The sequence below is a fragment of the Oncorhynchus masou genome, chromosome 10 (genome assembly GCF_036934945.1).
Source record: "Oncorhynchus masou masou isolate Uvic2021 chromosome 10, UVic_Omas_1.1, whole genome shotgun sequence".
Taxonomy (NCBI): Eukaryota; Metazoa; Chordata; class Actinopteri; order Salmoniformes; family Salmonidae; genus Oncorhynchus; species Oncorhynchus masou.
In genome coordinates, this window is record NC_088221.1 from 27249215 (window position 1) to 27321303 (window position 72089).

The 72089-nt window shown below is 43.4% G+C and overlaps 2 protein-coding genes and 1 pseudogene across 2 annotated transcripts; 1 reads left to right on the forward strand and 2 right to left on the reverse strand.

Annotated features, from left to right (window-relative positions):
• Window positions 1-21765: 21765 nt before the first annotated feature.
• LOC135546834 (immunoglobulin superfamily member 2-like) lies at window positions 21766-38470 on the reverse strand (annotated as a pseudogene).
• A 1787-nt stretch (window positions 38471-40257) lies between these two features.
• Window positions 40258-46579, forward strand: klhl6 (kelch-like family member 6). The gene is made up of 8 exons (XM_064976470.1): window positions 40258-40721; window positions 40827-40992; window positions 41895-42146; window positions 42269-42466; window positions 42579-42816; window positions 44476-44678; window positions 44832-45045; window positions 45171-46579. Exons 1-8 carry the CDS (start codon window positions 40453-40455, stop codon window positions 45467-45469), a joined length of 1839 nt encoding a protein of 612 aa, XP_064832542.1. The 5' UTR covers window positions 40258-40452; the 3' UTR covers window positions 45470-46579.
• Window positions 46580-49837: 3258 nt separating this feature from the next.
• On the reverse strand, window positions 49838-53557 carry LOC135546961 (T-cell surface antigen CD2-like). Its single transcript, XM_064975523.1, has 5 exons — window positions 53468-53557; window positions 50878-51156; window positions 50538-50783; window positions 50291-50443; window positions 49838-50125 (listed from the first exon to the last, which is right to left on the reverse strand). Exons 1-5 carry the CDS (start codon window positions 53517-53519, stop codon window positions 49884-49886), a joined length of 972 nt encoding a protein of 323 aa, XP_064831595.1. The 5' UTR covers window positions 53520-53557; the 3' UTR covers window positions 49838-49883.
• Window positions 53558-72089: the final 18532 nt, after the last annotated feature.

Consider the following 72089-nt stretch of genomic DNA (forward strand, 5'->3'; position numbering starts at 1 on the left):
AAATATTGTACTGTGTGTCATTACACAGTACTTGCTTTGATACCGTTTTAAGATGAGACTAGGTGTACTGTAAAATTAAATATATCCTGTAAATTACTGTCAAATTCACAACAATCCCTTTACAATGCGGGTGTGGAGGGCATTTGGGGGTGGAGTATTGACTCAGAATGAAGGATGAGTGTTTAGCCTCAGATGGACACACACACACACACACACACACACACACACACAAACACACACACACACACACACACACACACACACACACACACACACACACACACACACACACACACACACACAGACACACACAATTCAGCCTATAAACTCTGTGCTGACTGCTGACACTCCTCTGCACAGAACTAAATAAAAGAAAAATAGGAAAGCTCTCACACAGCCTTGATAAGAGAGTGCCATGCATTACCATGGTGATCTGTCTATTGGCACCTAATCAAACCAATCAGATGCGGGTTTAGTGTTTGTAAACACAGATTTCTAAGTCCTGCTGGTGTGTAGGTTGGCCGAGATCCCGCCTCAGGGCTGATAAATGGTCAGGTCAGTCGGTTCTCATCTCTGCTGCTGCCTACCCGCAGAGGAGGAGAACCATGAGATATTTACCCCAGAGCTGAGTCATGCAAACAGCTCTCTCTCTCTTAAACAGATACACACGTAGGTGCACACACACACATACACACAATGGCACGTGTGCACTCACTGACGCAATCCAATCTTCTTATGAAAACTGTGTCGCTTTCCCCCTCTCAAAAGCTCTACCTTCTCCCTCTTTCTCTGCCACATTGTCTTGTATCATACAGAATACAGATTTTCTAATCGGCCGTCAGATTCTCTCACCGTTTTTCTCTAATTCTCTCTCTCTCTCTCTCTCTCTCTCTCTCTCTCTCTCTCTCTCTCTCTCTCTCTCTCTCTCTCTCTCTCTCTCTCTCTCTCTCTCTCTCTCTCTCTCTCTCTCTCTCTCTCTCTCTCTCTCTCTCTCTCTCTCTCTCTCTCTCAGCACCTGCCAAACTCAGTTGGCAGCACACCTCTACCCAAATAAAGAAATCAGAGCTTCACGACTAATAGAGTGAAGTGATCAATTGTTGCATCATTACTGCCTTCATGGGACCTTGGTCTCCCCAAATCCAGAAAACACCTGATATTTTTGGGGACAGTAGTATTGACGGTGCTTTAAGTCTTTGTGTTATGCTGGGAATGGTTGTGAGTTTGGTCAGGCTGGAATTACCACTTTGTCACACAATGACCATCAATGACCATCTTTACTATATCCCCTTTAACAGATACTGTCCAAGTACTGTCCTGTATCTTGGTCTTAGTAATAGATCAATCCTACATGTTTGGAGCATGCTCTGAGCAACACATATCTAGCAGAAGTGTATTTTCCCATAGAGATAACACAACAGCAGAGCTATTTTAGGCCTCTACTGACTCCCACTTCATCTACCGGTTTGTGTTTTTGTGTGAGAGAAAAGTGTGTGTGTGAGTGACAGAGAGAGAGAGATGGGTTTCAGTATTCTATTTAAACTCCCCCTTCCCCATAAAACTTGCTTCCTCAGTTTGAACCAAGCCAGCCTGTTAGCAAAATGTTTTTATTTGATTTGAAATAGCTGATGGGAATGCCTCTCACCATTAACACATGCTTGACACATAGAAATCAAAACAGTCCATTTCCATTTCAGAGGAACAACCTCCCACTATCCATTTGTATAAACATATGAATCCATTTTGATGATGCTCCATTTTTTGAAAAAGGTAAATATGGGTACTTTTCTCTCATTGATATTTGCCTTGGGAAGGTGATTTGGTAAGTGCAGTATGTTTTGTGAGATTGAGCTAATATTACGAGGAAGGGGAGGGGATGTTAGTGCATCCTTATTTTATGACTAGTTGTAAACAACAGCATTTGTAGTCTGAGTCCACCGCTGAATGAACACCTTCCTAATATTGTGTTACAGTGGTAAAGTACTGTGTTACAGTGGTAAAGTACTGTAGGGGGTAATCATAGGGTAGTGTCAGGTAAATATACATCACATCACTTTCTATTAATATGATGCACTTAAGGGTAGCACACACTAAGAGGCTCAGATTGTAGTTGAATAGCTGCTTCATACAAACACACACACACACACACACACACACACACACACACACACACACACACACACACACACACACACACACACACACACACACACACACACACACACACACACACACACACACACACACACTACTGATGTCCAGAGACAGAGGGCTGGTGAATGACACAAAACACTAGTTTCACAACATGCAGTTGCTTTGTTTCTTGCACAAGTCTGTTTGTACTTGTGCCTGTTTGAAGAGCCCAGCCACCACAGATGTGATGCTGCTCACTACATGAAAGAGACGAAAGTCCTAGAGACACGGAGCAGACTGGAGCAGACTGGCCCACTGTGCCTCTGTCCCCTTGCCTCCTTGGCCCTGCTGTGTCAAGCTGTGGGACAGTGATGCCGGGTGACAAACCTGCCTGAATGTCAACCAGACACCAGCCATGGTAGCAACAATAGCTGAGAGCCGACATACCAGCAGAGACAGAGGAAGAGAGAGATAGAGAGAGAGATTTCAGGGAAATAGAGAGAGAGAGAGAGAGAGAGAGAGAGAGAGAGAGAGAGAGAGAGAGAGAGAGTGAGAAAGGGGGGTTGAGGCAGAGGGGGAGCAGTGATAGAGAGCAACAAAAGATGGCAGGTCCTGTCAATCTCTGTATTTCTCATCTCTCCATGTCTCAACATCTCTGCCAGGTCACTCAAGATCCACTGCGAAATTCAACGTCTGTCCAGGTAAACAGGATGTAGGGAGATTACTTCAAAACTGGCCACTAGAGGCAACAGTGAGTGCTATTACTTTCAAGTAGGCTTGGGGTTTGCTAGGCCGTTAGGTGTAAGACACAAGCCTTGGCTCTGAAGGCTGAGCTTTCAATCCCAGTGATAGGTAGTAGTTTTAAATGGCTTTGTTTTAACCCTATCCCAAACCCTAATTCTTAAAGTGGAACTGACAGTGGTTTAACTACTTTGCAGATATGAAACAATCAGACAATCTTAATATCAGTCAAAAATGTCAAATTCCCAGTTTATGCTAAGAAACCAACTTCAGGAGAGGTTTAAAAATAGGTTCTATTTTACTCAGCATTCCATGACGTAATGTACACTAAGGCATTGTTGGCAGAATAGATGGATGCAGTTCAATACATGATTAATATAATTCACCAATACATTTCTTGGTAGTCCAAAAAAGATTGCTATCAGGTTCTAAATCACAGGTGGCCTGGTACATTGTTTGCTGCCTCAAATCGGGATGCACTGTTTCAGTTTCAATGATTCAATATTTTGGACAAAAACTGACTAATGTAACTTAGGGTGGGAATGTCTATACAATCAAACTAGCAAAGACAATGATCACAAGTCAGTCATAATGTGGCTAATAGGCTAGCGTATCTATTTAAACAAAATAACATTAGCTAGCTAGGTAGCTGCTAGGAGGATGTCATGTCTTGGCATTCGAGGAGTGGGTGAATGACTGACTTTTTCCCCTCAAATCGTTTTTCAGTGGCTATACACAGCTAGAGATGTAGGTGTCATTTGGTTAGCTAGCAAAAACTTGAACAAATGTTATTCAGTGAGCATATATCTTGTGTTTGCAAATTCACCCTGACAATCTACTCCGATTTCAGAGCATTCTCATCTGTGTGCCAGAGTGCAGAATAACTGATGAATTTATGAACATGCAACACCCTGAATATGACCGGTGTCAGCACACAGCCTAGCTAACCAGCGCTGCTAGGGCGAGTAAAATGTGAGGTGTTCTCTCATTTGTCTCTGGAAGTAGCTAGTTAGCAAGCTAGCCAACGTTAGCCAGTATCTTGGGTGCTTGGTTGGGACAAAACATGTATTAGCAGGCAAGCTGCAGAAGGTCGAGTAGGCTACAATTCTCCATTGTTTATTAGTGCAATTTTGACTGTGGGTTTATCTATCGTTCCTTCGGTATATTTTAGCTCCTCTTGCTCTGGCTAGCATTAGTTGTTGATCTTATTGATGTGCATAACTGATGGAGAGAGAGCCTACCTTTTCTGTGGTATTTGCAGAAATCCATTCAGGTGTATTTTGTGGCTTTTGGCGGATGTGTTCTAATGATCAAAAGTCAGGCTGTTGAAACTGCACACACAGTTCAGTTTGAAGTGAATGATGGCAGGCCTGTGTGGCAAATGGCTTGTTTGCAGAAAGGCCTAATGTAGATCTGATTGGCTATGGTACACCGGTCTGCATAGACTCCAATCCTGGATTAGACAGTTGTTTTTATTAGGTTTTATTTACTACAGTGTCTATTAATTTTTAAATTGCACGTACACTTTTCCATTCTATATTGCTATAGAATTTTCGCAAAGGCCTTAGTATACGTAATTCCCAAAGATTTGAAGAATTTATGAAAACGTGAAAATGACCATATCTAAGTGCTCGTTTGTCAGGAAATGTTTTAGAAAGCGTCATAGTCTTCCTGGGGGTGTATATGAACAGATTTGAATAAGATTTCATTTTGATAAAATGCTCTCAGTTCCACTTTAACATTCGGAATGAATGTCTAAACTTAACCTTCGAAATGTGATGTTAATGAATAAATGTTAGAATCTGCAGTGGGAGCATGTTGTACATCGACTGTGTATCAGCTCATAAACTGAAATGACCCTCATGTTGAAATGACACAAGAGTCTCACTGAAAATTATAATGTAACTGAGATGATAATTCAGTGAGAATAGTCCTGTTAGTGAGACCTAAGACAGTGCTAATAAGGTTTTTAAAATAGCTATATCTTCAAGGAGGAGGTTGCTATGGCAGCATGGCAACCACCCTTGACAAAATGTGTATATTTAGAAAGTGTGGAAAAAAAAATAGAAACCAATCATTACAATTTATTCCTTATGCCGGAATGTATTTAGGAATATTTTGTGTGTTTGAGTGAGCGTGCACGTATGTACTGTATGTGTCTCTGTGTTCAACAAGCTCTCAAAGACTCACTGCAGAATCTAACTTTTGTCCATAGACGACACATTTTGAAAGTTAAGTTTATGCATTAATTCAGAATAGGGTTTAGGTTTGGGACAGGGTGTAATGATGTGCGCTGAAAGTCGGGAAGCAAGTTCAGGGAGTGAGTGTTTAAATAACTAAACGAAACATAACACAAAACAAGAAACACGAACAACGCACAGACATGAAACAGAAGCAATAATGCCTGCGGAAGGAACCAAAGGGAGTGACATATATAGGGAAGGTAATCAGGGAAGTGATGGAGTCCAGGTGAGTCTGATGCGCGTAACGATGGTGACAGGTGTGCGCCATATTGAGCAGCCTGGTGACCTAGGGGCCGGAGAGGGAGCACACTTGGCATAGGGAAGAAAAAAACTAGAGAAAAAAACGAGAAAAAAAACGAGTGCCTAGCACTGGGATTGAAGACAAAAAATGATACCTAGCACTGGGATTGAAGACAAAAAAATGATACCTAGGACTGGGATTGAAGACAAAAAAATGATACCTAGCACTGGGATTGAAGACAAAAAAAGATTCCTAGCACTGGGATTGAAGACAAAAAAAGATTCATAGCACTGCGATTGAAGAAAGAAAATGATTCCTAGCACTGGGATTGAAGACAAAAAAAGATTCCTAGCACTGGGATTGAAGACAAAAAAATTATACCTAGCACTGGGATTGAAGACAAAAAAAAGATTCCTAGCACTGGGATTGAAGACAAAAAATTATACCTAGCACTGGGATTGAAGATAAAACAAGATTCCTAGCACAAGGATTGAAGACAAAAAATGATACCTAGCACTGGGATTGAAGACAAAAAAAGATTCCTAGCACTGGGATTGAAGAAGAAAACAATTCCTAGCACTGGGTTTGAAGAAAGAAAATGATTCCTAGCACTGGGATTGAAGACAAAAAAATGATACCTAGCACTGGGATTGAAGACAAAAAAATGATACCTAGCACTGGGATTGAAGACAAAAAAAGATTCCTAGCACTGGGATTGAAGAAGAAAACAATTCCTAGCACTGGGATTGAAGAAAGAAAATGATTCCTAGCACTGGGATTGAAGACAAAAAAAATGATACCTAGCACTGGGATTGAAGACAAAAAATGATTCCTGGCATTGTGATTGAAGAAGAAAAGCACTGGGATTGAAGAAAGAAAACCCTCAGAGCCGGAGTTCATGGCTTATGCCAATCCACCATCCTGGTCCACAACACCCAATCATAACCCAAGCAACTTGATGGTAATAGCGCTCACCGTTGTCCCTAGTGGCGTGTTTTGAAGGCATTTCCCGACGTCCTGGGGGCCTAGACAGACGTAGCATTTCAAAGTGGATCTTGAGCTACCTGGCTGCTTTGTTACTCTGTGTGTGAGACAAATAATGACAGTATGTGTGTACAGTATATGTGTACAGTATATGTATACAGTATATGTGTACAGTATATGTGTACAGTATGTGTGTTTGTGAGAGAAAGATAATGACAGGATGTGTGTGCAGTATATGTGTACAGTATATGTGTACAGTATATATGTGTACAGTATGTGTGTTTGTGAGAGAAAGATAATGACAGGATGTGAATGTGTGTGTGTCCATGTGTGAGCACCATACCAGGGGCTGTGGTAGCAAGAGATCTAGTGTTTCTCAGCTAATTAGAGACATGTGTTAGTGAGACAGGGGCTTAGTGAGCAAGCTTCTCATACCCCCCAACCCCAAAAAGATGGGAGTTGAGTGCTGTGGAGCATCTGTCTGGCTGAGCTGCATGGTGGCAGAGAGGTGGGGTGACAGCAGCTAAACTACGTTAATGAAGACATCAGCTTACAGTCTAAGTCACAGGCAGCTGCCAAAACTCACACGCTACTAGTGTGTGAACCAACACCGCTGACAGCCCAGCTCGAAGGCCGAGACACACACACATACAGAACAGACAGTATGCAGTGCTTGTGAATGCAGCTTGGAGAGAGAGGCTGATATAGTGTGGGAGTGAGAGAGCATCACGACTGTGTCTCACAGCCATGGAGATATATGGAGGAAAAATGCGAGAGAGACGACAGTCTATCTCTCTCTGTGTGATGGTTTGATCTGATTTAATTTATTTCTTGGCTAGTCTGTAGTCCTATTAGTTTACTGCGGGAGGTGACTTGAGGACACAGCAGTCAAGCAGAATGATCAATAGCAGCTGGCATTGAAAGTATGAAGAAGTTAATTGCACATTTCACTCGTCACTGCTGAAGTAACCTCTTCTAACCATCATCAGTTACTATGGTAATTTTCTCTCTCTAGAATTTCTCAAAATGTAGATAGGACTGTTACGGTGACCGTATTACCGCCACACCTGCGGTCACGAGTCATGAAGGCAGTCAAATTCCATGTGACCATTTAGTCACGGTCATTAGGCTTCTCCAAGCTCTGATGCTGCTGATGGTCATTAGTAGCCTACCAAACTTGCTAACTGCCTGGTACTCAGCACTCTATATTCCCTCTAATCACTCTGACATCAATGTAAATGTAATCGAAAATCTAATCAAAAACATAATGAGAGCCCATGAACTCATGTTGCGCAACATTTCTATAGGCTATGCAATTGCGTAGGACTACAGCTTTCTATAGGCTAGGGCTACTATATTTATTTCTCAACTTTCCTAATATTAAGCACATTGCTTGTCTTTACAACAGGAGTATAGCCTACCTGGCTGGCATGAAAAGGGACCACGGGAATAGCATCCTCCATTTGCTATCTAAGTGTTAGTGCATAGATTAGTTTTTTTTCTGCCCCTGTCTCGAGGCAGGTGCATGATACGGGTCCAAAACAAATATTATTTAGTACAGTTGAAGTCGGAAGTTTACATACACCTTAGCCAAATATATTTAAACTCAGTTTTTCACAATTCCTGACATTTAACCCGAGTAAAAATTCCCTGTCTTAGGTCAGTTAGGATCACCACGTTATTTTAAGAATGTGAAATGCCAGAATAATAGTAGAGAGAATGATTTATTTCAGCTTTTATTTCTTTCATCACATTCCCAATGGGTCAGAAGTTTATATACGCTCAATTCGTATTTGGTAGCATTACATTGAAATTGTTTAACATGGGTCAAATGTTTCAGTTAGCCTCCCACATGCTTCCCACAATAAGTTGGGTGAATTTTGTCCCATTCCCCCTGACAGAGCTGGTGTAACTGAGTTAGGTTTGTAGGCCTCCTTGCTCGCACACGCTTTTTCAGTTCTGCCCACACATTTTCTATAGGATTGGGGTCAGGGCTTTGTGATGGCCACTCCAATACCTTGACTTTGTTGTCCTTAAGCCATTTTTCCACAACATTGAAAGTATGCTTGGGGTCATTGTCCATTTGGAAGACCCATTTGTGACCAAGCTTTGACTTCCTGACTGATGTCTTGAGATGTTGCTGTCCAGATCGTAGTCTGGCTTTTTTATGGTGGTTTTGGATGGATGGCTTCTTCCTTGCTGGGCGGCCTTTCAGGTAATGTCGATATAGGACTTGTTTTACTGTGGGTATAGATACATTTGTACCTGTGCCCTCCAGCATCTTCACAGGTCCGTTGCTGTTGTTCTGGGATTGATTTGCACTTTTCGCACCAAAGTACGTTCATCTCTAGGAGACACGTCTCCTTCCTGAGCGGTATGTTGGCTGCGTGGTCCCATGGTGTTTATACTTGCGTACTATTGTTTGTACAGATGAATGTGGTACCTTCAGGCATTTGTAAATCGCTCCCAAGTATGAACCAGACTTGTGGAGGTCTCCAATTTTTTCCTGAGGTTTTGGTTGATTTCTTTTGATTTTCCCATGATGTCAAGCGACAAGGCACTGAGTTTGAAGGTAGGCCTTGATATACATCCACAGGTACACCTCCAATTGACTCAAATGATGTCAATTAGGCTATCAGAAGCTTCTAAAGCCATGCCATCATCTTCTGGAATTTTCCAAGCTGTTTAAAGGCACAGTCAACTTAATGTATGTAAACTTCTGACCCACTGGAGAAATGTGATACAGTGAATTATAAGTGACATAATCTGTCTGTAAACAATTGTTGGAAAAATGAATTATGTCATGCACAAAGTAGATGTCCTAACTGACTTGCCAAAACTATAGTTTGTTAACAAGAACTTTGTGGAGTGGTTGAAAAACAACCAACCTAAGTATATGTAAGCATCCGTATGTAAAGACAAGATTAAATCAAGTATAGTCTGATGGGTGACAATATTAGCCTATCACTTGTGAATGACATATTATCACTTGTGAATGATGCCCAGCATAAGGCAAGAAACAATATATACCTTTTTTTTGCGACTTTTTCAAATTATAGTCCCACACCTCATGTAGCCTAGCCCATATGCCTATCTGTTTTGATAAGGTTTGTATCACAACTAAAGTGGCCAAATATCTTCTTAAAATTAAGCACATGTCACTTTCATTTGTATAGATGGACCAAGGCGCAAGCGAATGTAGAGTTCCACATGCTTTGATAGTAGTGAAACAAAACAATAAACAATAAACGAACAAACCGGGACTACAGAGGTGCAAAGTGCACTAACTCCAAACACAATAACATAAACAATATCCCATCACCTACAGGTGGAAAAATGCATCTTAAGTATGATCCCCAATTAGAGACAACGATTACCAGCTGCCTCTAATTGGGAATCATACACAAACATCAACATAGAAAATTAAACTTAGAACCCCACATAGAAATAATAAACTAGACTAAAACCCCTAGTCATGCCCTGACCTACTCTACCATAGAAAATACACGCACTTGAGGGAGAGTGCGAGGAGCAGGCACAGGACGTACCCGGACTGGGGACATGCACTTGAGGGAGAGTGCGAGGAGCAGGCACAGGACGTACCCGGACTGGGGACATGCACTTGAGGGAGAGTGCGAGGAGCAGGCACAGAACGTACTGTGCTATGAAGGCGCACTGGAGACCTGGTGCGTATATTTGGCATCAATTGTTCCGGAACTTTAACACACTTCTCAGGACGAGTACGGGGAGCTGACTCAGGTGGCACCAAACTGACAATATGTTCCTTAGGGCAAAATCCGTGCATCCTCCACCAACTTAACAACTCTCCCATTTCTCTCTCCTCCAAATTCTCCCTCTTCTCCCAGACTGGCTCTGGTTCACTCCTCGGTTTTGCCGACTGCTCCATGTGTCCCCCCCAAAGAAGTATTGGGGTTTCTGTGGCCTTCCTCCCCGACTTCGTCGCTGTCCCTCCTTCGCTGCTTCCGCCTGCTTCCATGGCAGGCTCTTGTCTCCTGGCATTATTTCGTCCCAAGTCCAGGATGTTCTCTCCCTGATCTCCTCCAAAGACCAGGATGCCAACTCCTCCTGGGCACGCTGCTTGGTCCTTTGTTGATGGGATATTCTGTCACGTTTGTTAGTATCGATGGACCAAGGCGCAGTGAATGTAGAGTTCCACGTGCTTTCATAATAGTGAAACTAAACAAAACAAAACAATACACGAAGTAACCATGACTACAGATGTGCAAAGTGCACGAACTCCAAACACAGTAACATAAACAATATCCCATAATTCACAGGTGGAAAATGCAACTTAAGTATGATCCCCAATTAGAGACAATGATTACCAGCTGCCTCTAATTGGGAATCATACACAAACATTAACATAGAAAATTAAACCTAGAACCCCACATAGAAATAATAAACTAGACTAAAACCCATAGTCACGCCCTGAACTATTCTACCATCGAAAATACAGGCTTTCTATGGTCAGGACGTGACAGCACATTAATCCACTTTACAAGGGGTGTAGAACCTAACTGGCATACATACGCAGCGTGTGAGGCTTACGTTAAGGGAAGATCATTTATCATAAAATGCACCTTTATAGTAAAAACATTACATGCATAATTGCATTTGCTGTCACTTTTGATAATGGTGTTTTCCCACTAATGGAACATTCGCTCTTATGTCGTGTGTGCATTGAGGCACTTATAATGTGAAGACACACTAATTGTTTATCTACATTTTAAGCTAAACATTCTAATCTGTTGCGTCAGACTCATTGCGTAAAAATGTTTTTGTTGATGCTAGTGGATGTATTAATTTGGAATCTATCACATCCCACAATTGTCCCAGACTATGTTTGGAATATTTCATTCTTGCACAGGATAGAATAGATCAACTTTTGTACTATGGGGGACAGTAGATTGACATAGGCTAGTGCTTTTACTGTTCGTTAAGCCTACTCATCTTGTTGACTGACAAAAGTAAATGTGGACACTTCCAATATCTTCAATATGCGCCTCTGAATTGGATAGGGACTCGCGCAGTTGCGTCCCCGATGTGTCTGTCTTCACTTGTAGCCTGTGAGAAAGACCCGATCACGTGATGGCAGGTCATGTGATTGAGAGGTGCTTCGGAACATGCAGCATGCAGGGAGAAGGGAATTAAACGATTATATTGAGCCCAAGGGCAAAAGGCATTATTTTTTTAGGGGCATTACGGCCACACAAAAGGGATGCTGCAGGGAAATTGGAGGCATTATCAAGTGCTTGGCAAATTGGGAATGAGAGACTGATGAACTGTGTACAGCCTCCGAAAAAAACTAAGAAGAGCTCATGCCTTTCACGCAGCCTTAGAATGTATTAAATATCAAAACATATAGCTCAAAGTTTGTTTCACAACTAAAGTTACATAAGTAACTCTAAATGAAGCATATAGGAGTACCTGTGTCTTTGTTAACCACTCAACACAGAATAGTAGCATGTGCACACTCCCTCAAGTCATTTGAAGAAAATATACTTACTATTTTATTCAGCTTTGTACAATTGTATTCTTTATACTAGAAAATACTAGAAAATAATGCCACGGAATTCTAAGCAAATCTTGTCTGCTATATGAGTGTAGCCCACATCCATATGGCATAGCCAGATCAGGACCTAACATAAGGACAGCTCAAAGTATGCTATAAATAGACTACATTTTCTTCATATCATGTTTCTTAAGACCTGTCTAAAATAAAAAAATAATGGATTTATTGGGAAGGTGTAGGGTATATTACATGGATTTATTAGACTTTTTAAAATGTAGATGTTCCGCAGGTCTGCATCAGTGGCTTGTAGGCTATGTCTGGAAGCCAGGAGATGCAAAATATGTTTATGTTAATTAACGGTCAATTACCGTGAGATCAGCAGTTATTTAATTGACAATCACCGGCTGACAAGATTTTGTGACCGCCACAGCCCTAGTTGTAGAGATGCTTACTTTTCCTCACGTGAAGAGAGACTGGGGTGAGAATGCAGACGTGCAACCTGACATGTGAAAGAAAGACCTACAGAGACATACACGCAGAGAATGTAAACATTAGACCGCAATGTCATTCTCTCATTCTCCCTCCCTCCCTCTCCTCTCTCTCCTCTCTCTGCTCTCTCTCCTCTCTCTCCTCACTCTTCCTCCCTCTCTCAGAAATGGTAAGAGCAGCAACAGGGTACAGTGTGGGTAATGTCACATCGACTGTGACATTTCTCTCCCCTCCATCTGTCCCCTCTCCTCTCGCAGGAGAAAAAAGCATTTGTGGCCAAACTGATGGAGTGTTAGATGTAAGTTTAGTCTGTAAGAGGTAGTGGATAACGCATTGTTAGATTAGGGTTTGACTTGGCTGAGAGTGACTGATAGATGGTCCGATATGGGTTGAGCTGAATTGGTACTTGTGTTGGCAGATAAAACTGACTGAGCTAATGTTTTTGGGTCTGGGTGACATTTTCCCTTCCTCTGATCCCGGAGCTAAAAGGCAGATGGAAGCCTTGTCAAAGCCAACATCAGATACGCCAAACAGCATACAAACAACGAATAATTCTGCAGGGAATGATGACAGTTATCATAGTAACTAGAGAGGCTGCATGATTAGTGTGTGTGTGTGTGTGTGTGTGTGTGTGTGTGTGTGTGTGTGTGTGTGTGTGTGTGTGTGTGTGTGTGTGTGTGTGTGTGTGTGTGTGTGTGTGTGTGTGTGTGTGTGTGTGTGTGTGTGTGGACTCAGAGTGCTCCCTTTGTAAAGCTCTAACAGTCACATACAACTTAAGCCTACGAGACCAGACTGTTTGTCCTTAAAATGTAGATTCTATGTCGTGTGTCTGCAGAACAGGGACAGCTACAGTGGGTTCACTTGTTTAGCAGAGTGGCCTAAGGAGAATAGCATAGAAAAAAACTGAAGAAAACCATTAGAAATGTGGGCACTGTACTGCAAAGTGAGCAAACGTTACTTACGGACCTACAGTATGAATACATACATAAACATGTCATCTGTCCAATGATTAAAAGATATGAAAGAGGATAAAAGAGGAGAAGGGAGGAGAGGCTACATGACTAGAGAGAAGTAGAAAAGGGTGAGGTTTCCCATGCCCTCTTGCTCTTGTTTGTGGAGAAAGAGTGTAACTTATCACGTTTGTCTGGTTTAAGATGTATTGTTTTATTCATGCAACTCCTGGCACGAACTAAAATGGCTACTGCAGATAGAATAATGATGGTCTAATTCCATTCCCACTCATCCATCAATACAGTGCTTTGTAAAGCTGTCAGATGGAATGTTGATTTTTTTCCTTAAAATCCATATTTGGTGTTTCTCTCTCAAAGGCGACAGACAACATCTTTCAAAAATGATTACAGAAGCGTCAATAACAACGCTGCACACGCACTCATGCAGAACGACAGGCAGGCAGGCAGGCAGGCAGACACGCACACACACGCACGCACGCACACACACACACACACACACACACACACACACACACACACACACACACACACACACACACACACACACACACACACACACACACACACACACACACACACACACACACACACACACACACACACACACTGCAGAGCCTGACAGCCTATTGTAAAGCTTGCCTTCAGGCATTGACACAACAGCCAAGCTGAGGAACTGAATAAATCTATTCACAAACAGTGGGTTGCCACAGACAGTGAATACTATACATTTATTGGAATTTACTCTAACAGGTGCATGTTAAGGAGTCAGTACCTGCCGACTCCAGAATGCAATACAATAGCCCTTCGATACATTTGACTTGCACCACTAAACTACCCTATTTATTCCCTTGATGGAGAGTGGGCTATAGAGTAGGGAGTTCCTGAGAGTTGCTAGTTCCTAAGAGCTCCCCTGACAGTGAAGAATTATTACTCCATATTGCACCATTTAAGTGTTTTTTGTTTTGGGCTTTTCAGATTTCTCTAGCAGCAGGCAGTGTGTCCGGGGATCAACGTCAGATATGAGAGAGAGAGTCAGAAAGACTGTACAGTCCTGATTCTGGCAGTGTGTTAGATGGATTCCAGAGAGAAAGAGAGGGGTGAAACGAGGAGAGAGAGAGAGAAGCTGAGTGAGAGATGGAGAGAGAGAGAGAGAGAGAGAGAGAGAGAGGGAGAGAGAGAAGCTGAGTGAGAGATGGAGAGAGAGAGAGAGAGAGAGAGAGAGAAGCTGAGTGAGAGAGAGAGAGAGAGAGAGAGAGAGAGAGAGAGAGAGAGAGAGAGAGAAGCTGAGTGAGAGATGGAGAGAGACAGTCACAGAATTTCAACTTAAAAAGTAACTGAAACCTTACTCCTACATTTAATGCTACACACTACTCAAACTACTACTAATTGGTGTTGCTTGAAAGTGTTTGTGTGTGTGTGTCTGTGTGCCCTTGCGTATGTGTGTATCACAGAGTGAGAGGTTGATGCTCATATGCTCATTATTTCCTTCCCAATTGCAGAATTCTGACCGTGTCTACCCAGGCAGCCACAGAGAGACTCAGCAGAGAGAGACTCAGCAGAGAGAGACTCGGCAGAGAGAGACTCAGCAGAGAGAGACTCGGCAGAGAGAGACTCAGCAGAGAGAGACTCGGCAGAGAGAGACTCAGCAGAGAGAGAGACTCAGCAGAAAGACACTCAACAGAGAAACTCAGCAGAGAAAGACTCAGCAGAGAGACTAGGCAGAGAGAGTCTAGGCAGAGAGACACAGCAGAGAGAGACTCAGCAGAGACACTCAACAGAGAGACTCAGCAGAGAGACACTCAACAGAGAGACTCAGCAGAGAAAGACTCAGCAGAGAGAGACTAGGCAGAGAGAGACTAAACAGAGATACGCAGCAGAGAAAGATTCAGCAGAGAGAGACTAGGCAGAGAGAGACTCGGCAGAGAGACACAGCAGAGAGAGACTCAGCAGAGAGACTCAGCAGAGAAAGACTCAGCAGAGAGAGACTAGGCAGAGAGAGACTTGGCAGAGAGACACAGCAGAGAGACACTCAACAGAGAGACTCAGCAGAGAAAGACTCAGCAGAGAGAGACTCGGCAGAGAGAGACTCAGCAGAGAGAGAGACTCAGCAGAAAGACACTCAACAGAGAAACTCAGCAGAGAAAGACTCAGCAGAGAGACTAGGCAGAGAGAGTCTAGGCAGAGAGACACAGCAGAGAGAGACTCAGCAGAGACACTCAACAGAGAGACTCAGCAGAGAGACACTCAACAGAGAGACTCAGCAGAGAAAGACTCAGCAGAGAGAGACTAGGCAGAGAGAGACTAAACAGAGATAGGCAGCAGAGAAAGATTCAGCAGAGAGAGACTAGGCAGAGAGAGACTCGGCAGAGAGACACAGCAGAGAGAGACTCAGCAGAGAGACTCAGCAGAGAAAGACTCAGCAGAGAGAGACTAGGCAGAGAGAGACTTGGCAGAGAGACACAGCAGAGAGACACTCAACAGAGAGACTCAGCAGAGAAAGACTCAGCAGAGAGAGACTAGGCAGAGAGAGACTAAACAGAGATACGCAGCAGAGAAGGATTCAGCAGAAAGAGACTAGGCAGAGAGAGACTCGGCAGAGAGACACAGCAGAGAGAGACTCAGCAGAGAGACTCAGCAGAGAGAGACTCAGCAGAGAGACTCAGCAGAGAGAGACACTCAGCAGAGAGAGACTAAACAGAGAGACTCAGCAGAGAAAGACTCAGCAGAGAGAGACTAGGCAGAGAGAGACTAGGCAGAGAGACTCAGCAGAGAGAGACTCAGCAGAGAGAGACACTCAGCAGAGATAGACTCGGCAGAGAGACTCAGCAGAAAGAGACTCAGCAGAGAGACTCAGCAGAGAGAGACTCAGCAGAGAGACTCAGCAGAGAGAGACTAAACAGAGAGACTCAGCAGAGAAAGACTCAGCAGAGAGAGACACTCAGCAGAGAGAGACACTCAGCAGAGATAGACTCAGCAGAGATAGACTCAGCAGAGAGAGACTCAGCAGAGACACTCAGCAGAGAGAGACACTCAGCAGAGAGAGACTAAACAGAGAGACTCAGCAGAGAAAGACTCAGCAGAGAGAGACTAGGCAGAGAGAGACTAGGCAGAGAGACTCAGCAGAGAGAGACTCAGCAGAGAGACACTCAGCAGAGAGAGACTCAGCAGAGAAACTCAGCAGAGAGAGACACTAAACAGAGAGACTCAGTAGAGAAAGACTCAGCAGAGAGAGACTAGGCAGAGAGAGACTAGGCAGAGAGAGACTAGGCAGAGAGACTCAGCAGAGAGAGACACTCAGCAGAGATAGACTCAGCAGAGAGAGACACTCAGCAGAGATAGACTCAGCAGAGAGACTCAGCAGAGAGAGACACTAAACAGAGAGACTCAGCAGAGAAAGACTCAGCAGAGAGACACTCAACAGAGAAACTCAGTAGAGAAAGACTTAGCAGAGCGAGACTAGGTAGAGAGAGACTAGGAAGAGAGAGACTAGGCAGAGAGAGACTCAGCAGAGAGAGACTCAGCAGAAATACTCAGCAGAGAGAGACTAGGCAGAGAGAGACTAGGCAGAGAGAGACACTCAGCAAGGGAGACTCAGCAGAGAGAGACTCAGCAGTAATACTCAGCAGAGAGAGACTAGGCAGAGAGAGACTCAGCAGAGAGACTCAGCAGAGACACTCAGCAGAGAGAGACTCTGCAGAGAGACACTCAGCAGAGAGAGACTTTGCAGAGAGAGATTCAGCAGAGAGGGACTCAGCAGATAGTGACTCAGCAGAGAGACAATCAGCAGAGAGGGACTCAGCAGAGAGATACTCTGCAGAGAGAGACTCAGCAGAGAGGGACTCAGCTGAGAAACACCCAGCTGAGAAACACCCAGCTGAGAGAGTCAGCAGAGAGAGACTCAGCAGAGAGAAACTAAACATAGTGACTCAGCAGAGAAAGACTAAGCAGAGAGAGACTAGGCAGAGAGAGACTAGGCAGAGAGACTCAGCAGAGAGACACTCAAGAGAGAGAGACTCAACAGAGAGACACTCAACAGAGAAACTCAGTAGAGAAAGACTTAGCAGAGCGAGACTAGGTAGAGAGAGACTAGGAAGAGAGAGACTAGAGAGAGACTCAGCAGAGAGACTCAGCAGAGAGAGACTAGGCGGAGAGAGACTGAGCAGAGAGACTCAGCAGAGACACTCAGCAGAGAGAGACTCTGCAGAGAGACACTCAGCAGAGAGAGACTTTGCAGAGAGAGATTCAGCAGAGAGGGACTCAGCAGATAGTGACTCAGCAGAGAGACAATCAGCAGAGAGGGACTCAGCAGAGAGAGACTCTGCAGAGAGAGACTCAGCAGAGAGACTCAGCAGAGAGAGACTAGGCAGAGAGAGACTCAGCAGAGAGACTCAGCAGAGACACTCAGCAGAGAGAGACTTTGCAGAGAGAGATTCAGCAGAGAGGGACTCAGCAGATAGTGACTCAGCAGAGAGACAATCAGCAGAGAGGGACTCAGCAGAGAGAGACTCTGCAGAGAGAGACTCAGCAGAGAGGGACTCAGCTGAGAAACACCCAGCTGAGAAACACCCAGCTGAGAGAGTCAGCAGAGAGAAACTAAACAGAGTGACTCAGCAGAGAAAGACTAAGCAGAGAGAGACTAGGCAGAGAGAGACTAGGCAGAGAGACTCAGCAGAGAGACACTCAAGAGAGAGAGACTCAACAGAGAGACACTCAACAGAGAAACTCAGTAGAGAAAGACTTAGCAGAGCGAGACTAGGTAGAGAGAGACTAGGAAGAGAGAGACTAGAGAGAGACTCAGCAGAGAGACTCAGCAGAGAGAGACTAGGCGGAGAGAGACTCAGCAGAGAGACTCAGCAGAGACACTCAGCAGAGAGAGACTCTGCAGAGAGACACTCAGCAGAGAGAGACTTTGCAGAGAGAGATTCAGCAGAGAGGGACTCAGCAGATAGTGACTCAGCAGAGAGACAATCAGCAGAGAGGGACTCAGCAGAGAGAGACTCTGCAGAGAGAGACTCAGCAGAGAGACTCAGCAGAGAGAGACTAGGCAGAGAGAGACTCAGCAGAGAGACTCAGCAGAGACACTCAGCAGAGAGAGACTTTGCAGAGAGAGATTCAGCAGAGAGGGACTCAGCAGATAGTGACTCAGCAGAGAGACAATCAGCAGAGAGGGACTCAGCAGAGAGAGACTCTGCAGAGAGAGACTCAGCAGAGAGGGACTCAGCTGAGAAACACCCAGCTGAGAAACACCCAGCTGAGAGAGTCAGCAGAGAGAAACTAAACAGAGTGACTCAGCAGAGAAAGACTCAGCAGAGAGAGACTAGGCAGAGAGAGACTAGGCAGAGAGACTCAGCAGAGAGAGACTCAGCAGAGATACTCAGCAGAGAGAGACACTAAACAGAGAGACTCAGCAGAGAAAGACTCAGCAGAGAGACACTCAACAGAGAAACTCAGTAGAGAAAGACTTAGCAGAGCGAGACTAGGTAGAGAGAGACTCGGCAGAGAGAGACACTCAGCAGAGAGAGTCAGCAGAGAGAGAATCAGTAGAGAGAGACTCAGCAGAGAGAAACTCAGCAGAGAGACACTCAGCAGAGAGGGACTCAGCAGAGAGACACTCAGCAGAGAGAGGGATTCAACATATGGTAATTCCACAACCCAGTGTGACAGTGGACTGTGACAGAAAAGGAAAGAGAGAGCAGTGGTGTGTATTCATGGAGCCAAGGGTAGCAAGGCTTCCCCAAAATATGTACCAAAAAAACACAACGTAATTTATCTTTCATCTCTCTGTGTTTTCATAATTTCACAACACACTGAATGTACACTACATGACCAAAGGTATGTGGACACCTGCTCGTCAAACATCTCCTTCCAAATCATGGCCATTAATAGGAAAGGGCCTTCCCCAAACTATTCCCACAAAATTGGAAGCACCGAATCATCTTTTGTAGGCTGTAGAGTTCAGATTTCCCTTCACTGGAACTAAGGGTGCCTAGCCCGAACCATGGAAAACAGCCCCAGACCATTATTCCTCCTCTATCAAACAAACCATTTGGCATTATGCATTTGGGCAGGTAGAGTTCTCCTGGCATCTGTCAAACCCAGATTTGTCCATCGGACTGCCAGAAGTGTGATTCATCACTCCAGAGAAGACGTTTCAACTGCTCCAGAGTCCAATGGCGGTGAGATTTACAACACTCCAGCCGATGCTTGTTATTGTGCATGGTGATCTTAGGCTTGTGTGTGGCTGCTCGGCCATGGAAACCCATTTTATGAAGCTCCCGATGAACAGTTCCTGTGCTGACGTTGCTTCCAGAGGCAGTTTGGAACTCGGTAGTGAGTGTTGCAACCGAGGACAGACAATTTTTACGTGCTACGTGCTTCAGCACTCGGCGGGTCCCGTTCTATGAGCATTTCTGGCCTACCATTTGGCGGCTGAGCCATTGTTGCTCCTAGACACTTCCACTTCACCATAACAGCACTTACAGTTTCCTGGGCAGCTCTAGTAGGGCAGAAATTTGACAAACTGACTTGTTGGAAAGGTGGCATCCTATGATGGTGATTCGTTGAAAGTCACTGAGCTTTTCAGTAAGGCCATTCTACCGCCAATGTTTGTCTATGGAGAATGCATGTCTGTATGCTCCATTTTATACACCTTTCAGCAATGGGTGTGACTGAAATAGCAGAATCCACTCATTTGAAGTGGTGTCCACATACCTTTGTATATATAGTGTATCTCACCAGAGAAAGCACCTGAGCGAGCGAAACAGCAACCCTCTGTCTCTGCATATGTACACCATCTGTCTTATGCCGTCTGGTCATAAAGAGTATGACATTGTTACCGTCCGTGGCATTGAATGCAATGGAAGCCAGCGAGCATTTGGCCTCCCTTGATAATTTTATTTGAAAATAATAGCCAATCAGCGATGAGCTAAAATGTGAATGGTCCTGGTGCACCAAAAACAGTGTCATGGGAAGCCAGTTTGGATTTTTCTTCACTCCTATCACAGAGAAATACATAATCAATAGAAACAACTTGAATTGTTGCATCTCGTTGTGTCGTTGTCCTCCGGTGGCTAGCTAGCTAGCTAAAATTAGCCCTTTCCTAAATTAGCCATGGATGGAGATAGAGATTTGGACTTGTGTGTCACGACTTCTGCCGAAGTCGTTGCCTCTCCTTGTTCGGGCGGTGCTCGGCGTTCGACGTCACCGGTCTTCTAGCCATCATTGATCCTTTTTTCATTTTCCATTGGTTTTGTCTTGTCTCCCCACACACCTGTTTTCAATCCCATTCATTACCTGTTGTGTATTTAACCCTCTGTTTCCCCTCATGTCTTTGTCAGAGATTGTTTTATTGTCAGTATAGTGTGATTGTTGTATAGGTGCGCGTCGGGTCCTCGTACCCATGTTTGGTTTGTTTGTACATTTATTGTTATGGAGCATACTCTTGGAACTTTATTAAAAGACTCCATTTTACACTCAGTTTGACTCTCCTGCGCCTGACTTCCCTGCCACCTATTACACCTATGCGTGACATTGTGGTCATTCTGATCAAACCATAACATACATTGTGCCCCTGGACTGAGAGGATGGAAGTTCATTATGTTGCTAGATGTAGATAGCTAATGTTAACTAGCTAACGTTGCCCATGAGTTAGGCTAGCGAGCAAGCACTTTAGCCAGGTAGCCTAGGTCAACAAAAAATTAAAGAGTGTACTATATGACAGAGTCATATACTGTTTCTTCAACATGAAAGAGAGGAGGATGGCATTGGCGTTTCAGGGTGAGTCAACATGTTTTTTATACTTGCACACACACACACACACACACACACGCACACGCACACGCACACGCACACGCACACACACACAAATCAGAACCATGGACAGCCACATCACATTTAGCTTACGTTGATTGGACTAAATCATTTTTGGTATCTTTTAGTTGTTACTGTATTAGACTAAGCATAGGTGATTTGCTGATGTTGAGGTTGAAATGGTGCTGCAATAGTGGAGGCAACTCCTGTTTTATTTGCAGTGGTTCTAAATCAATAGTTGTTTAGTAGTCCGAAAATGTAGGAAACATGAACTGTCTTGATCATGCTGTATGTCAAGCAACTGATTGTTACATGCAATATGCTTTGTGGACTTCACTGGACAGAGGTTGCTCTCCGGTTCTGTGATGAAACAAAGGTGTGGTTGAATTTATTCTGTCACTAAGTGTTCTTATTGTCTCTGCCTTTAGGCCTGTATATCATGGAGGCAAGGCATGTGAACTAACAGGTTATAGAGCAAACAACGCAGTTATTACAACACAGGTTGTAATATGGCTTCCCCCTGGCTTGGCTTCCTCAGTGATTTTAACACACACAGAGAGAGAGAGAGAGAGAGAGAGAGAGAGAGAGAGAGAGAGAGAGAGAGAGAGAGAGAGAGAGAGATACTCAATCGTTACAGAGCTGCCAGTGTCCTCCTGGGTAGTCACTGTGGGTGGGGGTTTGATCAAACACTGTTAGAGAATACTCTGAAATCACAGGGTGTCCTATGCTCATACACAAGCACACACTCACACAAGTACACAGAAAACACACACCTAGACAAAAATATACACATAAGCAAACTGAAAATAGACACACACACACAAAGGCTCACAGACAAACTCAGACATTAACAAACACATAACCACACTCGCCCATTCATGGGCCAAAATGTAGCTGACACACACACATGCTGCATGCATCAACAGACTCACACACATAAGCGCACATCCTGCAGTGATTGAAAAGTTGATGGAACAGAGTAGTGGATTAACTGTTAAAGAGACGGTGGAAGTAGGGGCACGGGGGCACAGCCATGCCCTCTCGTTCAGATGGGAACAGTAATAGTGGGAATAGTTGGGTTGTTCCGCCAAATCTGGGCCTTTTGATATGTGTAACTTGGTGAACAAAATGTGTTTTAACAAGCTGTTGTCGTAAACAGCACATGTTCACCTTAATAAAAAATCTCAAGATTTAAAAAAATATTTTAAAAGGAATAGTTTCACCTCATGAAAACGACAGTTAAGTTCACGTGACAGAGTTGATGTTAAAATGATAACAATCTTTAGAAATTACTTTGTCAAAGCAACAAAATAACTAGGACTTTACAATAACGTTGAAAACTTGGAGAAATTTCGGGTTAAGTGGGTTAAAATCTTCCTGGAAGTCACAAAGGGAGGACGGAGGGATATGTCAAAATGCTGAATTTTGGCACTTTAGCAAGTTTATTCATTACTCATTTGGGTTCTCAATTTACTGTTGGGAGTTATAGTAATAGAATACACAATGTGCAATTTCGAAATTTGGTTGTCAGCAGTCACTTAATTAGCCCAATTCAGCAATTCTTTTTTAGATTGGTAAATTAGTCTAGCGGCCAGCTATCTAAACTTGTATTTAGCATGGTCAAATTACCGACCGGGGTGGGGCCCATTGATCATTAGTTATCATATTAAAAACTGCAAACATTTGCCTCCACAATATGACAAAATGAGTAGAATTGCATGAAATTAGTTATAAAATTGCTAAATCTTCTTTGCGCCCTCATCAAAGTTGCCCATCCCTAATCCAGACTATTCAAATAGTGTGACCCAGAACGGACTGCTAGTTTTTGAAATACTGCTAGTTTTTTACTAAACTGCTGTTTTCGCAAGCAAGCCCACTAACGCCTGGATCACACTGATAGCGTCATTGCACAAAATAGTACGCAGCATCATCTGGATATGTGTGAAACAAAAGTTCAACATTCACCTTCTGCTACCATTTCTGTCAAGCTGTCTAGGCCCCGGTGCATAACTGATCAAGAGGACAAGTACAAACGCTGGGATTCTGGCGTTTTAGGCAGAGTTGCAAAGAAAAAGCGATATCTCAGATTGGCCAATAAAAAGAAAAGATTAAGATGGGCAAAAGAACACAGACACTGGACAGAGGCACTGTCCTGTGGGTTGCCCCTTCACTGTTGAGACTGGTGTTTTGCGGGTAATATTTAATGAAGCTGACCCCAAACTTTTGAACGGTATATTTTACTTTATTATTTTACCCTAACCCTACCATCCCTCCCCCAATTTGCATAAACTAATGGACAACAACACTTAGAATTCTACTTCTAGCTTATACATGCTATATACATTTTTCGGACACAATATATTTTACAATAGCTATATTTTGTTGGTTTTTAGTCCCATCCTTCAGCTCCACTCAACCCCTCCCATCTATCTCTGTATACCATCCATTCTATTTGCCATATATTTGTCAACTGTGCTGTGATGTTTCGCAAAAGTTATGAACCTTTCTATACTCATGGATTCTACATATTGTAAATTAAAAATGAACATTTTCGCTTAGAGTATTATTATATTATTGATCGATTGACTATTACTTTTTAAATCACCCAGCAGAGCTATTTGCAGAGGGGGACTTTTAACTTGGCAGGCGCTCTGGGGGCCCTCCCATTTTTGGGGGCATATAAAGCACATTTCCTGAATTTCTACACAATCTAATATGACCCATGGCCCATCTAGCCATTTATATTTAGAACAACAAAAAGTAAGCAAAAATGCCCACAGTCATCAAGCTAGGTAAGAGATGATTAAATATGTTTAAGTGATTGATAAGACTGAACCAGATCCATGATAATTCATCAATCAATTTTGTGTTGCACCTTGAACCAATAGCCTAGAAAATGAACAACTCTTACAAATAAAGTACAAAGACAACTTTTGATTGTCTTTAAGACATCGTATGAATCAAATTTCAGCCAGACCACCCAGCCAACCCGAGCCTCCTATAATCCCGACCCCCTCCAGTCTTAACTCAACTCTCTCCCCAACACAACTTCCTTCCCATCTTTTTTTAAAATATATATCTCAAGGGAAAGGTTTAGAAAACGAAAGATGAATGAAAATGGAAAAAAACTAAAACAGGGAGACATGCTATAGACATGCTGAGATAAAAGAACATACTCTTTGACAGAATTCAGCTAGAACACAACATATGCAAATAATATTACGTCTCCTTTTGTGCTTTACACGTCCAGCAGACTAATAGCATTATTGAGTGCATGATATTCAGTTTCACTGGGTTATAGTACCTTCTATGGATGGTTTTTACCTTTTGCGTGTAGGGGGCAGTATTTTTGTTTTTGGCTTAAAAACGTACCCATTTGAAACTGCCTATTTCTCAGCCCGAGAAACTAGAATATGCATATAATTGTCAGATTGGGATAGAAAACACTCTAAAGTTTCCAAAACTGTCAAAATATTGTCTGTGAGTATAACAGAACTGATATTGCAGGCGAAAACCTGAGGAAAATCCAATCAGGAACTGCCTCTTATTTTGAAACCTCTCTGTTCCTATGCATGCATATCCTCCATTTAAAGGGATATCAACCAGATTCATTTTTATATGGCTTCCCTAAGGTGTCAACAGTCTTTAGACATAGTTTCAGGCTTTTATTATGACAAATGAGCGAGAAGGATCACATTGCATAAGTGGATAGGTGGGGGCTCTCAGAGTGAGTTTTGCGCAACAGAGTAAAGCGGCCATTGTGTCTCCCTGTCCTATTGAAAAAGCTACACTCCCGGTTGATATATTATTGAATATACAGTATATTTTAAAAACAACCTGAGGATTGATTATAAAAAACATTTGACATGTTTCTGTGGACATTATGGATATTATTTGGAATTTTCGTCTGCGTTGTCGTGACGGCTCTTTCCTGTGGATTTCTGAACATAACACGACAAACAAACAGAGTTATTTTGGATATAAAAAATAATCTTTATGGAACAAAAGGAACATTTGTTGTGTTACTGGGAGTCTCGTGGGTGAAAAAATCCGAAGATCATCAAAGGTAAATGATTAATTTGATTAAACTTCAGTAATTTATGTCTGACATTATGAACATGATTGGGCATTCTAACATATCTGTATCCATTTATCATCATCAATAGCATCTCCCAAGTTTTCCTCACACTTTTTTTTGTAAATGTTTTGTGTCATCGGGAAAAGCCTCTATCAAACTTTGATACTGTTTAGAGATAAACTTTTGCGGTTTGTCAGACTGCCTTAAAATAGAATCTGACTTGTCCCATGTTTGCTCAACAGAGAGAATAAAGTGTTGTATCTGCAATAATTTACCTCACCTCTGTCACAGACTGGTCCTCTTTGAATGCCTGACATTGCTGGGACCCCTGTCACCATCTGATCCTGCTACGACCTGATGAGCATAGTGTTGTGTATTGAATGCACTAGAGGGCTACATTCCGCAGGATGCCCGCTGGACCTGTGGTCTCCACACAGATCATTGTGACAGGGTCTGCATTTTTCATGTTGCTGGAGGGAGCGGGTTGTCAGAAAAACGATTTTGGGATGAAAATATTTTGGTTGTCCCACAGATTATTTTGAAACAGTCCTCTTGCTGCTTTGTTTACCTTAGCCTACCTATTGTATTAAAAGCACATATTTTTTGCGTTATTCACACACAGAATTCGCTGCTTCAACTTCAGTAGCCTACCTATCCTAGTTTGGCGTGAGAGTTCAAGTGCTCCTAGTAATGTGTGGTCTCAATGAAATAGACTAGGCTGCCTACATGTTCGGAGAATCACATGGCAGTTAACTTGAATATAAAATTAACTTAAATAGGATTAGACTGTAGTTTACTGCAGTGTCTGTAAATAAATATTGACAATGAAAAGAAATGGAGGGCGCTCAACCAACGTGAGTCGAAGTGCAAACAAAACATGTGATCATGATGGAAAAGGAAAAGGCGCACATAAATTAGGCTATGGATTATCCAATTATTTGTCTGTGTCTGCAAATTGTCCTCCTCAAAGGTAGGCTATATCCTATAGGACTATGCAAAATGTAGCAAGTGTCTCTGTCATCATTCATGCTGCCTCCAGTTCAGTAGCCATACCTGCGTGATCAGGTGCGCGTGTGGTCTCAATTAAATAGAGTAGGCTATAGCCTATGTATACACGAGGGGAGGAGCATGGGACAGTTTTCTTTCCAAGGAAATTTACTTCCCGTGCTGGTCCAGCCAGCCTTCTAGAAGCGTTGCCTTCACACAGCCTGTCAGCCCGCTCAGTGGTGACTGTGTAAACCTAAATCCAGTTGCTCCAAAATTCCTACCCGACCGCTCGGAGGCGTCCCCGTGGTCCTAAATGACACCGTTGCCTTGTTTTGGAAGGGGGGGGGGGGTTCAAAATGTGGAGGGGACATGTCTCCCCCATCCCCAGTGAAAGTTGCACCCATGGATCACAGCATGGAGTTGACACTGAAACCTTCACTGCACTTCATCCAGAACACAGAGGTGACAAATCCAGAATCAGACAGAGAGAGATGGAGGGAGGAGGGAAAAGAGAGAGAAAGAGACTAAGACATGATCATGTTCTTTTACATAAAGATGTATTTTATTTGTACTGCGATACTGGCTAGGCCATCTGTCAATAGCTTTATTTTAACACCAACCATCATGGGGAGACATCCTCTCTAAATATATCCCTTTTCACTTCTCTATGATGTATTCTACAGTGGAAAGGATTCAGGATAACACACACACACAGACACTGATAAATGGTCTGTGCATCATTTTTACTGTCAGAGCTGCCATAGCAACATTAGTGGGCAGAAGAGTTGAAAGGGAAAGTTTAGGAGTGTTTTTATTCTGAAGAATCTCCCCTTGTTATTCTACTGGGCTGTAGAGCAATGGGAGGGTTTTAACAGTAAGCATTGAAACGCACATAGAGCACAGACATGTACGTGTCAGTAGGGCAGGTTGTGTGTTCTGTTTTACATTTTCAACTATCACCACTTCACAGTCTATTCACAGCTTATTATCATACCTTTTTACTCTACTCTATCTTGTAAATTGCACACATCTTTTTACCTACTGTAACTTTTACTCTTACATTCTCACCCTACTTTTTACAGGCTGGTACAAACTCATTTGATTTGCCAGGAACATCTCCTGTAATGTAAGAACCTGGTGTCTGAGTCCTTTTTCTCAAAAGTGCGAGAGCAGTAAGTGATGGAATCTATTTCCTCCCACACTGCCACACAGTTATGCTGTGTTAAACAGTGATAGGCTGAATGCAGAGAGAGAGGGAGAGATGGAGAGAGAGAGAGCAGTCCCATGCTGATAGTCTTCCTCTGTAGGTAATGTTCTCATCCCTTTACCTCCGGCATTCCACTGTGCAGGAGCAGCATCTGCTAGAAGTCTCAGCACTCTCAGAAACTCCCACACGTACTGTACACACACACATACAAACAGAAAGATGATGCTGAGCACTCCTCTGGGGTAAAGGTACACCAGACAGCTCTCAGGTATAGTGCAGAATATTTCTAAGATGCTCCAAGCTCCATGTTCCAATCTCATTTATATAATAAAGTGATTGGTTTATTTTGTAGAATAGTGTAACTACTACAAATATTATAAATTAATATAAAGACTGATTTCGGTAAAGCGACTCTGCACAAAGTCTCCACTAGAGTGAGTTGTTTCACTGAGATTCAGGGCTTTATTTTCCTCTGTAATTCTGTAATTTACCTGTCTTACATCAGCATGCTTGCAATAAGTTTTAAGTTCCTCGGCATACACATCACAGACAAACTGAATTGGTCCACCCACACAGACAGCGTCGTGAAGAAGGCGCAGCAGCGCATCTTCAACCTCAGGAGGCTGAAGAAATTCAGTTTGTCACCAAAAACACTCACAAACTTCTACAGATGCACAAGGACAGGACACCTACACCAGGACACCTACACCATCCGATGTTACAGGAAGGCCATAAAGATCATTAAGGACAACACCCACCCGAGCCAGTGCCTGTTCACCCCGCTATCATCCAGAAGGCAAGGTCAGTACAGGTGCATCAAAGCTGGGACCGAGAGACTGAAAAACAGCTTCTATCTCAAGGCCATCAGACTGTTAAACAGCAACCACTAACATTGAGTGGCTACTGCCAACACACTGACTCAACTCCAGCCACTTCAATAATGGGAATTGATGGGAAAGGATGTAAAATATACCACTAGCCACTTTAAACAATGCTACCTAATATAATGTATACATACCCTACATTATTAATCTCATATGTATACGTATATACTGTACTCTATATCATCTACCGCATCCTTATGTAATACATGTATCACTAGCCACTTTAACTATGCCACTTTGTTTACATACTCATCTCATATGTATATACTGTACTCGATACCATCTACTGTATCTTGCCTATGCTGCTCTGCACCATCATTCATTCATATCTTTATGTACATATTCTTTATCCCCTTACACTGTGTATAAGATATTAGTTTTGGAATTGTTAGTTAGATTACTTGTTGGTTATTACTGATTGTCGGAACTGGAAGCACAAGCATTTCGCTACACTCGCATTAACATCTGCTAACCATGTGTATGTGGCAAATAACATTTGATTTGATTTGAATCAGATGGAAGGGGTGGGAATATTTGTGGCCTGTCCTTAAAAACATGATCCAAAGTGCACATTTCAGGCAGCGCTTGTAGGGATATTTAACCTCTACCGGACCAATTGCATTTCTGTTCAAAATGTTGTATCTAAACTGCCCAAATATGCATCATTTGTTTATTAATAACTTTTTATGTTCAACATTGTGCACTCTCCTCAAACAATAGCATGGTATTATTTCACTGTAGTTGCTACTGTAAATTGGAGACGTAATCAAACTCACAAATGCTGATGTTCCAGATACTCAACTAGTCTAAAGAAGGCCAGTTGTACTGCTTCTTTAATCAGCACAACAGTTTTCAGCTGTGCTAACACAATTGCATAATTGCATAATAGCCTTTTAAAATTATCAACTTGGATTAGCTAACACAATGTGCCATTGGAACACAGGAGTGATTGTTTCTGATAATGGGCCTATGTACGGCTATGTAGATATTCCAATAGTCTGCAATAGTCATATACAACATTAACAATGTATACACTGTATGTCTGATCAATTTAATGTTACCTGATCACTGATAACGGTGAGACAACCTATAGGGAGGAGGTCAGAAACCTGGCTGTGTGGTGCCCGGACAACTACCTCTCCCTCAACGTGATCAAGACAAAGGAGATGATTGTGGACTACAGGAAAAGGAGGACCGAGCACGCCCCCATTCTAATCGACGGGGCTGTCGTGGAGCAGGTTGAGCGCTTCAAGTTCCTTGGTGTCCACATCACCAGCAAACTATCATGGTCCAAGCAAACCAAGACAGTTGTGAAGAGGGCACGACAAAATATTTTCCCCATCAGGAGACTGAAAAGATTTGGCATGGGTCCTCAGAGCCTCAAAAAGTTCTACAGCTGCACCATCGAGAGCATCCTGACTGGTTGCATCACTGCCTGGTATAGCAACTGCTCGGCTTACGATCACAAGGCACAGAGGGTATTGCGTACGGCCCAGTACATCACTGGAGCCAGGCTTCCTGCCATTCAGGACTTCTATACCAGGCATGTCAGAGGAAGGCCCTAAAAATTGTCAAGACTCCAGCAACCCTAGTCATAGACTGTTCTCTCTGCTACCGCACGGCAAGCGGTACCAGAGCGCCACATTTAGGTCGAAAAGGCTTCTCAACAGCTTCTAACCCCAAGCCATAAGACTCCTGAACAGCTAATCAAATGTCTACCTAGACTATTTGCGTTGCCCCCTCTTTTACACTGCTGCTATTCTCTGTTTATTATCTATGCATAGTCACTTTAACTCTACATGTACATATTACCTCACTTACCTCGACTAACCGGTACACCCTGTATATAGCCTCGCTATTGTTATTTTACTGCTGCTCTTTAATTATTTACTTTAATTAATATTTTTTTTTCTATTTTTTTTTTTACCTAACATATTTTTCTTAAAACTGCATTGTTGTAAGGACTTGTAAGTAAGCATTTCACTGTAAGGTCTACATATCAGGGCACAAGGCGAGATGCAGACACAGGAGGCAGATGGTTGAAGTCTTAGATGTTTATTGATCCAAATGGGGCAGGCAAGAGAATGGTCGTGGACAGGCAAAAGGTCAGAACCAGATCAGAGTCCAGGAGGTACAGAGTTTGGCGCATGTGACCAATACAGTTTGATTTGATTTGTTTTGGACGTGCGTAAACCCCCCTCCATGATGTAGGCTACTGTGAATGTGTCCATGCTCATCATGAAACAAAAGATGAGAGCCTATAGAGTATTTAGAAGTTTAGAAGTTATTTTCCTGTAACAAATGTTTGCTTTCCGTTTCATATTTTGAAAACCCAAGCCCTCCATGGGCTACCTTTACCTACCCAGGCCACATATAACAAATGCTCGTTCAACAGCAATGCGTCGTGTCTTTTTTATCCTGACGATGTTATTAAATTTTTTACATGTATTTATCATTGTAAAAAAAATAAAGGAAGATCACTTGTTTTTAATACCTCTTGCATGTACCCTGATTGATTGATTCATATTATGCTGCACAAAGATAAATAACATACGTTTTTCAAAACTAATCCAATCAGTTAGTTCAATTTACTGAAATGGTTGTTCCAGTCTAAATGGTTTAGGTTGTTTTTTTAATCCATATTCCTAACCCTCATTCTGAACACATTACTTTGAAAGAACACATTACTTTGCAAGTCATTATAATGTGACTTCCAGGCTTGATGTGGCCTGTAAACCAGGAGGATCCTAAAACCCATGTGTTAAGAGTAAAATTTGGCCATCAAAGTAAGGCATTATAATAGATTTAATGTATTGTCATACACTGTTCCATTTTTATGGTAACATTTGCCTACAGTAACAACTCAATTGGTGAAGCCGACAGGGCTGACAGCAAAATCAACAACTATGTCTCTGTCACTAACAAATACAGTCATGGGTGGTAACTCTACAATTGACTCGAAAAGGCAAGGTACTCTGGGAAAAATGAAAATAAATTTAACTCTGAAAAGTGTGGACCAGTAATGTCAATTATATTTCTGTTATTTAGTGAAATTTCCTATTTATGTAAAGTTATTTGATGTGTGAATATGAATTTATTCCACTTTTGGTTATTAAAACGGAGTCACATAGTAAATTTGAATCATTATCATGTGCTCCCTTTTTACACTGCATTTCTGGGTACTGTGAACACAACTATGTAGTCACAACTGAGACTGAGAGAGGTAACGAAACCCACCTCCGCGTTCGCAGTCGCAACCGACTGACTGACAGACAGACGGCAGACTAATGCATGCTCAATCAAATGCTGAGGCTGCAAGAACAGAAGAGGATTTCAACCAAGTTGTTTTTTTATGACAAATAACATTGAGCTACGAATAAGTTTATTCTAACTATATTTATTACAAACCAGATAAAACACCAGGAACTTTACAAATGGTACATGTCTGACAGGAATGGTATATAAATTACTTTTGGTCTGAAATGTTTGTGATATCATAAACACTATCTCAGAGTTAGTTTAGAAGTGCTTCAGAAATTTATTTAGCATTCCCAACTCAAACAAGTTAAGAAATAAAACCCACCCATTCTTGAGGCAAAATGTTGATGAGTACAGTACATGGCGGAATACCTTTCAACAATTCATAAATATAATATTTGTGAACAACTCGTTCATACAAAGTTAATGATCAGATTTATGATCAAAGGTTTCAGCGCATCTGCTCGTCAGCGAGTCTGGAGCTTTGAGTCATCAGAGAACACTAACTCAATATTTTAAAGGAGAAGTAAAACTACATTTAAAAAAAACTGCCATTACCGTAAATGTCCATTACCCCCTAAAACCAGCTCTGGACTGTTTACATCAAAATCAAATGTTGTTTCTGCCTTGATCTTCTTCTCTCAAAGTAGTGCCAATGTACATTTCAAGTTCTAATTCTGCGTAAAGGAAGTACATGTAAATCATTTTGTGTTAACAAGTAAAAATCTGCTTGGAATTAAAAATCAATCACTTAAAAATGAAAAAAGTTTGAATGCTGCTCAGCTCTCCCTTATCTCCTTTCCTATTCTCTCACTTATCCCCCCTTCCCCATCTTATCATCCCTCCCCATCTCACATCCTCTCCTTTTCTCCCCTCATTTCTTCTCCTCTCTTATGTGCTCCTCCTATTTCCTTAGCTCTTCTCATCCTCTCTCTCTCTATCTCCCTCCTCACCTCTCCTCTGTTCTCGTTCTTCTGGGCATGACTTCAGTGGGTTTTCCTTCACCCACAGAGAGTTGGCTTGTTTCTTGTTTCCAGCTGAACCCCACCCCTTCAGCTTGATTGACAGCATCATGATGACAATTGCCAGGATACAGACAAGCGGGATGAAGACGAGTATAACTAATCCAGTGGGGAATCATGGTTCAGACAGCAACTCAGACTGAAGTTCTGGAGAGGGAGAGAACAGAGGAAGGTAAGATAAAAACCAACACATTGTGATTCAGTTGTATTTGTATAGTCCGACATCATGGACTCATAATTTATGACATCATACCTATTGGTCGCCATACAGTGAGGCTGGTTCTGCCTGATTGGTTGGAGGCGCTACATTCCCAGTTGCCGTCATGACTGTACTTGTACTGATCCACATGGCACTGGTAAACTCCACTGTCATCCTGACGAGCTCCCTGTAGACCCAGCAGAAAGGTACCATGAGTGTTACTGGAGAAGATCAGCCTCCCCTTCTGGGCCTGGAGCACATGGTTGTCATCTGGGTGTTTCAGGGTGCCATCATGGCCTAGAATCCCCAGGGGAACCCTGTGAGAGGTTCTACGCCTCATGTAGAACCAGGTGAGTGCGTAGAGAGAGGCAGGGTCACCTGAGGTCAAAGTGCAGGTCAGCTCCACCTGCTTCCTCTCTCTGAACTCCATGTCCAGATCTGTCTTGTTAACACTGAGGTCACTGACTGGGAGAGAGAGACATAGAGACAGAAAGAGAGAGACTCAAGACAGAGAAACTGTAAATTATGACAACAAGATACTCTATAGATCTGATATACATTGCATGTTCTTCTACCGATGCAGTATTTTGTTGCCTTGTCATCAGGATAATTCACCCGTAGGTGGAGTTCCATAGCTGCAGAAGAGGACAGGAGATTGTACAATACGCCGTGAGGATCCTGTAGCCACTCCTCCACCACACAGTAGTACCTCCCCCTGTCCCAGCTACGGGATTGTCGAATGGTTAGTTCGAAGCTCCACCTCTCACGTCTTCTCATACTGATTCGCTGTTCTGTGCGTAATTCCGCCCCTAGTGTTATCACTACATCGCGGTCTGAGCTGAGGACGGTCTGGTTCCCCACCCCCTTCTTCTGGGCCAACCAGGTGACAGCGAAGCGGGATGAGTTAGAAGTTGCCTTGACAACGGAGCATTCCATCTGTATGACTGTGTTGATGCTCTGATCCAGAGGGGAGGGGCTAGAGGACAGGGTAAGTACACCCTCTGGAAGAGAGAGAGAGAGAGAGAGAGAGAGAGATAAAGAAAGTGTGATGGAGGCTGAGACCCTAACCCCAGGTTGACCTGTAACCTTTGACCTTACCTACCTGGAGTCTGGACCAACACAGCCAGCAGGTTGGAGTTCTGCGGATTCCTGTGTCTCTCTTGCAGGAACACTGAGATCACACACTGACAGCGCCCTGCCTCCCTGTGGTTTGCTCTGATGATGCGGAGGATGTGATGCACCTCCCCCTTGCTGGTGGTCACCCTCAACTGGTAGTTACTCTGGTCGCCGCGCCACATGATGTCACCGGTGTGCAACAGTGTCAGGATGTTGTCCGGGGCCGACCCCCCTCGCGCTGCAGGCTCCACGTCACAGTGACCGGGAGGGAGGGCCCTCGAACCCGACACACACCAGCTCCACCTCAAACCCCCCTGTCACCTCAATACCGCGACTCTTCAGGTCCACCGTTATCAGAGACTCTGCAGGCCGAGGACAATGCTGACATATCACTGATGACAACTGTCAGGTTTTTTAGGGCCAACTCTTCTAGTGGCTGTAAGGGCAAGGAGATTCAATCGAATCCATCTGACATGTGAGACAACAGTGGTCAGACGTAAAGTTATTGATTTCTACATAGATAACCTGGGAGCTGAAAGCTTACCTCATGCTACATGTCTCAGTTAATATACCAACACTGTCTCCAATAACTTGAAGAATTCATCTGTGCCGAGTTAAATTAAATATCCATGGAAATCAATGAGGCAAACAAATGTTTAGTTTTCACTTTTCTGTTATGTTTGACCACCAGGGTGACACACACACACTCTCTCTCTCTCTCTCTCTCTCTCTCTCTCTCTCTCTCTCTCTCTCTCTCTCTCTCTCTCTCTCTCTCTCTCTCTCTCTCTCTCTCTCTCTCTCTCTCTCTCACACACACACACAGTGCTCTTACCCACAGGACAGACCTCCACGATGCAGTCTTGTGATTGGCTGCTGGTTTTTTTGGCATCACCATTGGTTTCCGTGGTCCACTCGGATACAGTGCACTGATAGGCTCCTGCGTCAGAGGGCTTAACCTCACTCAGCTCTAGGGTGAATGTGTCTGCTGTGGGACGCATGGTACGAACGTTTCACTGCCCCAACTCTGCCCCCGGTTCCATCACACCCACCCGGCTTAGGCTGGTAACATAACTGAAGGGGCCCATTGTCGTGGAGACTGATCGGTATTTCCAGGTGACGGAGAGCTGACCCTTGACCCCGCTCACTCTACAGGCGAGTTGTAGCTCGTCAACGCTCACCTTTTGGTTCTCCATGGCAACGGCCAAACCTCTCTCTGAGAACAGAAAAAAAGAAGGTGCTGAGTGTGAGAAGTGTTTGTGTGGTACATGTGTAATAACAGAGGTCAGAGTCAGGTCAATGCACAAACTAAAGTTATTGAGGATATTGAGGTTCTGTTGTTGCTTGATGTAGCAGCCATTTGGGAAGCTGATGAAACACCTACCGCATTACATTGGGTGCATTTATAGTGTATCGGTTTTGTCAAGTCGCCTTTCAAAGTCAAAATGTGTTGCATTATGGGGATAAAACTTCTCCCACCTGTGCCTACATGTCGACTCCATGAACTTCACAAAAACCATGTGATCAGTTGACTGCAAGTTTCTGCAGCTGCTCTTAACCAACTGCATCCTGTACACAGCCCATCCTGTACACAGCCCATCTGTAAACAGCACACCCAAGTACCTCAACCCCATATTGTTATTTTTGTTGTTGTTGCTCTTTTGCACCCCAGTATCTCTACGTGCACATCATCATCTTCACATCTATCACTCCAGTGTTAATGCTAAATTGTAATTATTTCGCCTCTATGGCATATTTATTGCCTTATCTCCCTAATCTTACTATATTTGCAAACTCTGTACATAGATTTTTCTATTGTGTTATTGACTGTACGCTTGTTTATTCCATGTGTAACTCTGTGTTGTTGTATGTGTCGCACTGCTTTGCTCTATCTTGGCCAGATCGCAGTTGTAACTGAGAACTTGTTCTCAACTGGTCTATCTGTTTTTTAATATTTTTTAATTTCACCTTTATTGAACCAGGTAGGCCAGTTGAGTACAAGTTCTCATTTTTAACTGCGACCTGGCCAAGATAAAGCAAAGCAGTGCAACAAAAACAACAACACAGAGTTACACATGGGATAAACAAACGTACAGTCAATATAAATAAAGGTGACATAAAATAAAATAAATAAAAATCCTGCAGCTATCGCCTGCACTGTGGGAGGCTCTATTGTCAACCAATTATTACAGTGTTTTTGCTGGACCCACACAAACGTTACCAAAAACGTGGCTGGAACTGGAACTAACTTTGCAGCAATTTCATGTATACAGTGAGTATATACACATGAATGGATATTTGATACCTGTACAGTACAGTTTGTCAGTGTGTGATATGGAGGCTCTAAACTGGTTATTTCGACATTGTAGAGAAAAACCTTCATAAACAAAGACAGCTACGTGTGTTCACACCGCCATATTGATCTGAGCCTTGCTGTTTGAAAACCACTACAGTGGATGCATCTCCCCTGTCGACGTCTGTCTGTACTCATCTTCAATAGCTTATATAATTCAAACACACCCTCTAACTCTGACTCAGGGCCTGATGACTCATCTGTAGTTCTAATTTGGATTTGCTTCTTACAAGATTACTCACTTGTGGCTTTGATTCTGATTGGCTTCTTACTAGTATACTCACCTGTAGCTTTGATTCTGCTCAGTGTCAGGTCACTCACCTATAGCTCTGATGGTGATAGGCTCGGTGGTTGACTCCTGGCTGGGTCCCTGTGTGAAGACCCCGTTCCTATCCCTCTCCTGTGACCAGGCCCTGCAGTGGTACACTCCCTAGTCCTGGGTTCTGACGGGCCGCAGGGTAAACAGGTGTGTCTTCTCCCCCGTCTGCACAGCTCTCAGCTCGCCCCCGCTCTCTCTCCCACCGTACTCCGGCCCCACAGACAGGACGCAAGTTGGCCCAATCTGGGCCAGTTCCTGGTTGTCTTTGACCCAGGCCACAGAGAGAAAATGCCCTTGCTAGGCCCTAGGCATCCACAATACACTGCATGGCAAGATCCCCCCCTCCTGGAGCTGTGCTTTGAGCACGGTCATAAGTACCACCATAGAGCCAGAACCCTGGTCGGGAGCCGCCTATGACAGAGAGAGACAGAATTTCACTCACAACTACTTCTCAGACAGAAAGGAAACTCATCACTCATAATCACCTCTGAGACACAGGAAACCCTAAAACAGAATTTAGTTACAGGAAATCGGACAAAAGCAGGACTGGGCATTCGTGTATAAGTTCTCTTAACCCATAATTCCTCTTAGCCAAACACAAACACAAACACATTGCATGGATGTGTAAACATAATCGGGTCCAAGGCTAAGGCTGGGAAGCAGAAAACACACTGAGGTGTTTCTCACCCATGGCTTTGACCTCCCAACGTGGTTGCCTGTGCGTCTTTATGGGAGATTGGGTACCAGCTCAGGTCCGGGTCTTGGATCCACTCCTGGGAATGGCAGTAGATCCTCCCTGCGTCGGACAGCTCAATCCTGGTCATCTTCAGCCTGTATGTGGCCTCCTCCAGCTTGTCCAGACCAATGAACCCTGCCTGGTACCGTCCCTCAAACCCCTGACCCAGACTCACCGTCAAATCACGGTCCAGAGAGATGATGGGGCGGGGAAAGGCCTCCCCGTCTCCATGGAGATACCAGGTGACGGACAGGTGGGTGTGCTGGAAGGTGTTGCTGGAAGCGAGGCATTGCAGGGTTAGGGCACCCCCCTCTGATAGGCTGAAGGAAGCGGGGCCAGTGTAGGCAGTGGTCAGGGTGTCCTTGATCACTATGCAAACAGGACTTGAGGGATGGATATCAACACTACAGTAGACAGGGGTTAATGTGATTGACAGATTAAGTTCAAGTAACCAGAGTTAGTTAAGTAATGGTTTGTGAATTATACAGATATGGCAGACAAAGAAGGTATTGTCATTTAGGCAGTAAAAAATAACGTTACACTTCAATGTGGCATTAGCATTGTACGTCCCGTTATATTCTAACTCTGACTTTGGGGTGTGGCACTCATACTCGCCCTCGTCCCCCTCCTCCAGACTCTTCACGTGGAAGAGGACTGAGGTCACTGACCGGCACTCCAGAGTGATGCCACCGCCCCTGACGAGGACGCCGTACGCTGCCATGGCATAGTTGTTGTCGTCTGTGCTGATGATCTGGATTTCACAGGTGGGTCTGTTTGGCTTGTAGATGGACATACTGAAGTCCTGCCGGGCTGCCGGGTTAGAGAAGCCACTCACGTTGCAGGACATGAAGAAAGGGTAGCCAATCACATGACACAGAGCGCCAGACTGCACCTCCACAAGCATCGTAGCCCCGCCTAGATGGAGAACATAAGAAAAAAGAGGAAGATTATATTCTCAGACAAGTATTTCTGGCTTCAAATGTTTTTTATGGTTTCAGTCTGCACTGTCCTCCTCTTGTCAATAAACTAAGAAAACTGCATTCATATCGCCAAAGTTATGTCTCAACTGTAGTAGTTTGAGAACAGACACAGCTCCAGCTCAAAGACTAAAACCTGCTGTAGAGGAGGTTTGAATGTGCTGCAAATCACAATGTGTAATAACTGCTGCAACATTGCCTTCTGACAGAAATCATCTTCCAGGGTTTGTGTTCAATTAATTGTTTTCATAGCGCCTGTTTGATGAAAGCAGAAACATCATGTGACTCATTCCCAGTAGACGTTGGCTGATATGCCAAGGCTATTTCATAACATTTCATCAGCAGACCAACCATGTAGAAAACAGGTTTTACAAACACTGATTTAGAACTATGGCCATTTCAACAGTCCACCCCATCATCTGATAAAAGGACACTAAAATGCAACTCAACACTTTTCACTTTGCTAATAGTAAAAGAGAACTGACAATCTGCACAAACTTTTGTTTCTTTAATATGCAGATACATTTTCATAAATTGATACAGGGGACTGTATAAAATGTTACACATTACATTTCTGTGTACTTTAATGTGCATAATGTTCTTCTTTATTTTGCAAACTAAAAGGTAACCCTGGGTAGGAGTGGAGGGGTGTGTGTAGACCTGATGGTACTCTTACCTCATTGGATGAGTCCACTCAAGAAGACCAGGAGACTGGTCCTCCACTGGTACTGCTTGACGCAACCCATCCTGCCCCAAATTGACCAACACGCCAGGCCAAACTACACACTAAGCACACAGCTGTATCAACTACACACCAGTAGAAGTTATCTGACATCTGTCTGTCAGTCTGTCTGTGTGTCTGTAATATGTGGGTTCTTATAATATTGATTTTTCTTCTTCCTAAAGACAGACTGAGAAGAAGCAAAATATGTGGTTAGAGGGACAACTGAAATGAACAGAACACGCAGGCACTATGGGGACAGATACAATGGAAACGCATGCATATTAAACGGGCATACTACTGTAAGTGTGTGTGTGTGTGCATGTCTGTGTGTGTGTGCGTGTCTGTGTGTGTGTGTCTGTGTGTGTGTGTGTGTGTGTGTGTGTGTGTGTGTGTGTGTGTGTGTGTGTGTGTGTGTGTGTGTGTGTGTGTGTGTGTGTGTGTGTGTGTGTGTGTGTGTGTGCGCACACCTGTGTTCTATATGCCGTCTGCCTCTGAGTCTTATCACAAAGGCTCAGAATAACATTACAGAGAGAACATGCCTATATCAATCCATTACAGCCCCATTGTAAACCAATCTCAGTATTATTATTGCACCTGTGTCTCAGCATGAAATGATCCAAAACTGTTATCACATCAACATTGATCTGACTCTGCCATCTAGTGGAAAACTGGAAAACACATTGTGAGAAAGGGCATGATGATACGACATGCTAAGACATGCTACTATAGTTTAGTGAGCTTGGGCTGCATGGCTAAGTAGTGCAACTGTGTGGACTTTAACTATTACTGCAGCTGCTACTATTCAGACTGCCTCAATGCTGAATGAGACAATAACTTACTTGTTCACAAGGGTCATGAAATGGAAGATAGGCCCTGCACAGATTATTACATCTATAATGAAACAGTAAAACCACATGGCAAATATACCACGGCCAAGGGTACAACGCAAAGCAGAGTATGTGCATGTGTGTGTGTGTGTGTGTGTGTGCATGCGTGTGTGTGCGTGTATGTGTGTGTGCGTGTATGTGTGTGTGCGCGTATGTGTGTGCGTGCATGTGTGTGCATGTATGTGTGTGTGCGTTTGTGTGTGCTAGGTAGAGTAAGAGAGTGTAGAGTTGTCCAACTGCCAGTTATAGGGATTGGCAGTTGAGGAAGGGCTCTAGAACAGGAACGATGTTTCATCATGTACCACATAACATCCACCAATCACAAAGCACCAGCACCAGGAACGGGAAGTATTACAGAGGACCTGACAGGAAGAGATGATAAACACACTCACACACACTGTTAAGTTCTGTGCTGTGGTGAATGTGCGTTCAAGGGCTGGTGTGTATTGTCTCCATTCTCTGGGAAAAGTATGCAAAGTTGTGTGTTGAGTGTGTCCCGCAGTATGTGCGTGTCTGCGGAGATAGGAGTTGGTGTTGTGTGTTGTTAATGGGGCTCTCATTGTGAGGATGAGTGACTCGTTGGAGAGGACCACCGACATCCCTCTGCCTGGGCCCTCAGAGAAAACCCCCAGAGATGGCTCTGACCCTGGGGAAGAGGGTGAAGGGGGTGATGGAAGTGGGATGCGTTGGGAAGATGGAGGCCTGTCTGTGGAGCTTCAGAGGGGGATGGAGACGCTTCGTGTGAGTGGAGAGCTGACCGACGTGACTCTGCGAGTTGAGGAACAGGACTTCCCCTGCCACAGAGCTGTGCTCGCCGCCGCCAGCCACTACTATAGGTACATACACACGCACTCTCTTCCATAGCTGTAGAATGACCTCAGATATTTATTTCACAACTTTGTCAAGCTATAATGCTTAGAGAACATTATGTGTGTGTCCAGGGCGATGTTCTGCAGTGGTCTGAGAGAGAGTCATGAGAAGCAGGTGGAGATTAAAGGGGTGGACAGTGAGACCATGAAGACTCTACTGGACTACACCTATACCAGCCGAGCCACCATCACACACACCAACGTCCAGAGAACACTGGAGGCCGCCAGCCTGTTCCAGGTGAGTCTACTAATGCTAGCGTAACGCTGTGTAAACTCTATATAAATACTGTAGAAACACTATTAAAAACTGGGTGGTTCGAGCCCTGAATGCTGATTGCATGACAGCTGTGGTATATCATACCACGGGTATGACAAAACATGTATTTTTACTGCACTAATTACGTAGGTAACCAGTTTATAATAGCAATAAGGCACCTCGGGGGTTTGTGGTATATGGGCAATGTTCCCCGGCTAAGGGCTGTATCCAGGTACTCCACATTGAGTCGAACTAAGAACAGCCCTTAGCTGTGGTATATTGGCCATATACCACACCCCCTCTGGCCTTATTGCTTCACTGAAACACCAGAGAAATGCAGCAGAAACAAACAATATTTCAGCCTTTTTCCTTCATCTTTGTCATTTTATCTCTCCTCCTCTTGTCTATCCTCTGTTTCTGTCAACTCATAACACAACCTTAGGGACTTTTAAATAGGTGAGTGTTGAATATGTAAATCCCAGTCTTCCTCCTTTTGGAAATAGTGCACACAGTCACAAACTTCATCATATTTCCTACTTATTTGTCATCAGACAGAAGATGACTCTGAATCAGGTGACAGTTGAGACAGGGAAGTGAAAGTCATTCTTGTTGTTTACTCTCAGGATCTGTTTTCCACTCAGGCCTGAATTAGGCTCACAGCTGGATGACAGGGTGTGTGGGTGTATGTGTGTGTGTGTGCGTGTATGCATGACAGTATGCATGAGAGTGTCGATTGAAGTCAGATAAAAGTGAATTAGATTAAGTTCGATAAAAATATTGTCTGTCATCTTGATTTCATCTCTTGCCTTTCTGTCTGTTTCCCCTCTCTGTCTGTCTCCCCTCTCTGTCTGTCTCCCCTCTCTCTCTCCATCTTCTCTCTCCAGTTTCCTCGTGTAGTGGAGGCCTGTGCAGGGTTCCTGGCTGACTCTCTCCAGCCAGAGAGCTGTGTAGGTGTACTGCGTCTGGCTGAGGCCCACTCATTGCCTGCCCTGAGAGACAGGGTCCAGGACTACCTGGTTTCAGAGTTCTCCAGAGTGGTTCAGCATGAGGAGTACCTGGAGCTGCCAGCGGGGGCGTTGCAGAACGCTCTGAAGAGAGATGACCTGGGAGTGACACGGGAGGAGAGTGTGTTTGAGGTGTAGTATACATTTCATTACCTTAAAAAAGCCATCACTTTCTTGCCTTTCACAAGATTTTTCATTTACTTTATGAGGAATGCAAAAATCCATCTATCCATCCAATATTTACTCTACTATAGGCTCTGATGCGCTGGGTGCGAGCAAAGGAGGAGGAGAGATGCCTCCTACTAGCTGGTCTTCTGTCATACGTGCGTCTGCCACTGCTGGAGCCGGCTTACTTCCTGGAAACGGTGGAGGCCGATCAGCTGATTCGCCGCTGTGACGAGGCCTTCACCCTACTGCAGGAGGCCCGCACCTACCACCTGTCAGGCAACGAGGTGTGTGTGATCATACTGGTATCCTCTTTGTGTTTATAAATGTTAGTTTTGGGTTGGTGTGTATGTGATTTTTGATGCGTCTCTGTCCGTGTGTGTCTGAGTGTGTGTGTAGGTGGTCACGGAGCGTACTAAGCCTCGTTTACAGCACTACCTATCTGAGGTGTTCATGATCATCGGTGGCTGCACCAAAGAGGAGCGCTTCGTTGCCACTGTGACCTGCCTTGACCCTCTGCGCCGCAGCCGGCTGGAAGTCGCCAAGCTGCCAATCACAGAGATGGAGGAGGAGTCCCACAACCGGAAGTGGGTGGAGTTTGCTTGTGTCACCTTCCGGAATGAGGTGTTCATATCCGGTGAGTGATGCAGCTAGTTTTGTTAAATTCACATCTGAGCATTTATCCCTGAGAGCATCTTTACTAAGATGGAGCGACGATATTGCTGGAGGCCATTGTGTGGGATGTTTGCACAATCATCTGTGGTTTCCTGTGTGAGAGTGCTGTATTTACTGGCTTTCCGTTCATGGGAGGGGTTAGTACCATAGAGAATGATAGAGGACTCTTCTTTGTATCTGTCCCATTATGGCATCTTTGACCGCATAGGAAGCGCCATGGAGGCCATCTCCATTTTGAAGTCGTCAATTTTCTTCTTCTACTATTTCTATGAGTTGGTAAACGAACTGTAAGGGTGCATACTGTCACCAGGAGTGTGTTGTTTGAACAGGATTAAATCCAAGTTTGGTTATTTACTGACACCAGCAGTTATGGAATGTTCTCTCACAAATATAATTAATTGGCTGATCCCTCCTGATGACCTGAATGGAAATGTTGACATCCTCAATGGTGCTGCCCATGCTTAAACTGTTTTTTGGGGATCTAGAGTCCTCTATCATTCTCTATGGTTAGCACTCAATGGCTTTGTTTCATTCCAAAAAGTTGACTACCCCAATCTTGCATCCTATCTTCCCTCACGTTCTCCTCCTTGTGGATCTGAGGTAAAGGGGTAAATGTAAGCAATAGCTCCACTTAGTTTCTGATTCTTTACTTATTATATCCATCCAGTCCTATCAGATCTATGAAGGAGACAGAGCAAGCACAATACGGGGTGCTAACTTTTTGGAATAAATCCAGAACAGCTGTGGTATTCCTCATTCACACACCATTGGGATTGTACACAGCCCCATATCCAGAGACAATGCATGAATCATTCTAGAATACCAAGGTGCCTTCTTTCCTAAGGCAAGTGCCGCTCTATTTTGTTCCCTCTACTAAGTGAAATGTCACAGACACCGAGGTTAAGTCCTAACATTAGGGCCGTGCACAAACCTTTCACGCGGCAGGTGCTTAAACTGAAAAAAAAGGGCATGTGTGTGGATATTTTAGTATATAGTGGTTAGCTAGAGTCTAGACTACCTGTGTTGTTGGTGCCGACTGAGGAAGGGATGGAGTTGGGTCGGAGCGAGGGTCATTGATGCAGCCGCTCCTCTCTGTCTTTCTGCCTCTCTCTGGGGCGTGTATCAACCAAACAGACTGAATATTGACGATGAAGTAAATCAAGTGTTATCAAGTGTTAATCAAATGTTATGCTGCTGTGGCAGTACTGTTGATATTTAAACTATAGCTAGCTACACACACTCTACCGGAGATCAAATCTCAAGCCATGCATGTTTGTATACCGGGCAGGCACAATCTTAGTACAGGGCAGACTGGGGAAAATGTGCAACCTCTGTACTGGCCAGACCAACAGGCTCAATCAACGGACGAGGTAGGGGTGGGGGTTGGCAAACTTGACAGCGTCACGGCGACTTGCGGGCAATGGGTTTAGAACAACAATGACAAAACAATGATCCCACTTCCCAAAAGGGGACTTGAAGAGTGAGATGGCAAAGGTTAATGTGACTGCCTAACGTGACCTTTTCCTGCCAAGTTCCCCTCCCTTACTTCAACAAACCATGGTTGTTCTTATAGGTCAACTGCTGTTTCTTTTTCACTCTCACTATCATCTTGTTGCTGCAGGAGGAAAAGAGACACAGCACGAGGCGTGGAAGTACAACGGTGCCCTGGACAGGTGGATCCCCATTGAGCCCCTAGTGACTGGACGCTGGAGACACAAGATGGCGGTTCACGGGGGGAAGGTGTATGCCCTGGGGGGGTTCGATGGGACTCAGAGACTCACCAGCGTGGAAGCCTACGACACATTTCACAACCGCTGGACACCGGTCAGTCAGTCTGTCTGTATGTATTATATGGTGTGATCACTCCAGTCAGTCTGCATTGGAGCGACTGTCTGATGAGACATGTTGTTACACAAGATATCTGACAAATAGAGTTTCATAAGACATACACATAAACTGCTCTGATTCATGTTCCAGGCCCCGCCCCTCCTGTTGGGCGTCAGCTCATTCGCTGCAGCAAGCTTCAATAAGTGGATCTTTGCGATTGGGGGAGGGCCCAACGGGAAGCTGGCCACTGATAAGCTGCAGTGCTGGGAGCCAGGGACTGAGAGCTGGGGCCTGCGGTCGCCCATGCCCATCGAGGCTAAATGTACTAATGCTGTCACCTTCAGGGAACGCATCTATGTAGTTGGTCAGTGGATTAAATCTGTTCTACTCTCAGTTCACCTGTGCAATCATATTGAGTGTGTTTGTGTGTGTGTCCATTTGTGTGTCAGTGTGTGTGTATCTGTTGTAACAATCCTCCCCTCTCCCCAGGCGGTGCCATGCATGCTCTGTACTGCTACTCCCCCCAGTCAGACAGCTGGTCTATGGTGACCCGGCTGGGCGAGAGGGCGAGCTGCGCCATCGCAGCCTGTAACAACAAACTATTCATCACTGGTGGCCGTGACGACAAGAACCAGGTCATCTCCACGGTGATGTGCTGGGACCCAGTCACAACCACAATGACAGAGGAATGTGTGTTACCGCTTGGTGTCTCTCACCACGGAAGCGTCACACTCCACAAGTCCTACACGCACATACACAGGATAGCACCTGCAACCGTGTCGGTGTGACAGAGAGCTGGGACTATGTGTGTGAGAATGAATGTGTGGAGAAAAACATAGGTGGATGAGGAGCATGGACTGTGTGTGGGTGTCAGCTTTTTGACTTATTGTAAGTTGTCTGTGAAATAACTAAATGTAATGCTGAGTGTAGTCTCATAACATTTTTAAAAGTGTAATGTCACATTCAAACCGGTACCACTAAATACATCTAAAAATGAAATTTGCATGAGTTGACTTTCTATCTGTATTATGGGAGTGTTCTGTCAGAACACAGAGGCATCTATTCATGTGCTGAATTCACACCCAACCCACGGTTTTCACACCCACATGACCCAGTTATAACCTCTCTGTCTTTCACAGCAGATGTACAGTTTTGTGGTTATTATGGTTTCATAACTACCTTGAATCTATGCATTCTTTCTCTTCTCTCACTAACACTTCTCTTTTTCTACTAGCACTGACTTTACTGATATTACTTAATTGAGGAGAAATGTGACAGTAATATGTGGTTTTCTCACCTAGCTATCTTAAAATGAATGTAGGGATCATAAAATGTATTTACCTCATGTGACATTAGACTTGAATTTTCATGCCAATTTTTGTGCCCGGGTTACCTGGGAGAAAATGAATTATTCTTGGGATGGAACATTTGTAAAATCCAAGGAAAATATTCAACCCTAATATGAACCATGAGGGGCAGGCATAAGTGACACTGGACTAGCACAGACACCACAGTCTTTAAGGTGTCTATAGCAAGGTTTCCATCCAATTGGCAACAGATTTGTATGCAAATATTCTCACATTTTCATATAAACAAAATATGAGCATATCAGGGTTTCCTTTAAGAACATTTGGCACCGAACAATGTGACAACGAAGATTTTAATTTACCAGACATTTGAGAAATGTACTGGACATCCATATTCAGATCCGACTTGGCGCAGGCAGCACCATCTATAAATTGGCCAAATGAGCCACATTTAGAAGCTAAATGTCCTTACATTTTTTTTACCAAAACACTGTTTCTTGTGTTTAGATGTGTAGCATATGCAAAGCTTTACAGACTATGTTTGTTATTGTTTTTTATAATACTTTCCGAAATAAATGATTGTCTACCTCAGGTTCCGCTGTTGAGATTTGAACACTAAATGCTTCAGTGCATTGCATGAATATACTGCAGACCTATAGACTTAGGTGACCACTGTATGATATTAATATAAACGATATAGCCTATATAAAGGAATAGAAGCTTAGGACTATCCCCAGAGTGATAGAGAGATAGGAAGTGAAGTTTAGGCCTATATTTTTTTTACAGTTTTGGAAATGTTAGAGTGTTTTCTATCCTAAGCTGTCAATTATATACATATTCTAGCATCTTGTCCTGACAAAATATCCCGTTTACTACGGGAAAGTTATTTTTCCAAAAATGAAAATACTGCCCCCTAGTCACAAAAGGTTTTAAAGACATTGTATGATCCCAAGCCCAACAAATCCAAGCCCAAAACACTGTGTCTGTGTGACAGAGAGCTGGGACTATGTGTGTGAGAATGAATGTCCTTCCTGCAGCAAAGCAACCCCACAACATGATGCTGCCACCCCCGTGCTTCACGGTTTGGATGGTGTTCTTTGTTTTGCAAGCCTCCCCCTTTTTCCTCCAAACAACAATGATTTTATGGCCAAATAGTTATATTTTTGTTGCATCAGACCAGAGGACATTTCTCCAAAGTATGATCTTTGTCCCGTGGGGCAGTTGCAAACCGTAGTCTGACTTTTTTTGGCAGTTTTGGAGCACCTGAGCGGCCTTTCAGGTTATGTCAATATAGGACTTGTTTTACTGTGGATATAGATACAGTCGGAAGTTTACATACACTTAGGTTGGAGTCATTAAAACTTGTTTTTCAACCACTCCACAAATTTCTTATCAAACTATAGTTTTGGCAAGTCGGTTAGGACATCTACTTTGTACATGACACAAGTCTTTTTTCCAACAATTTTTTTACAGACAGATTATTTCACTTATAATTCACTGTATCACAATTCCATTGGGTCAGAAGTTTACATACACTAAGTTGACTGTGCCTTTAAACAGCTTGGAACATTCCAGAAAAGTGTCTGATGGGCCAATTGACATAATTTGAGTCAGTTGGAGGTGTACCTGTGGATGTATTTCAAGGCCTACCTTCAAACTCAGTGCCTCTTTGCTTGAAAACATGGGAAAATCAAAAGAAATCAGCCAAGACCTCAGAAAATAATTGTAGTCCTCCACAGGTCTGGTTCATCATTGGGAGCAATTTCCAAATGCCTGAAGGTACCACGTTTATCTGTACAAACAATAGTACGCAAGTATAAACACCATGGGACCACGCAGACATCATACCGCTCAGGAAGGAGACACGTTCTGTCTCCTAATGATGAACGTACTTTGTTGCAAAAAGTGCAAATCAATCCCAGAACAACAGCAAAGGACCTTGTGAAGATGCTGGAGGAAACAGGTACACATTTTGTTACATTACAATCTTATTCTAAAATGGATAAAATCATTTTTTGTAGCTCCGTCAGAGGGACCCGGCCACACTGAACAATCGGGGGAGAAGGGCCTTGGTCAGGGAGGTGACCAAGAACCCGATGGTCACTCTTGCAGATTAACACAATTCCTCTGTGGAGATGGGAGAACCTTCCAGAAAAACAACCATCTCTGCAGCACTCCACCAATCAGGCCATTATGGTAGAGTGGCCAGACGGAAGCGACTCCTCAGTAACTCCTCTGTTTGGAGTTTGCCAAAAGGCACCTAAAGGTCTCTCAGACCATGAGAAACAAGATTCTCTGTTCTGATGAAACCAAGATTGAACTCTTTGGCCTGAATGCCAAGCGCCACGTCTGGAGGAAAGCTGGCACCATCTCTACAGTGAAGCATGGTGGTGGCAGTATCATGCTGTGGAGATGTATTTCAGCGGCAGGGACTGGAAGACTAGTCAGGATCGAGGGTTCGATCATGACTAATCAAACCAAACTGTGCTGAAGCAATTTGATGAATTGAAAGAGACATCTGTTACAAAACACAACAAAAGTTTAATGACATTCTATACTGGTTGGTGTTGAAAACGCAAACCATGATATTGAAGTGCTCAAAGTCGGTATGTTTTGTTTATTGGTTGTGTGATGCATTAACACAGGAACCTGTTGGTGGAACATTTGTTGCATATATTTGATATAATTATAAATATGACATCAAAATGTTGAAAATCTGATTTCCCCCTAACTGATCATTGTCTGCAGCCGGCTCTGATCGTAGTGTAATGAGACAGGCAGAGAGCGTGAACCCTCAACCTTCTGGCCAATACCCCTGCGTGGCATCGACGGTCCCCCCAGTAAATTTAGATCTGTCCCTAACTGTACTGTAAGTCGCTCTGGATAAGAGTGTCTGCTTACTGACTAAAATGTGAAAGTGTCTCTCTCACACGGTCTCTCAGACACATGCACACACATAGTCATTTCTGCATCTGCACTGCTCACTCCCACTCTTGTCCAAAGATGAGTAGCAGTAGTGTAACTGCAGACCATGCAGTTTATTTGTCATGCAGCTGTGGTAAAGATCTCTATATACATTCAGGGGAATAAGTCTGTTGAGTGCAGTGAAGGGACAGGATGTGGTATGTGTCTGAGGCTGAACTATGGCCCCAGTTTACTGAACATTGAGTTAGAACAGAAAGACCCCAGGAACACAAACCACACACACAATAGTCAAAATCTTACAGACTTACAAATCTAGTATTCTATTACAGACAGCAAACACTAGATGACTTAACACTGAGTTTAATTTCTGAAGTATCAAGTACCATTAATCTTTAAAAACAAACACCTAAAGTACAGCTCACTGATTATGATGCTATAGATGTTTTAAAACATGCCATGATAGCTAGTTCTAATGCAATTCTAATAAGGTCAGGTTGGAGGAAGAAAAAGAAGAGGAAGAGGAAGCAAGAGATCTGACACATATGAGGTGAAGCACTGCTCTTTATTTGTAACTGCTGCAATTTTTATATTTTACTAGTCAAGTCAGTTAAGAACAAATTCTTATTTTCAATGACAGCCTAGGAACAATGGGTTAACTGCCTGTTCAGGGGCAGAACAACAGATTTGTACCTTGTCAGCTCGGGGGTTTGAACTTGCAATCTTCTGGTTACTTGACCAACACTCTAACCACTAGGCTACCCTGCCGCCCCAATCAAAGTTTGAACCATTGTGTGACTACAGGGGTTGTTATGGTTAACACACACACACACACACACACACACACACACACACACACACACACACACACACACACACACACACACACACACACACACACACACACACACACACACACACACACACACACACACACACACACACACACACACACACACACACACACACACACCTAACTCCTGTGGTTCCAGGGTCCTGTCCGCCTGGGAATTGGTATGGGTGGTGCATCATCTGGTTTAGGCTGTGGAGACCTGGGTCGAGGCACTGGTCTGGAGTTTTGGGTGGCCTGTGACGGAGTTCTGTTTTTCGGCCGGGTTCGGCTCTGGGACTTGTGTGGGTGTGGGTGATGGTGGTGGTGGAGGGATGCTTGACGCGTGGGCTGGGTGAGGGGTGCAAGTCTCATCTCCTCCTCTTCTACATGGGGAACATCAGGGATTAGGATTCATGGGTAAGGGAGTTAGATGTTGCTAACTACATGTAATGTGAGTAGCCTTCTGTTTTATCATAGTACTTCTTTATCATAGTACTGTTTTATCATCATGTAGATAACTGCTGTGTTTTTATTCATGTGTTCAGTACCTTTTAAGCGACTCGCGCGCCGCCTGCGGCTCTGGCAGACACACACCAAGGTGATGACGATGAGGATGAGGAGCAGACCACCTCCACCAGCCAGAATCGCCACCATCAGCCATAGCTTCATCCCAAACAAGAGCACTGTAGAGGAAGAATCCTCTGCAGAAGAATCATCATCATCAGCATCATCATCATCATCATCATCGGCATTCATCGTCAGAAATGTTTATTTAATTTAGTCTCTCCTACACACCTGCACATTCAGGGTTAACATCGTCACTCTTCTCTTCACTGGCTTTGTTACTCACTGTACACACGTAGAGGTCTACAGATTTCAGCATTGCCTTGGTTATTGTCAGAGTTTTGTCAGTGGATCCTGTCAGTGTTTGTCTGTTACGGCTCCACACCACGTTAACATCCACAGAGTTGCCCACATCGCACCTCAGACTGACAGATGCATCCGTACAGGTGTGTGTCAGACGTGGCTTAGACACAGGCACTGAGAACACAAAACACACACTGTAACAAGGACATATTTTCCCTAACACTGGCTACGTGCGTATGTATGCTTTCTGTTTGTGTCGCCTACTTACAGAGCACACACAGGTGAGTTGTTTTTTCTAACACGAGTTTCCCCACGTTGTCGTAGATGCTGACCTGGTAAGACCCTGTATTATTCAGCTGTAGGTTAGTTAGTAACAGAGAACCATTCGGTGTGGTCTGGGGTTTTGGCTTAGTATTCTTCCTGGTGTCGTAAACTATCTTATGGTCATGGGTCCACCGTAAGTGAAATGACTGTCCAAGCAACTCCAGGCCATGGTCAATCACCTTGTTCCTCCCAACAGCAGCATACACAGTACACTCCTCGGCACCTAAACATACAGTGAAATATACATTTTAACATCAGATACAGCTGGTGATGACTTTTACACTGTCAGAAAAAAAAGATGCTTAGGAGAACCATACAGTTCTTCGGTTTGTTGTTCTATCTAGAACCCTCTATGTAGGATTCTTCAAAGAACCTTCTGTTTATGGTTCTACCTAGAACCATTTATCATCTAAAGGTTCTTTCTAGAACCGTCTATGAAGGGTTCTCCCGAGAACCATCTTATCTTTGGAGAGTTCTTTCTAGAACTGTCTATGAAGGGTTCTCCCGAGAACCCTTTTATCTTTGGAGAGTTCATCCTAGAACCCTCTATGAACCGGCCTTATTAACCTTTAAAATTACATTACATATATAAGGCCTTTCTATGCAGGCCTAACTATACCCTAATACAGGGGTGTTAGGAATCTCCTGGTTTACAGGCCACATCAGAACTGCAAATCACACTATGCTGGCTTGCAAAGTGATGTGTAATTCCTATTGGGAACCAGCCAGAGTTAGGATATCCAACAAGTGGAATTATTAATCACCCACAACCTGCATTCAGAATGACTGCCAGGGTAGGGAAGATTAAATTGAGACTCTCTCAATCATCTAAGCATGAACAACAATCTCAGTACCGGGTGCAATAAATCTAATTACTAACAGATTTGATTTGTTTTTATACATTATTTATCTTTGTGTTGCATAAAATGAATCAAACAATCAATACAAAAACACAGATATTACAGTAAAACAAACAATTCTGAAAGTCTCCCTGCAGTAGAGCATGCTGGGAAATATTATAATATGGTTCTATGTAGAACCCTTTGCTTACAAAGAACCCTTGTGGCCAAAATAGCTTTTTCCACCTGAGGAACATTGCCAAGGTGCTGCCATTTCTCTCTCAGGCTGATACAGAGAGACTCATCCATGCTTGTATTACAAGCAGGCTTGACTACTGTAATGCTCTCCTGTCTGGTCTACCCAATAAAGCCATTGGTCAACTGCAAAACATACAGAATGCTGCAGCATGGGTACTGACCAAGAACAGACAGAGAGCACACATTACATTGGTTTTATGGTCTCTGCAATGGCTGCCTGTGTGTTTTATAATTCATTTTAAGAGTATTTTATTGGTTTTTAAATCAATCCACGATTGTGCACCCCAAAACATGTCAGACATGCTCTAAAGTTATGTACCCAGTAGGTCCCTCAGGTCCTCTGGTACTGGCCTTTTAACTATCCCAAAGCCTACGACCAAGAGGCATGGAGAGGCAGCCTTTAGCTACTATGCCACCAGCCTCTGGATTAGACTACCAGAGAATCTGAGGAGGGCCGAAATCTTAAAACACATATTTTTAGATTTGCCTTTCCTTAGGGTGCTTTTGAGAAATGTAGTGTTTATTGTTATTATTTTGTTTTTTTATTTGTTGTGTAAGTAAATATTTCTGTTTTTATTGTCATTGTTAATTGTCATATTTTTTTTTCTTCCTGTAAAGCACATTGTGTTGCATTCCATGTCTAAAATGTGCTATATAAATAAAGCTTTATTTTATTTTATTTGACTTGACTTTCAAAAAGGATTCTTCTGATCAAAATGGTTCTTGGTAGAACCCTATCCCTCCACAAAGAATCCTTTTGGAACCCTTTTCTTTCTAAGAGTAGTGTCAGAAAATGAGTGAGCAGAGAAAGGGGAAGCTGCATTTGAATTACTAATGAGAAAATAATTTCAACTTATACACAGAAGATACTGTAAGTCTACATACTAAAGAAGAGGTTAGTTAGTACAACCCAGAATATATGATATGGCAAATTTAAGTTAAGAGGATTGAGAGGGGTGTCGGTAAGAATCATCTTTACGAAGCACCATCATTTCTATTGTCTATCTTGGTCAAGCATAGAAGCAGAGATCAACAACAAAAACTGTAGTTTTAATGGATATATCACAATGACATCAACTAAGTGAAATGGTTATTATTTCATATTATCTTTATCATTTGATGTGGTCCTGAGAAGTAGGCTAAACTGAAAACAGACAAATCAATTATTACACACTTCGGTTCTGGTTTTCTCTCCACTGGATCATGGATCACTAATTAAAAATAAGACCATATCCATGTCTTGTTTTCTTCTTACACTTTTTGAAAAGATTAAGAAGGCAAATGAATCATTTCTTTGATCTCTAGTTTTACCCAAGGCATCACCAAGCCAGGCTAATAGCCTTAAATCCAGGCCGTAAAGGGGGACTTAAACTTCACCATGAACACAACAATATAGATCCAAATGAAAATATAGTCTGATTCTAATTCTTAACTCACCTGCAAACCCCAGAGCGAGGAGGATGAGAGATATCAGCATCACCACTGACATTCTCAAGGAGTGATTGCACCTGCTCCAGACTGTGTCTGTGTGTCTGTGAGCACTCTGTTCATCATATTTCTGAGCGAGGGAACATCCTGTCTGTGTGTGTGTGCGCGCGCGCGTGTGTGTTAACCATAACAACCCCTGAAGTCACACAATGGTTCAAACTTTGATTGCAGCAGTTACAAATAAAGAGCAGTGCTTCACCACTTATGTGTATGTGTCAGACCTCTCGCTTCTGTGTTTCAGAAATCAGTCTAGAGATCGTGGTCTGGATCACTTGACTCATGAGTTCATTTGAGACCATGGATATGATGCAAAAATATGTTTTAGATTGTTCTGTTATTTAAACATGATCAATCATCACCATGCTGTTTTATTTCCTGTTTTGCCAAATAAATGCAAAGCCTGCCCTATACAGTGTGTCTCCGCCCTTCCAGGATTGTCATCCGTGGGCTTTCATCACCCTTCTGTAGCTAGTTTTGAAAGAAATGGCAGTCCAATGTTTTTTTTATAGTTATCATAAAGTTTTGAGCTTATTTTATTGGTAAGTAAGCTATACTTTTGACCTGTTATTGATTTGTAACAAAGTCAATTGTCCGTGACGTAGACATTGCTTGACACAGACATTGCACATTGCTTCATGAGCTGGCGCCTCTGCTTAGGCTGGTTCAGTTTATTATTAGTCCTTCAGTAATAACATGTCACATTTCTAGATACACTGTAAAAATAGAAAGACTCAGAACACCATGATTGGGTAAGAAAACCATGGAAGGTAGTGCACCTCACCTGAGATCTGGTGTTTGGAGGGTGTTTAAATGTAAACCCAATGTAAGCGTTATGATACACTGAAAGTGTTTTAAAACAGAATAGAAGTACTCTGGGGATTCAGTGCATGTAAGAGGCAGCATCACAACACAAAAAATGGTTTATCTAATACGAATGGTTAAGACATACACTGCCGGTCCAAAGTCTTTGAACACCTGCTCATTCAAGGGTTAATCTTTATTTTTAAAATATTCTACGTTGTAAAATAATAGGGAAAAAATATGAAATAACACATGGAATCATGTAGTAACCAAAAAAGTGTTTGTTACGGCCGTCAAAAGAAGTGGACCAAAGTGCAGCGTAGTGAGCGTACATTTTCCTTTATTATGGAATGACGCCAACAAAACAAGAAAACCAACCGTGAAGCTTAGGAGGGCTAAGTGCCACTAACAAAGATAACTACCCACACTAAAGGAGGGCAAAAGGGCTACCAAAGTATGATTCCCAATCAGAGACAACGATAGACAGCTGTCGCTGATTGAGAACCATATTAGGCCAAAACATAGAAATAAAGAAACATAGAAAACAAAACATAGAATGCCCACCCCACATCACACCCTGACCTAACCAAATAGAGAAATAAAACAGCTCTCTAAGGTTAGGGAGTGACAGTGTTATACAAATAAACTAATATTTTTGATAAGAGAATTATGTTCTCCAGGTACATCACCCAATTTAATTATATTACTCTCAGTCTGCAAACCAGAATTTGTAAGATCCTGGTCGAATGAAACAGGCGGAGGCCCAGCTAAATAGGAGCAAATGTCTAGGAGCAACAATGGCTCAGTCATGAAGTGGTAGGCCGCACAAGCTCACAGAACGAGACCACCGAGTGCTGAAGCGTGTAGCACTTAAAAATCGTGGCTGAATGGAAGCAAGTCCCGCATGTTCCAACATCTATTGGAAAGCTTTCCCTGAAGAGCGGAGGCTTTTATAGCAGCAAGGTGGGGACCAACTCCATACTAATGCCCATGAATTTAGAATGAGACGTTCGATGAGCAGGTGTCCACATACTTTTGATCATGTCCAGAGCCCATAGCAAATTGAAGCCTCTGCCTGTGTTCACCTGCTCAATTACCAGTTAATATGCTTAATCTATTTTTTCCATGAGCTTCCAGATGCAATAACCTAGAGTAGGCTGTATGGATCTTTATGTTCGAACATGTTCTATTAAGATTCATTCAGACCACCGGGAATAATTCTCTTGGGAAGAGAAAACGTTCACTTTCAACAAGTGGATCAGGCTACTGTTTGGAGGCAATGGCTGCTCAGTATTTCTTTACAATCCTAATCGGGAGTCTTTTTTTTGGTAAGTGTGCTAGTGATGTGAGGGTTGACTCATAACCCCCAGTCCACATGGTTATATCTGCGGGCGGCGGGTTTAAGTGTCATGAAATCTTGTGTGGAGGATGGACAAATGAGTGGTGGGCAGATTGAATAAAGATAAAACAATACCTTAAAAAATCCATAAATGTGTAATTGACATCTATAGACAACATTGAGGTTTTTCTTTCATTATTTTGGGCTATCTGGGATTAGTGTGTAAGCCAACGTTTTCGTGCTTAACTGTACACGCGCCAAATAGTCTGTCCAATAGTCAAATCCTTTCGGGAACAGGTAGAAAAAGTTAATGTTTATCCACGATACATCCAAAGGGCAATGTTGCTTTAATTCAATGTGAGAAAAGCTGCAAAATTGAGAGTTGAAAATAAAGAGAAGGGAGGGACAGAAATGTAATGTTTGGGAAAGATTTGGTCAAGTGGTAAGTGAGGATGATAGCAGTGTCGGCTATGTTATGTGTGATGATTGTGAGGCCCTATACAAGTTCGACAGTCACAAAACAGGGACTTCAAATATGCATATGACACGTCAATGGAATTGTAGAATACAGTAGGCTATGTATCAATCAGCTGGATTAAATGTCAACTGAAATCTAGACACTGACTGTAGGTCTATAATCTCTGACATAACCATAGCCTAATATTAACTCCTGCAGAATTAAGCATTTATTGCAGTAAAATGATACACCAAATGTAGCCGACATCTTTTCTCGGGAACAGGAGTAGAGAAATATGACTTGTTTATTTCAGCATCTTAAAATAATGTGAATGCGCAGTTAGATACTGTCTGTAGAGGTGCTATCTTCATCAGCATCATAAAAGCTGATATTATTTCAACCACATTAACTAGCCTATGCATTCAAGCCCGAAATGAAATCTTATCAGAAACATGGTAGATCGTTTTCACAGCATTCTATTTCCTTTCAACCAGTCAAACTAATGTAATTTGGACATTTTGTACAGAAGATATTTCCTGTTATTTGTTGTTTTGTAATTGTATTTTATTCCTTGTCCCTAAATGTCTCTGCGCCATGACAAGAAGCAGAAATGACAGAGAGAACTTTACCTTACCGATCTATCGATTTATGACATTGTTCTGGTGAGCAAGGGCTAATTTAGTCTTCTAGGGCAACTTAAAAAGACAGAAGAGAAGCTGTATCTAATTATAGACAAGCTGACGAATAAATAGCCTACCAAAATGTCAGAAATTATAATAGATACACAATCAAGAAAATCCTGCACCCTCTGTCAAAAAGAAATGTTCTGCCTTCTATGACAAACGTACAGTAAATTTTCTATATTGGGTGCAGGCCTCAGATGTTCAATTAATCACATATAGTCAGGTGCTTGTGGATGAGTTATTAGCAATTGCGGGCAGCTGCGTGTGAACAAAAAGAAGAACAATGGATCATTAAAGTGTGCATTTTATTCATATCCCTTAGGCCTTATTAATTGGTAGTAGTAACACATTGTGTCATTTTGGGCTCCCGGGTGGCACAGCGGTCTAAGGCACGGCTTCTCAGTGCAAGAGGTGTCACTGCAGTACCTAGTTTGAATCCAGGCTGCATCCCATCCGGCTGTGATTGGGTGTCACATAGGGTGGCGCACAATGCGGCCGGGGTAGGTTGTAAATAAGAATTTGTTCTTAACTGACTTGCCTAGCTAAATACATTTAAAAATAAATTCAGCATCACACAGGTTTCACTAGGATTAGGTATTTGGTCATTGTAATGTCCTCTCACTGTCAACTGCCTTTATTTTCCTCAAACGTAACGTCTAAATATTTGTATGAACATAACAAAATTCAACAACTGAGACATAAACTGAACAAGTTCCACAGACGTGACTAACAGAAATGGAATAATGTGTCACTGAACAAAGGTGGGCTCAAAATCAAAAGTAACAGTCAGTATCTGGTGTGGCCACCAGCTGTATTAAGTACTGCAGTGCATCTCCTCCTCATGGACTGCACGAGATTTGCCAGTTTTTGTTGTGAGATGTTACCCCACTCTTCCACCAAGGCACCTGCAAGTTCCCAGAGATTTCTGGGGGGGAATGGCACTAGCCCTCACCCTCCGATCCAACAGGTCCCAGACGTGCTCAGTGCGATTGAGATCCAGGCTCTTCGTTGGCCATGGCAGAACACTGACATTCCTGTCTTGCAGGAAATCATGCACAGAACGAGCAGTATGGCTGGTGGCATTTTCATGCTGGAGGGTCATGTCAGGATGAGCCTGCAGGAAGGGTACCACATGAGGGAGGAGGATGTCTTCCCTGTAATGCACAGCTTTGAGATCGCCTGCAATGACAACAAGCTCAGTCCGATGATGCTGTGACACACCGCCCCAGACCATGACAGACCCTCCACCTCGATCCCACTCCAGAGTACAGGCCTCGGTGTAAAGCTCATTCCTTTGACAATAAACGTGAATCCGACCATCACCCCTGGTGAGACAAAACCGCGACTCGTCTTTGAAGAGCACTTTTTGCCAGTCTTGTCTGGTCAAGCGATGGTGGATGTGTGCCCATAGGCGACGTGTTGGTGAGGACCTGCCTGAGCACCGGTGGAGGGATTGTGCATACCTGGTGTAACTCGGGCAGTTGTTGTTGCCATCCTGTACCTGTCCCGCAGGTGTGATGTTCGGATGTACCGATCCTGTGCAGGTGTTGTTACACATGGTCTGCCACTGCGAGGATGATCAGCTGTCCGTCCTGTCTCCCTGTAGCGCCGTCTTAGGCGTCTCACAGTATGGACATTGCAATTTATTGCTCTGGCCACATCTGCAGTCCTCATGCCTCCTTGCATCATGCCTAAGGCACGTTCAAGCAAATGAGCAGGGACCCTGGGCATCTTTCTTTTGGTGTTTTTCAGAGTCAGTAGAAAGGCCTCTTTAGTGTCCTAAGTTTTCATAACTTAATTGCCTACAGTCTGTAAATGGTTAGTGTCGTACCGACCATTCCACAGGTGCATGTTCATTAATTGTGTATGGTTTATTGAAGAAGCATGGGAAACTGTGTTTAAACACTTTACAATGAAGATCTGTGAAGTTATTTGGATTTTTATGAATTATCTTTGAAAGACAGGGTCCTGAAAAAGGGACATTTCTTTTTGTGCTGAGTCATTCAGCACTGCTGTACATTTGTAAAGGGCAGTTGCATTCTAGACACTATGGGACACTCAGCTGAAGCCTATGGGGAAAAACAAAGACAAGTTTGAGTTGACTGTGTTACAATAAGAAAACAAACCAAAAAAATGTGGTAAACGACTGTTAACTCATGTGGACATGATTAAAAGTCAAGTAAACAGTACCTTTCATTTTGGAGTTTATATCATAAGCTCAAAGAAAGGGTAACACATTTAGAGGCACTGCTGAGATTTATTTTCATGTGAGCACCAGCCCATATTCCTCAATGAAGAACAACGAGTAAGAGACATTGGGAGAGTAGCTAGCTAGCGGGCCAACCACCAAACAGATTTGAACTGCACAGCTCAAAAAAATAAAGGGAACACTAAAATAACACATCCTAGATCTGAATGAATGAAATATTCTTATTAAATACTTTTTCTCTTTACATAGTTGAATGTGCTGACAACAAAATCACACACAAATTATCAATGGAAATCAAATTTATCAACACATGGAGGTCTGTATTTGGAGTCACACTCAAAATTAAAGTGGAAAACCACATTACAGGCTGATCCAACTTTGATGTAATGTCCTTAAAACAAGTCTAAATGAGGCTCAGTCGTGTGTGTGGCCTCCACGTGCCTGTATGACCTCCCAACAACGCCTGGGCATGCTCCTGATGAGGTGGCGGATGGTCTCCTGAGGGATCTCCTCCCAGACCTGGACTAAAGCATCCGCCAACTCCGGGACAGTCTGTGGTGCAACGTGGCGTTGGTGGATGGAGCGAGACATGATGTCCCAGATGTGCTCGATTTGATTCAGGTCTGGGGAACGGGCAGGCCAGTCCATAGCATCAATGCCTTCCTCTTGCAGGAACTGCTGACACACTCCAGCCACATGAGGTCTAGCATTGTCTTGCATTAGGAGGAACCCAGGGCCAACCGCACCAGCATATGGTCTCACAAGGGGTCTGAGGATCTCATCTCGGTATCTAATGGCAGTCAGGCTACCTCTGGAGAGCAGATGGAGGGCTGTGCGGCCCACCAAAGAAATGCCACCCCACACCATTACTGACCCACCGCCAAACCGGTCATGCTGGAGGATGTTGCAGGCAGCAGAACATTCTCCACGGCATCTCCAGATTGTCATGTCTGTCATGTGCTCAGTGTGAGCCTGCTTTCATCTGTGAAGAGCACAGGGCGCCAGTGGCGAATTTGCCAATCTTGGTGTTCTCTGGCAAATGGCAAACATCCTGCACGGTGTTGGGCTGTAAGCACAACCCCCACCTGTGGACGTCGGGCCCTCATACCACCCTCATGGAGTCTGTTTCTGACCGTTTGAGCAGACACATGCACATTTGTGGCCTGCTGGAGGTCATTTTACAGGGCTCTGGCAGTGCTCCTCCTGCTCCTCCTTGCACAAAGGCGGAGGTAGCGGTCCTGCTGCTGGGTTGTTGCCCTCCTACGGCCTCCTCCACGTCTCCTGATGTACTGGCCTGTCTCCTGGTAGCGCCTCCCTGCTCTGTACACTACGCTGACAGACACAACAAACCTTGCCACAGCTCAAATTGATGTGCCATCCTGGATGAGCTGCACTACCTGAGCCACTTGTGTGGGTTGTAGACTCTGTCTCATGCTACCACTAGAGTGAAAGCACCGCCAGCATTCAAAAGTGACCAAAACATCAGCCAGGAAGCATAGGAACTGAGAAGTGGTCTGTGGTTGCCACCTGCAGAACCACTCCTTTATTGGGGGTGTCTTCCTAATTGCCTATAATTTCCACCTGTTGTCTATTCCATTTGCACAACAGCATGTGAAATTTATTGTCAATCAGTGTTGCTTCCTAAGTGGACAGTTTGATTTCACAGAAGTGTGATTGACTTGGAGTTACATTGTGTTGTTTAAGTGTTCCCTTTATTTTTTTGAGTAGTGTATATACAGTACCAGTCAAACGTTTGGACACACCTACTCACGCAAGGGTTTTTATTTATTTTTACTATTTTCTACATTGTAGAATAATAGTGAAGACATCAAAACTATGAAAGAACACAAGGAATCATGTAGTAACCAACAAAGTGTTAAACAAATCAAAATATATTTTATATTTGAGATTCGTCAAAGTAGCCACCCTTTGCCCTGATGACAGCTTTGCACACTCTTGGCATTCTCTCAACCAGCTTCACAAGGCAGTCACCTGGAATGCATTTCAATTAACAGGTGTGCCTTGTTAAAAGTTCATTTGTGGAATTTATTTCCTTTATAATGCGTTTGAGCCAATCAGTTGTGTTGTGACAAGTTAGGGGTGGTATACAGAAGATAGCCCTATTTGGTAAAAGACCAAGTCCATATTATGGCAAGAATAGCTCAAATCAAGTTTATTTGCCGTGTGCACCGAATACAACAGGTTTAGACCTTACAGTGAAATGCTTACTGACAAGCTCTAACCAACAGTGCAAAAAGGTATTAGGTGAACAATAAGTAAGTAAAGAAATAAAAACAGTAAAAAAAATAACAGTAGCGAGGGTATAAAAGTAGTGAGGCTATATAGAGTAGCGAGGCTATATACAGTAGTGAGGCTATATACAGTAGTGAGGCTATAAAAGTAGTGAGGCTACATACAGGCACCGGTTAGCCGGGCTGATTGAGGGAGTATGTACAGTCGTGTCCAAAAGTTTTGAGAATGACACAAATATAAATTTTCACAGTCTGCTGCCTCAGTTTGTATGATGGCAATTTAAATATACTCCAGAATGTTATGAAGAGTGATCAGATGAATTGCAATTATTTGCAAAGTCCCTCTTTGCCATGCAAATGAACTGAATCCCCCCAAAAAATTCCCACTGCATTTCAGCCTTGCCACAAAAGGCCCAGCTGACATCATGTCAGTGATTCTCTCGTTTACACAGGTGTGAGTGTTGATGAGGACAAGGCTGGAGATCACTCTGTCATGCTGATTGAGATCGAATAACAGACTGAAAGCTTCAGAAGGAGGGTGGTGCTTGGAATCATTGTTCTTCCTATGTCAACCATGGTTACCTGCAAGGAAACACGTGCCGTCGTCATTGCTTTGCACAAAAAGGGCTTCACAGGCATGGATATTGCTGCCAGTAAGATTAAACCTAAATCAATCATTTATTGGATCAAGAACTTCAAGGAGAGCAGTTCAATTGTTGTGAAGAAGGCTTCAGGGCGCCCAAGAAAGTCCAGCAAGTCCCAGGACCATCTCCTAAAGTTGATTCAGCTGTGGCATCAGGGCACCACCAGTACAGAGCTTGCTCAGGAATGGCAGCAGGCAGGTGGAGTGCATCTGCACGCACAGTGAGGCGAAGACTTTTGGAGGATAGCCTGGTGTCAAGAAGGGCAGCAAAGAAGCCACTTCTCTCCAGGAAAAACATCAGGAACAGGCTGATATTCTGCAAAAGGTGCAGGGATTGGACTGCTGAGGACTGGGGTAAAGTCATTTTCTCTGATGAATCCCATTTCCGATTGTTTTGGGCATCCGGAAAAAAGCTTGTCCGGAGAAGACAAGGTGAGCGTATCTAAAGACACTGAAGCAGCAAACGTTGTGAAAATTAATATTTGTGTCATTCTCAAAACTTTTGGCCACAACTGTACATGTAGATATGGATAAAGTGACTATGCATATAACAGTAAAAACTGTTGAGAAAACTTTTTGTCCTAGACTTGGCACTCCAGTACCGCTTGCCATGCGATAGTAGAGAGAACAGTCTATGACTGGGGTGGCTGGGGTATTTGACAATTTTTAGGGCCTTCCCCTGACACCACCTGATGTAGAGGTCCTGAATGGCAAGCAGCTTAGCCCCAGTGATGTACTGGGACGTATGCTGTAGTCTGTAGTGCCTTGCGGTCAGAGGACGAGCAGTTGCCATACCAGGCAGTGATGCAACCAGTCAGGATGCTCCTGATGGTGCAGCTGTAGAACATTTTGAGGATCTGAGAACCCATGCCAAATCTTTTTAGTTTCCTGAGGGGGAATAGGCTTTGTCATGCCCTCTTCAAAACTGTCTTGGTGTGTTTGGACCATTCTAGTTTGTTGTTGATGTGGACACCAAGGAACTTGCTCCACTACAGCCCTGTCGATGAGAATGGGGGCGTGCTCGGTCCTCCTTTTCCTGTAGTCCACAATCATCTCCTTAGTCTTGGTTATGTTTAGGGGGAGGTTGTTATTCTGGCACCACCCAGGCAGGTTTCTGACCTCCTCCCTATAGGCTCATTGTTGTCAGTGATCAGGCCTATCACTGTTGTGTTGTCTGCACACTTAATGAGGGTGTTGGAGTTGTGCCTGGCCATGCAGTCATGGGTGAACAGGGAGTACAGGACGGGACTGAGCACACACCCCTGGGAGAATTCAGTGTTGGGGATCAGCATGGCAAATGTGTTGCTACCTAGAGAAACGACAGCCCATAATTACTTTTAGACATGAAGTATAATGGCTTTTAGATGTAGTGGGTGGAGGAGTCAGGCGCAGAGAGCAGGGTAGTTCAAATATGTGGATCTTTTATTTCCAAAAAACAGAGTGACGGTCACGCCACACACACAAGGGCGCATAAAGACCCAGTCCAACAAACAGGACGAAACTGTTCGGAAAAATGGAATCGACAAAATATTCACACACCGTAAACAGAAAAACAAGCCCGCACAAAAGCCGGCGGGCCTACGGGGTTTAAATAGCCCAAAACAAAACCCAAACAAGAAACAGGTGAAACTAATCAGACAAAACTAAATGAAACAGAAAACGGGATTGGTGGTAGCTGGTAGGCCGGTGACGACGACCGCCGAGCGCCGCCCGAACAGGAAGAGGCACCATCTTCGGTGAGATTCGTGACATGAAGGTCCATTTCACTGACAGCCAGCCAGTGAAATGGAAACCATAAAGGGTTTGGCGTAAAACGATGATGATGGAATACTCACTCCTACCCTGGGAGACAGAAGCCCAAGGGGCCGCCCCTCTGCCCTAGTGTCCAGAGATGCCTCTCTGCCGCAGAGCGGCAGCGCTCCCCCAAAGAAGGTTGTCCAGACGTATGGCCTCGTAATGAGAGCGTTCAAGGAAATGTTGTCGTCCCGGCACGCCAACTCCATCTGGACCTCCTCGCATAGTCCTCTGTGGAATAGGGTGCAGAGCGTTGGTTCAATCCATCTGCTGGAGTCTGCCATGGACCGGAAGGTGAGGGCGTACTCAGCAGCAGTCTGGGCACCCTGCTGGAGTTGACAGTCACTCACCTCCCGCTCTGCCCTCCGGTGGATTGTCAAAAACTGCCCTGAATAGCAACATAAACCTCTCCTCGGAACCCAGCTTACTCTCCTTTCTCCCAGACAGCTGCAGGCCACTCCAACGCTGGCCAGTCAGCAGGGAAATGACCGTAGCAACCTTGGACGTCTCGGTGGTGAGGGCTCCTGTCTGATGGGTGAAATAGAGGGAGCACTGGAGTAGGAAGCCACAGCATTTGGATGGAGTCCCGCCATACTTGTCCAGGAAGGACAATTGTGCATCGCCTCCCTGGGCGGACTGCTGGGTAGGCTGAGACAGCTTTGAATGGCTTTCTGAGATGGCTTGTGGTAGAAGGCCCTCCTCTAGTTGAAGGTGAAAACTCTTGGGTCTGGTCGAGGCGGTGGAGAACGCGAAGGACCTCTTCTGTAGCCGCACCCAGTTGCGTCAGCTGATCGTGGAGTTGGAGGTGTAGGTATACCTGTTCACCAACCGTCTGAGAGAGGACTTTTTATTCTGCTGTTTCCATAATGACTGAGGCAGTATTCTGTGACGTAAACTCAGTGGTACAGGAAGCAGGTGCAGAAAGAGAGTTTAATAAGACAAGGCAGATGAACAAAACAGGAGTAACGTACTGAATGTGAAAACAAACCAATACTGCCTGATGACTGAGGCTACAGAGGGCTAAATTAAAGGAAGGAAGGTGATGATGAAGTCCAGGTGTGCGTAATGATGCTGAGCAGGTGTGTGTAATGATGGGAAGCAGGTGTGCGTAATGATGGTGGACAAGACCGGTGGTCAGTAAACCGGCAATGAGGAGGATCAGAAGTGACATATTAACTGTAATTATAAGTTTCCTGTAAAATTTACAATGACATACTGTATTTCTTTACAGCATGGTTTATGCCTACTGTAGATTCAAGTTAGCCAACCTGATATTGGGCAGCAGGTAGACTAGTGGTTATAGCGTTGGACTCGTAACTGAAAGGTTGTAAGATTGAATCCCCAAGCTAACAAGGGAAAAATCTGTAGTTCTGCCCCTGAACAAAGCAGTTAACCCACACCTTGTTTGCTAGCCGGTCATTGAAATAAGAATTTGTTCTTAACTGACTTGCCTAGTTAAATAAAGGTCAAATATTGTTAGGTGATACACATGAAGCTCAGGCTATTGTGGTTAATATCTTCTTGAAGCGGCTGAGAAGTGGAATAACATTTCAGCGGCTGCTTGGCAGGTACCTTGACATATTTATGATCATTACACTGGTGCATCTTCTTCTGCTGGGGACAATAAAAGGCCTCCTCACTCTAAAATGTGCAGTTTTGTCACACAACACAAAGCCACAGCGTGCAATTGGCATGCTGACTGCAGGAATGTCCACCAGAGCTGTTGGCAGAGAATTTAATGTCAATTTCTCTACCATAACCCACCTCCAACGTTGTTTTAGAGAATTAGGCAGTATGTCCAACTGGCCTCACAACTGCAGATCACCATGCCAGCCCAGAACCTCTACATCCGGCTTCTTCAACTTCAGGATCATCTAAGACCAGCCACCCTGACAGCTGATGAAAGTATTTATGTCTGTAATAAAGGTCTTTTGTAGGGAAAAACACATTCTGATTGGCTGGGCCTGACTCCCCAGTGGGTGGGCCTATGTCCTCCCAGGCCCACCCATTGCTGTGCCCCTGCCTAGTCATATGAAATCCATAGATTAGAGCCTAATGAATTCATTTCAGTTGACTGATTTTTTAAAATGAATTGCAACTCAGTCAAATCTTTTAAATTGCTGCATGTTGTCGCATTTATATTTTTGTTCAGTACAGATGTTCCCTGTGATACAGTCTAATAAATGGGGAGCACATGAACAGCAACAACACTGGGGCACACTGTCCTCCTCAGCTGTCACAAGCTGTGACTGGGTTCACTTGGCTCTCAGCTGTGTGAGATAAGTCATCTTTTTGCAGGCCAGGAGTGTCCGTATAGCCTCTCCCCACTAACCATTTGTTTAAAGAACTCAGCCATACACTCCTTGTCAGTAACAACCACATCATCAACATTAAAGGACATGGGCAGCTGTGAGGAGGGTTATTCTCCGGGTCTTTCACAGTTTTACATAACTTCTTGGGGTTAGACCCACAGAGAGAGAACTGCTCCTAGCCTTCCAGGATAGCCTGAGTGCACTTATTTCTCATTAGCCTAAACAACAGCCAGTCAGCCTGAGTATTTGTGCTACGAGCCTTTAGCCAAATGGCGTTCGATGTAGAGTAACTCTGATAATGTAGGCATACTTGTGTTACTTTTCTGAGTCAATTCAGGTAACATTCAATGTCTTGTGTTTGTGTCTCTTGATCCTTTCCCCTTAATGTTTTTTTTTAATGTCAGCCAGACACATCATTTCATTTATTTAAATCTATAGTTTGGTAAAATAAGGAGTCTATTGCTTCTGTCCTTGTTTTGCTTTCACTTCTTGATACCTGGTAAATAATGAACAGCCATGGATAACCACAAGGCGAATAAGGTGAAGACACCAAGACCATCTTTTTATAGAAACACAATTTATTTCAATCTCGTAAAATAAGTAGTTTTGTTCTGTTGACAAGATAATCCAGAAAATAGCGATAAACATCACCACACTCAGGCAGAAAATGAAATGTTCTATTCTCAGCCAGGCCCATCTCAGGCCCATTTTCAAAGACACAATTTAATCTCGATTCAAGCAAGCTCTATTGAGCCCCACCTACTTAGCAAAAAAAACAATGTTTTTATATTTTTTCTGTTGCCTGTTTTGCACGTTATTTTGGCATTAATATGTGTCACATATCAGTTTGCAAACAATGTGATATTTTTTTTAAAGATAATTGAGTTAATAAAGCCACATAGAAACATGGTCTCATTTTTCACTTGATTAAGGCAGCTCCATAATGCAGGTGTTTCATCCTAGTTCAGTGCTTTCTGTGGTGGTGGGGCAGCCAGCAGGAAATATGGAGTGTAGGGATTGGTAATGTTCTCTAGTTGCACCGGGATTGAATCTGTGATCTGTCACTCATGGAGACACTATGTCACCGCAAAATCTATGGGGAGAGCTCGAAAAATTCAAGCCCCTTCGGTGCTGCCTTAGAGTTACATTAGAAGTGCCCATCCAAGAAGGCTCAAGGTCATTTGCCAAAGAAATGACGTCAGATCACGTTATATCTACGGTAACGTTGATTGGACTGATCATGACAACATCCTTTCAAAATCTTAATTAACAAGCTAAGCAGTCATCATTATGAATCAAGTCAACAATCTACTGGCAAATCCTTTTCAATCATTGTCACATGAAGATAAATTATGAAGAGAAATTATAGATAAGACGTATCGGTGCTCATTGGCCATTGGACATAAACATTACACAACAAGTTGGAAATCGCAAACTAAACAATAAGTGGTTTGAAAGGAATCAGTGGCTAACTGCAAGTGTTGCAAAGCAATCACTAGCCTGCTATTCAGTGGAGTGGGTGTTTGCTCCAAATCTGGGATTAAGGGTCTCTTTTACAAACTTAAAAGGATAAACATTCAACATTGGCCATGCTGTCAATCCAGCATGATTTCTGCCACGATAAAAACTACTGGAAACTCGGAACTGGGAAATCTCTGACGTCAGTGAGTTCAAGACAACTGGAAAAAATTAGCTCTGACTGGGAAAATAAGTTTTGAACGGTCATTCAACTCGGAATTCTAAATTGGAAATTTGGGCCTCTTTCTGAGCTCCAACCTGAAGATCACTGATGTCATGATTCGACCTTGTTTCTGACCTTGTCAGAGTTCGCAGTTTAATTTTTGACCCTCAAATGGACAGTGACTGAGCAGTTCCTCTTTTATGCACCCTCTGTGACAGTGTACAGTGATAATAACCCCTTGACATACTAACTACAGCGAGACTGAATGCCACCAGTCATCTGTGGGTGGCAGAGCTGTCTAACTTCAATCTCACACTGAAGTATCATCCTGGAAAGGTAAACACTGATGCAGACTTTCTGTCACGTTCTCCTTTGCATGCTGAACATTACATGGGAGAATACACAGAGAAGAACTCACCTGAGACAGTAAAATGTATGATGTTGGAGACAACTTATGGTAGAGAAATTAACATTAAATTCTCTGCCAACAGCTTTGGTGGACATTCCTGCAGTCAGCATGCCAATTGAACGTTCCATCAAAACTTGAGACATCTGTGGCATTTTGTTGTGTGACAAAACTGCACATTTTAGAGTGGCCTTTTGTTGTCCCCAGTACAAGGTGCACCTGTGTAATGATCATGCTGTTTAATAAGCTTCTTGATTTGCCACACATGTGAGCACAACATAGGAGAGAAATAAGCTTTTTGTGCATATGGAACATTTCTGGGATCTTTTATTTCAGGTCATGAAACATGGGACCAACACTTTACATGTTGCGATATATATTGTTGTTCAGTATAGTAGGAACTGCACCATCTAGTGGTCAGAACCTGGTAATATCAGGATGTAGGACAGGACAGAAATCTAACAACTTCAATAACAAATTTCTCTGAACAGGGAGAAGAAAAACATCACCAACCAAATACACTGAGAATGGATTACATAGGATGAAGAAACAGTTCCTCGAATTGCAGCTCCATACTACTTGTTAGACATAGAGAACTGATACTATACTCTCGTTCTTGGGGTGGAATTGGCGTGGGGTGTGGGGGGTCCATGGGTGGCTTTTCACAATCTCTTTGGATTCCTCATTTCTTACTCATAGTTAGAAACAAGTTTTGTCCAAATCGGATGTTACGTACTATATTTATTTAATGTGATATTCATCTTTTAAATTAAAATGGCCAATTTGGGTGCACTCAATTAGCTTAGTTTCTCAGAGATCAAATGATATTTCAACAAAATAATGTTGCAGTAAAGGTTATCTTATCTGTTTCTAACTACAGAAATGATTTCAAAACAATCTGAGATGGTGGGTGTCATGGCTTGCTAAAATAACATAGAACGACCCCATTGGCTCATGATCAGTGCAACTGAATAATGTGCAATACTAACATTACAAAAATAACCTGTGAAGGCCTTGTCATGCATAATCCATTATTTCATCATTTATTACAGTACAGCGATATGAAATGAAATGCATCTCTCAGGAGTGATCTGAAAATGACTGTAAGACCCTCTTTGTACCAGTAGGGGTAAGTGTTCCATAGCATTTTCATTTACGACGCCACTGTTATTTATGACATCACATTGTTATTTCAGTGTAGATACGGTGCTGTGATAGTTGTTGTGAATACATACAACAAAAATGTTTGTCTGTTTATGTTTGATCCTTTTTGAGTGTCATCGCATAAAGCCAATTCCTTTGGTCAGAGAATGAGAGAAACTGGTGAACTACAAAAATCAACACCCTTAAAGGTCGGAAACTTTGCCAAATTTGACCAGACCATTTAAAGAGGTCTTATTCTAGAACTCATCAGACATAATCAGATAGACAATATCTGATCAATGATTATGCATAAATCCCAGCTACAACACATGATTAATTGTTTTCACCTTATATCCAAAGCATGCCTGTCTGTTTGTGTTTCATACCAATACTGACAGACCAAGTAAAGAATTTCTTAACACAGTAAATGTCTCATAACCCAAACAATACACAAATACGCAATTCAGCCTTTAAAACAGACTGTGGCTCAGTAACTAATGAAATGAATACTAAAAGAGCACAAAAAAGAACAAGAGAACAGGTTCATCTCAAACAGAATGCCCAACTGGTCTAGATTTCCAAAGGGAATATATATCTTTAACGGTCAGACCTGATAAGTTTAACCCCAGAGTCAGAGAGGGGCCTCTGGTCTGCTACCAGCTGACCCCTGGGTCCAGAGCACTCGATGAGAATGAACACTATCGGGTTTCTGTGGTTTCACAACAAATACCGGGGGAATTTTATTATATTGAATTATTCTGGAGAAGCAGAGCTGGGCTGGAGGTGGAGTAGGGGTGGCTGCTACTGCAGATGGGGGTCATGATACAGTTATTCAGAGATCTTGTTGCTGTCTTGCAGGCAGCAGGGGAGCTCTGTTTCTGTGTTTCATACTCCTGACTGGGATTGCTGTCTATCTCCCCATGCCTCCCTTTCTACTTCTAAACTCTTACTTTAACACTCATTGTTTCAGGTGAGATTCCTGACTGTTACCACTGGAATTAACAGTCGTTCATTCCCTCAAAGGCGACCCCTACGGGAGGAAGGACGGTGCCATTCATGAGGTTACAACACACTGACATGATTCTCTAGTGGACTAAGTAACATTTTCTAGAAATCTAATTCAAGACATAAGAGCAGGGCTGCCCACAAAAGCCCTATTTCTCCCTTTTCTACATGAGTCCCCATTTTCTCCTCCACATCATTTGTTTGAGTCTTGTTGGAACCTAATGTTCTCCCAGACAGGGGCAATATTTGAGTTTCCCCTTTTATAGTTTTGCTCCAGTTTGGCTCCGCTGCTACTGGAGAGAGAGAGAGAGAGAGAGAGAGAGAGAGAGAGAGAGAGAGAGAGAGAGAGAGAGAGAGAGAGAGAGAGAGAGAGAGAGAGAGAGAGAGAGAGAGAGAGAGAGAGAGAGAGAGAGAGAGAGAGAGAGAGAGAGAGAGAGAGAGAGAGAGAGAGAGAGAGAGAGAGAGAGAGAGAGAGAGAGAGAGAGAGAGAGAGAGAGAGAGAGAGAGAGAGAGAGAGAATAAGAGAAAGAGAGTGATTGGCACACCTTCCAAAACAGTCCTTTATAACAGGTTGATTAGCATGCTGGCTTGTTTAAATTGCCTCCTGGAAGGCTGATGTGGAATCAAACAATATCCTCTGGCTTTAGACTCCATACCCCCATAGCTTCTCATTTACTTTAATGCAGCAGGGTTAGATAGAGAGGCCTGCCTGGCACCGCTCTACTCGGGAGGCTGGCTGGCTGGCTGAGCCCAAGGAGGCCAGATTAGGGTGGTTTATGATGAATCAATTAATATCAGTTCAATAAAAGTGGCTGTATGAATGGCTCTTTTTGTGCAACGGTTTACGGTGATAGAGCAAACTCTGTGCCCATGGTCATTATGTGAATGAATCCTTTAGAGTGGCCGAGACGCCATAATGAAATAATGAATAAAACTCCTTTCCCATTATTGTCCCGGACCTTAATTAAGGCCTGATTTGTCTCCAGATCCGGTTTTTATGGGAATACCAGGAGTTAATAAGAGGGAATTGTTCAGCGAAGTTGTTATCACTTTGTATTGGCTGTGTCTGTCTTCCAGGATGCTGTGGAGGTTTATTACTGTATTTGGACCAATCCCAATCCATATGTGCCATTCCGCTGTTAGCGTTTGGTCATCTTGCAACATTTAAGAGGGCCCAAGGCACACACACTTAAGTACCCAGGGCAGTTACAAACATTGTGTTCTTCTTTCCTGTCCTTGAGGAGAGGCTCAGACAGTGTTATTGAACTTCTTCACTTACCTTTTACAATTGGGCCACTTCCTTAGGATGCAATAATATCTTCCTTGAAACCATTTTGCTTCTTTGACAAAGCCTTTCTTTAAAGACTATGCTTTTTTCTGAACATTAAACACTGGCAGACATGGAAGGAGACAAACTAAATCAAATTCTAGAATCATTCTCAACACTTTCCTTTCAGTGACAAGTTTCTACATACCTCTCAGGTCTCTCCTTCTAGAGATGTAGGATCTTAATTTGATCACCCTGTTGTTGCACAGCAGGAAATGCCAAATCGGGTGGGGTTTAAAAAGACTTCAAAAGTTAGTAATTTCCAATTTCAGACTTGATTTGCCCTAAAAATGGATCAACCCCTACCAAAATGTGAATTAATCCACACAATAATTCACATTTCCTGTTGCTGCAAGATTATTTTCCTGCTGTGATAAACTGGTCAAATTAAGATTTGACACACCTGTATTTTGCTAAACAGGTCCTTGTTGGGGCCGATTTCTCCTGCTGCCATGATTTTTTCATGACTCCTCTAATAGGAAACTTTATTTGAGGATGTTAACATAAATCTGTTTGAAT

What these genes read in the sequence shown, in the direction of transcription:
- klhl6 (XM_064976470.1), top strand. Translation starts at nt 40,453, where the DNA reads ATGAGTGACTCGTTGGAGAGGACCACCGACATCCCTCTGCCTGGGCCC. An exon ending in GCCGCCAGCCACTACTATAG is followed by an intron (nt 40,722 to 40,826) that starts GTACATACACAC and finishes GTGTGTGTCCAG; the next exon opens with GGCGATGTTCTGCAGTGGTC. An exon ending in GGGAGGAGAGTGTGTTTGAG is followed by an intron (nt 42,147 to 42,268) that starts GTGTAGTATACA and finishes ACTCTACTATAG; the next exon opens with GCTCTGATGCGCTGGGTGCG.
- LOC135546961 (XM_064975523.1), bottom strand. Translation starts at nt 53,519, where the DNA reads ATGTCAGTGGTGATGCTGATATCTCTCATCCTCCTCGCTCTGGGGTTT. An exon ending in CCTCGCTCTGGGGTTTGCAG is followed by an intron (nt 51,157 to 53,467) that starts GTGAGTTAAGAA and finishes CTGTATGTTTAG; the next exon opens with GTGCCGAGGAGTGTACTGTG. An exon ending in TGTTAACCCTGAATGTGCAG is followed by an intron (nt 50,444 to 50,537) that starts GTGTGTAGGAGA and finishes ATTCTTCTGCAG; the next exon opens with AGGATTCTTCCTCTACAGTG.